General features: G+C 57.9%; 1 protein-coding gene and 2 long non-coding RNA genes across 4 annotated transcripts; 1 reads left to right on the forward strand and 2 right to left on the reverse strand.

The window, feature by feature from the left end:
• Positions 1 to 12,971: 12,971 nt before the first annotated feature.
• Positions 12,972 to 14,933, reverse strand: LOC131493678 (uncharacterized). The gene is made up of 3 exons (XR_009252797.1): positions 14,038 to 14,933; positions 13,434 to 13,658; positions 12,972 to 13,345 (listed from the first exon to the last, which is right to left on the reverse strand). It is a non-coding gene; the product is annotated as an uncharacterized LOC131493678 (long non-coding RNA).
• Positions 14,934 to 29,081: 14,148 nt separating this feature from the next.
• Positions 29,082 to 56,579, forward strand: EPHA2 (EPH receptor A2). 2 transcript variants are annotated; one of them, XM_058718954.1, is made up of 17 exons: positions 29,082 to 29,294; positions 33,839 to 33,906; positions 35,647 to 36,316; positions 44,367 to 44,522; positions 44,622 to 44,954; positions 45,749 to 45,864; positions 46,562 to 46,715; positions 47,210 to 47,309; positions 47,820 to 47,875; positions 48,077 to 48,202; positions 48,300 to 48,485; positions 48,675 to 48,736; positions 48,838 to 49,047; positions 49,251 to 49,400; positions 50,078 to 50,271; positions 50,877 to 51,032; positions 55,613 to 56,579. In XM_058718954.1, exons 1-17 carry the CDS (start codon positions 29,210 to 29,212, stop codon positions 55,716 to 55,718), a joined length of 2,928 nt encoding a protein of 975 aa, XP_058574937.1. In that variant the 5' UTR covers positions 29,082 to 29,209; the 3' UTR covers positions 55,719 to 56,579. The 2 variants fall into 2 exon arrangements, with proteins under 2 accessions (XP_058574937.1, XP_058574936.1); XM_058718953.1 differs by having other exon boundaries at positions 48,300 to 48,736.
• LOC131505418 (uncharacterized) lies at positions 36,313 to 42,105 on the reverse strand. The gene is made up of 3 exons (XR_009258389.1): positions 42,015 to 42,105; positions 41,067 to 41,157; positions 36,313 to 36,536 (listed from the first exon to the last, which is right to left on the reverse strand). It is a non-coding gene; the product is annotated as an uncharacterized LOC131505418 (long non-coding RNA).
• Positions 56,580 to 68,842: the final 12,263 nt, after the last annotated feature.

A 68,842-nucleotide genomic window follows, 5' to 3' on the forward strand; every position in this document is an offset into this window, starting at 1 on the left:
AGATCCACAGAAAAGTTTCAGAGATGGTCCAGAGAGTTCCATGTGCCCCTTTCCCCGTTTCCCCTGCTGTGAACATCTGACATTACCATGGTACAGTTGTCAAAACTAAGAAACCAACTTCGGTACATGGCTATTAACTGAACTCCAGATCTTATTCGGATTTTACCAGCTTTCCCACTAATGTCCTTCTGGTCCAGGATCCAGTCCAGGATCTCACGTGGTGCATGGTCCTCATGGCTCCTTGGTGTCGTCTGGTCTACACCACTTTCTCCATCTTTCCTTGGTTTCCATGACCTTAACAATTTTTTTTTAATTATTTTTTTTTAATTTTTTTTAACGTTTATTTATTTTTGAGACAGAGAGAGACAGAGCATGAACGGGGGAGGGTCAGAGAGAGAGGGAGACACAGAATCTGAAGCAGGCTCCAGGCTCTGAGCGGTCAGCACGGAGCCCAACGCGGGGCTTGAACCCACGGACCGCGAGATCGTGACCTGAGCCGAAGTCGGCCGCTTAACCGACTGAGCCACCCAGGCACCCCATCCATGACCTTAACAATTTTAAGGAGTCCTGGTCAGAATTTTGTTAAACTGTCCCTCTAGTTGAGTTTATCTGATGTTTTTCTTATGACTGGGCAGAAGTTACGGGTTTGAGGGAAGAATACCTCCGAGGCAGAGTGCCCTTCTCGTCACATGATGTCAGGAGGCACATCATGTCCACGTGACTTAGTCCTGGTGATTTAACTTTGACTGTATGGTTAAGCTGGTGCCTGCTAGGCTTTCCCACCGTGAAGTTACTATTTTCCCCCTTTCCTTTTTTTGTTTTTTTTTTTTTAAGATTTTTAAAATTTAAATTAAAAAATTTTTAAGTTTATTTATTTAGAGAGAGAGAGAGTATACAAGCAGGGGGAAGGGGCAGAGGGAGAGAGAGAGAGAGAGAGAATCTCAAGCAGGCTCCACACTGTCGGTGCAGAGCCCAACGCAGGGCTCGAACTCCCGAACCGTGAGATCATGACCTGAGCCCAAATCAAGAGTCAGACGCTTAACTGACTGAGCCACCCAGGCGCCCTGATTTTTATTTTCTCTATTTTAATGTTTATTTATTTATTTTGAGAGAGAGTGTGTGAAAGGGGCAAGGGCAGAGAGAGAGGGAGACAGAGGATCAGAAGCAAGCTCCGTGCTGATAGCAGAGAGCCTGATGTGGGGCCCGAACCCACAAACGGTGAGATCGTGACCTGAGCCTGAAGTTAAATGCTTAACCAACTGAGCCACCCAGGTGCCCTGATTTTATTTTTTTCAGTAATCTCTATACCCAACATGGGGCTGGAACCCCAACCCCGAAATTAAGAGCCACACACTCTATGGACTAAGCCAGGCAGGCACCCCTGTTTTCCCTTTCCATACTCTGTTCTTTGGAAGCAAGTGCAACCCACACTCAAGGCATGTTCCCGATTCCTGGTGGATATATCTACATGTATTATTTGGGGTTCTTCTGTAAGGAAGATTTGTTCCTTTTCCCTACTTATGTAATCAGTCATTTATTATAAAGGCATGTACCTATGCTTTTATTCATCTTTCCTTTGAGTTATAATTAAATACTAAGCTATGTATTTTATTGTTCGAATTGTTCCAACTTTGGCCATTGGGAGCTTTTTGGGCTAGTCTCCTGTGTCTGTTTGACACCCCCTTTTCCTTTTGTTTCTCGAGCACTGCCTTACTTCCTGGCACTATGAGATGCTCCGGGATCACCTTGTATTTACCTGCCTGAGTGCTAGAATCAGCCATTTCTCTAAGGAGTATAGTGTCTTCTATTGGAGAGTGGTATTTAGAAACCAAGATCTGGGCACTGCGTGTGCTCATTGCTATTGAGGTGTCACTGCTTCTAGGCCCTCCCATTGGACAGAGGTAGGAAATCTATCTATCTATCATCTATCTATCATCTGTCATCTCTCTCTCTCTCTCTATCATCTATCTATATCATGTGATTTTTTTTTTTTTTTTAATTTTTTTTTCAACATTTTTTATTTATTTTTGGGACAGAGAGAGACAGAGCATGAACGGGGGAGGGGCAGAGAGAGAGGGAGACACAGAATCGGAAACAGGCTCCAGGCTCCGAGCCATCAGCCCAGAGCCTGACGCGGGGCTCGAACTCACGGACCGCGAGATCGTGACCTGGCTGAAGTCGGACGCTTAACCGACTGCGCCACCCAGGCGCCCCTATATCATGTGATTTTAAGTAAGACGCTTAATAACTCTAAGGCTCTGTTACCACATCTTCAAAATGGGGGTGGTGATAGTAATGCCTACTTCATGGAGTCTCTGTGAATCAACACGGTGCCTGGTCCATAAGAAGTTGCCAAAAATGATGGCTTCTATTGTGTCAGAGCTGCATAACCAGAGCGTGGGGGCCTTTGTGAGACGATCAGGCCTCCGTCCTTAAAGATTTAAGGAACTCCAGGAATGGGATTCCTGCATTAAGTAAGGACCAAAGGGCCTCTCTGCTTCTTCCAGTGCTGAATCTGCACTGGGAGAGCCAAGTTGGCACCAGACTGGCAAAGCGGAGGAAACAAGTTCTCCTCATTCAACCTGCCCTGGCATATCTGGATTCTGGCTGACACCCAAGTCTGTGCTAGGCTGCTGGGGGCTGGGGTTGGGGGGTGGCGGCTGGCTTTGGGGCCATGCTGCCAGGCAGGGAGGCGAGGGCTGCACAAGACCCCACCAGGCCCACTTCTCTCGTTTGCCACCTACCCAGGAGGTAGATCCAGGCAAGGCATCTTGACGTAGCCCCTCTCTCCGTGGTATGTGCCTCTGCGTGGTAGGCCTGGCCTCGGTATCTGGCCTTGGCCAAAGACCTCGGGCCCTGCCCCTGCTTGCCGTGGGAGAGGGAGGAAGTTGGGATGGGTCTGGCAGGACAGATGGGGGCGGGCATGTCTGGGGTAGGGGTTTTGGCCCCTGAGGCTGTCTGCTCGGCCAGTGTCCAAGCCGCGTACCTTTGGGAGCCAATCTCAAGGCTTCCCGGAACCCCTTTCCCACCCAGGGGTCCATAAGAAGCCACCCAGGGCTGACCCCTTCTCTACAGTGACCGAGGGGATCCTGCTTTCCTCCACCACTCCTGATAGATCCCAGGCTCCAAACTACTGTTTCAAAGATTTTATCCTCAAAGGAAACTGTTGAGAATAAAATTTATTCAATTGCTCATTTACAGGGCACGCTGAGGTTTCAGGGTTAACCAGGAGCCAAAGCTTCAGTCCCAGCAGGCACTAACCTTTGGGGCAGCAGCATGAAGGCCCACATCATGGAGATGGCCTCTTGTGTCTTTGTTGATTCTCTTCCCCCTTCTCTCCCTTCCTTTCCTTTCTTTCCTTCCCTTTCCTTTCCCCTTCCTTCCTTCCGTCTCTCTGTCTCTCCTTTCCAGTCCCCTTCACTCTCCTCTCTCATCTGTGTCTTCCATGGATGGGGGACAGGGGGCACAGAGGCATCCACTCTCTGTAAGAGATGAGACAGACAAGAGACCGGACACAATGCAGGGGGAGGCTTCCAGACAGACTCAAGTGTTGGTAAAAGTGGGGGCAGCAGGACCTCCCCTAAACTGTCGGCAGGGTACGAACTGACACAATACTTTGGGCAATAGTTTGGCTGCATCTGCGAAGGCTGAGTACATGCCTACCCAGTGACCCAGCAAATCCACTCCTTTCTTTGGGTATGTACCCAACAGAAATGTGTACGCGTATGCCCCGAAAGACACGAGCTAGAATGTTCATAGCAGTCCTGTTCATTAATGACCAAAATGTGAGAAATGACCCAAAGGCTCACCAGTGGCAAAAGGGATAAAGTGTGGCCTATTCCCAAGGGAAACCCTGCAGAGTAATGAGAAGAAACCATCTGCAAGTCTGTGCCAGGACATAATCTGGGCACAACGCGAGAAAAGCCGGACGCAAAGAGGACTCCTCAGATGGTTGTATTCGCGTAAAGTGCAAAAGCAGGCAGAACTCACTGAGGGTGTAGAGGTCAGGGTGGGGCTGTCCCCCTGGTGGGGGAGGAGTCTGAGGATGCCCCTTACACAGGCTGCTCATTTTGGGGGACAGCTCATTGAGCTGCACACGTAAGGTCTGTGTCCCTGATGCCTCGGGGTGAAACTTCAACAGAAGCTTTACCCTGGTAGAGAAACCCTGGGGCTCTGGGTGGGCGAAAACAGCAGCAGCCAGCTCTCACAGGAGATCGGGATGGGCTTCCCGGAGGCAGGGCCATCCAAGCTACATCTTGAGGGCTTCCGTGCAGATGTTCGGAATAGGATACGGCAGAGCAGAGACCCAGGATTTGCCCTCCTCTGGGAACTAGCAGTTTACAAAAGGTCTTTTCCAGTCAGGAAGAAAGAAGGAGTCTGTGGCTCAAGTCCCGGATCTGACCTTGACCTTGGCCTCCTCCTGCTCTGCTTCCAGCTGGGAGGGTCCAAGGACCCTCGCTCCAATATTTGATCTGGGCTTTGATGGAGAGTTGCCTTCCGATTCCAACAGTTTAGCTGTGAGCCAGAACCATCTGGGGGGGAATGACCCTTTTTGCCGATGAAGGAAGTTTGGTAAGAAAAGCCTGTGGGACGTGGAGGTTCTTCATGGGGACAGCAGCAGCGACAGGGCCTGTACCTGACACTTTCTGAGCACCGGCTGTGAGCCTGGGACCAGACGCTTTGCCATCAGTGACTCCAAGGATTTCCTCAACCACCTGTTCTGCAGGGCAGTGGGAGGGCGGGAGGAGGCGCTCTGTAAGCTGTGAAGTGCAGCGCCCTTGGACAAGGCCTAGAACCCTTCCATAACCAATTAGCGGGTCGGGCAGCCCCGTGTGCACGGTGGGGGGGAGTTTGGGACCGGGGGATGGTGTTGAAACTGAACCCTGAATGATGCCACCGATGGGCCTGTTATTAGAGCAATGAGAGAATGCCAAGTATTTAATGACCACTTAGGCCCTGATATAAGGACTGTATGTCCATCTCCATATTCAGCAGTTATTGTTGAACCCATTTCACAGATTAGAACACGGACATTCAGAGAGAAAGGCAGTGTGTGCGTCCACACACTGGAGCCCCGTACAGGCTTGCCGCCCTGGCCATTTTCCAAGCTCGTTCCAACCTCAGGGCTTTTGCCCAGACCGTTCCCTCTTCCTGGGGCGTTCTCGGTCCCTTCCTCGGGTCTGGCTCCTTCTTGTTGTTCCGGCCGTGACCCAAACGCTACCTCTTCTGGAGAACCTCCCTGATCACTCTCAAATATGTGGCCTCCCCACCTTCCCTCCTGCCACTCTGGGATTTCTCGTTTATTCACTTACTGACTTGCTCATTGTCACCTCCCTGTCGGACCAGGAGCTCCGTGGGGCAGGGACCTTGGCTTTGGCCTCAGGGCGGAATGCAGTGCCTGGCTCAGAGGGGAGGCTCAGCAAATGTTTCTAGAGGGGTCTGAGGGGATTTGAACCCAGCCCCACACGACTCCCGAGTTTGAGCCTTCACGCTCTGCTTCTCGGGTCCCATGCCAGGCCGATGAGCCACACGATGCCAGCGGGGCAGGGGGTGGGCCTGGGCGGCCTCAGGCTGTGGGTGAGGCTGCCCCACCTGGGCTGGGGCTGTCCTGGGCACCAGGAGACCAGCTTGGCCACTCTTGGCGCCCTGACCTGGGGTTGAACCTGGGCTCAGCTCTCACTTCCTGTCCTCGAGGGACCCTTCCCCATTCCAGGGTTCCTCTCTCCAGGTCTCAAGTGTCCTCCCCAAACCGTGTATCCGACACTCCTTGGGGGGGGAAGAGCAGAAGGAAAGGGGCTGAGCCACCAGCAGGAGGGACTCTCTGAGACGGTAGAGAACTTCTCGAGTGTGGGAACTGCGACGACTGGGCGGGTAGAGGAGGCGGAGTTATGGAATCTCCTGAGCAGCATGGAGAACAGGATGAACAGTCATCTGCTTGGGCGGGGTGCAGGGGGGTGGACGGGGTGACCTTTGGAAGCCACTCTCAAGCCCCCGGCTCATGAGCTGTCCTGAGGGCTGGGGACCTGGTTGGGAAGGAGGGGCGGGGGCAGCTGCTGGGCCTTGTGGGAGAAGGTGGAGAAAGAGGCTGACGGGGGCAGAGGCTGGGCCGACTTTTTCAGACGAGGCCATAAGGATACGGGGGATGCTGAGGTGCTTTCTGGTTTCCAAAGAAGGGTGTGGGGCGCGAGTGCTGGGACTGGAGTCAGCCCAACCTGGCCCTGAGTCCTGCTTTACCACTTACAAGCCACGAGGCTCTAGGCAAGTGACTTCCCCTTTCTGAGAGCCTCAATCCCCTCATCTGCGAAACGGGAATAATAGTGCAGAGCAAAGGAGGGGACGCTTCAAAAGAGGACTTTGCAAAAAAACATTATTCAAAAGGGAGGCGATGTTCGGCCGACTGGGCCAGTGTCGTGATCACAATGGCGCTATTATCGTTCTCGGGGCAACCTGTGCACCTGGCGTTGGGTCACTGAATCCTTATACAACAGCCCTATGCTGTCACCCATTCTAGAGAGGAGAACTCTGAGGCTCAGGGAGGTGACTGGACTTGTCCAAGGTCACATAGCCAGTTGGAACCTGACTCAGGACTGAAATCCCCATCTGATTTCCGTCCAGTATCCTGCAGCCTGTGATTGGCGGAGAAGGCACTTTACAAACTGTAACGCGGTGAATATCCTCATCACCGTTTTCTTTTTTATGGTAATTGCTGTTTGTTACCTGCTTTCCCCTAGTGGACGCAGCGTCCTCCTCAGTCCCGCCACCGGGGGGCAGCAGAGCCCCGGCCTGGGACGCGGGGGTCCCGAGGGCGGTGCCCTGCCTACTCCTCCCAGCAGTTAGGGATGGGCCCACCTGAGGCTCCGCTGTGCGGGGTGGGAGGGGAGGTTAGGGACGCGGGGCGGGCAGGGGTCAAGAGAGGGCACAGTCTCCGGAAAGTAGGAGCACGTGCCCAGCCCCGGTCTCAACTCTGAGAGGAAGAGGTCTGACGCGTCAGATGGCGGTTGGTTGTGCCTCCCCCTCCATGAAGCCCCCAGTGCTGACTCCAGGGCTGGGTCCGGGCCGCCTCCTTCCCTGACAGCGACGCCTCCCGGGCATCAGCTGATCGCAGGGCCCGTCGCGGGCTCCCTGCTCCCGCTGGACAGTCGGCACCTTGAGAGCAGGGCTCTGATGCCTTCAGGGATCCGGGCACAGACGGGGTCACTGTGGGCTGCTTCAGGTTTATTGACTACACGTGTGGAGGTGTGTCCGCGCTGGGTCCAGAGTCCCTTCCCTCTGAGACTGCTCCGAAGGCACTGGAGGGCAGGGGAGGATTCCTCAGACTGAAAGATGCTTATCCCCAAAGGCTCTGGAGACTACCCCCACGGGCCTGTGATGTCCCAGGCTTTATGCCGAGTTCTTGGCTACATAATGGGACAATAAAAATCCCTACCACCGGGTAGTAAATGTTGTTTGCCACTCCGTCAGCATCAATTTCCTCCTTTAACCCCTGTAACAGCCCTCTGAGCGGGTTCTATTTGTAGCATCCAGACTTTACAAAGGAGGAAAGGAAGGCTCAGAGAGGGGAAGTGACTTGCCTGAGGTCACACAGCAAATGAGAGGCAGAGCTTCTTTGAGCCCGGGCCCACGGGAAGCAGAGCCTACTCCCTGAAGCCCTTTCCTGTAACCACCGCCTCCTTCCCAGCTCTGCAGCAATTCCTGGCTCGCGAAGCCTGTGCTTGTCCACCAGCCGCAGTTCTCACGGCATCTCTGGGGGAGCGATGATGTTGAGATGCCCACAGCCTCTCTCTGCTCCGGGCCGGGCTTCAGCCCCTCTGCCTGGCCCCCCTGATGCCTCTGCCCTCCCTCTGTTTGCTCGTGCCCTGCTTGGGTGTGGGGATAATGCAGTTTGCAGTGGCCCGTCCCCTGATCCTGTTATCCCCTATAAGGCGTGACAAATGCTTCGATCGGCCCTGCCCGCCCCTGCCCCAGACCCTCGTCTAGACTCCAGGTGAAGTGTTATGCCCCGCTCGGTGGTGGGATGCCTCAGACCTCATCCCTTTGTTTGGTGCCCCTTAAGCTGTGCCCCGTGGCAGAATGGCCCTGACATTCTCCAAAGAAAGAGGACACCAAATGATGTGACATCAACCTTGCTTTAACACCCGTCTACGCCTGCCCCTTTCAGGGTGGGGCAAAACAAGGCGCCGTAGAGGGCAGGTGTGGACGTGCCCTGGGACGCTGTAAGGCCCTGGGGCACCCTGGACTCGGCCCCCACCACAGCCAGCTCTGACGGCTGGATCCAGTGGCTTTGCGGTCCCGAGGAGGCCGGCCAGAGCGCCTGGGGGGGGGGGGGGTGGCGGCAAATACACGCTGCGTGCTGGTGAGGGAGCTGCAGCAGGACAGGGTGCCCACACCCCCTCTCTTTCCCAAACAGGTGCCTCCCTTCCGCGCTCCCCCACTGCGTCTGCAGTCTTCCAGGAAGAGGCCGATATAATCGCTGAGTTGGCTGATGGAGGCTGGTATCACCCTGGCGGCTCTACAGGCTGCTTCCAGGGCCCAGAAGGGCCTGCCCAAGAGCCCGGACCTGGCCGGGCTCCCGTTACCCGCCCTGTACTATTGTTCCTGCCGGGCACCTGGCCCTGCCCCTCGCACTCTCCTCCTCTCCCGCCCCACCCTCTGGCCCAAACATCACCTCATGCCCAGACCCAGCCCCTCTCCAGTTCCCCAGACGCCAGCCTTGCTCATCCCTGGGGCAGGATGGGGTGCCAGGACCCCCGGCAGTTGCCCACTCCCCACCCTCCACACACACACCTCAAGCTTCATCAATGCCAGGTGCCCCGGTCTTGGTGCAGGTTTGATTTCCAAAACCAGGTGTCTTGGCTGTGTGGCCTCGGGCAAGTCCCTTTACGTCTCTGAGCCTCGATTCCCATGCAAAGTGTCGTGCCCCCTGTGCCGTGCTGTTAAACCATAGAAAGTGCCGGGCGGGGTACCCGGCACGCTGGAGGTGTTCAGGAAATGTGTTTCCGACTCTTCCCCAGCATGACCTGTTCTCCCGGGGCCTGTGGGAAAGAAGGAAGCTGTGGAATCTTCAGCTCGCCCATCTAACAGTAATCAGCATGCAATCATCATGCTCAACATGCAGCCCGAATTGTTCACTTGTGAAATGGGTTCCAGCCTCGAAGCTCTCCCGTCAGCCGGCTCTGGGCTCCTGGCTCCGGGGGCGGCTGGCTCGAGTACCGGGGTCCGGGGCTCTGGGCGGGAACGGGGTCTGAGATGTAGGAGGGGAGTAGGCAACGCCAGGGGGTGGGGGAGCACGGGCTGGGGGGGGGGGGGTTGGGATTTGGAAGAATCCAGCCTGCCAAAGTGGGGAGTGGACCAGGCTGCCCTGTGGAGGCCCGGGAAGCCTGGCCCCCCTCTGGGGCAGCTCCAGGGGCGAGCCCCTGGCCCAGAAGCCCGTGCTGGAGGCTTTAGCGCCCACATCCTGGTTCTGGTGGTGGTAGCACATCACCCCTGCTCCAGACAGGGGTCAGTTTTTCTTCTTGCTTGTTTTGGGTTGGGGGCGGGGGGAATGCAGGCAAGCAGTGTGACAGATACCCTCCAGGACTGGCAAAAGGGGCGCTGGGAAGGCAGAGAGGAGAGGGTCTGGGCTTGGGGAGGGCTCGGGAATGACCGGTAAAGAGGGAGGGGCGTGTGAGCGCGGGGTGGATCCACGAGGGAATGAATCGGTGAGTGTGTAAGCGAGTGAATGAGCGAGTGAGTAAGCTAGGGCCCAAGTCGTATTAGCAAACACTTATGCAGCACTCGCTGCCTGCCTGACGTTGTACAAAGCGCTTTACTTGTCTGAACTCAGTCTTCACCGGAACTTTATGATGTAGACAGTATTATTACTTCCGTTTCGTGGAGCAGGGACCCCCACCCCCACCCCAGGCACCCCAGGAGAAGTTAAGTCAATCGCTCAAAGTCACACAGCTGGTATGCGACTGGGTTGGGACTTGAACCCACGTAGGCTGGCTCGAGTCTCTGGGTACTAAGTGGGTGCCTAGCCCCAGGGCTATACAGGAAGTTGGTAGCTGAGGGGTGGAAAGACGGATTTTGCGTCTGGACCTTGAGGCTTCAGGCTTCACGGCATTCATTCATTCATTCGTTCATTCCAGGTGTCTGCTCGTTACTTGCTCACTCATCCACTCACTGAATGCTGGCCTTGGGAGAAGGAGGGGTGAGATTAGTAAGATTCTGTTCTGCCCTGGCGGAATTTGTCCGTCAGGGCTTGGCTTCAGTGCCACCGCTTCCAGGAAGCCTTCTCTGACTTCCTCTGCGGAGGGCTCACAGGCTCCTGGGCTTCCCTCAGTACTATCTGCTTCCTTCCCTAGCTGGGCGGTGCTTTTGTCTCTGAATTCTTGGCATGCCCCGGGTGCTCAATAAAGGCTCCATGAGCAAAATGTGGCCACTGAGCCTCCTCCTGGGGACTCCCTGCTCTCTGCCACCTCCTCTCGTCACTCCAGCCAGGAGGCTCCAGTGTCTGGGTAGAACCCATGGGGTCCCTGTAATTCCCCAAGGCCTCCCCATCAACTGGCGGCCACTGTCAGCAGGGCTGGGACTCGCCTCTGCCCTGGGAGGGAGGGAACTGGGCCCGCCCTGGCTCAGCGACCCACAGCAGCCTCTTCCTCCGTTGGCTAAATGTTTGTTTTCAAATTCCTGAGGCCTGCGTCACCCCACCCCTGTCCCTACTGGTCCCTGGCCGGCTGGGCTGCCCTTGCTTCCTTCCTTGCTTGACCAGGGTGGGGTGCTAGGCCAAGTCTCTCCTGCTGCCCGCCAGCTAGGGCCAGAGCCCTGAGTGGGCTGACATCGGTGAGATCAGAGACAGCGCCCTCCCCAGCCCCCCTGCGTAGACTCTTTTCTCTGCGGGGAACAGTGGTATGGGATCTCAGCCATAGCCAGGACTGGTTATCTTCTGGGCGGGGTTGGCTGGGTTGGGGAAGCCCTGAGCTGGGCACTGCCCCCCCCCCCCCCCCCCCCCGCAGCAGGCTTGGTCCCGGCCTGGGAGCCCAGCAGAGGGCAGACCTAAGTCCAACTCACCGCAGCGGGGCGAGTGGGTCTCAAACTGGAACTGTTACCCGTGGGAATCACCCGGGACGCGGGCAAACACGCAGCCTCCTGGGCCCCGTCCTCTGAGCCTCCCCGGTGAGTCTGGCGCAGGAGGCCCACACGGCTGGATTTCAGCTGGCTTAGGCAAGCAAACTTGGCCTCTTCCGGCAGATCTAGCACTCAGCTGCCCTGCAACTGGCCTCCTAGAGCTCCACTGTCCAGTTCTGGAGGCACCGGCCACAGGTGCCTATTTAAATTTAAATTAATTGAAATGAAATGAAAGCCGGTTCCTCAGGGGCATTAGCCGCATTTCAGGTGCCCAGCAGCCACTTGTGGCCGGTGGCCATCGCGCGGCCCAGAGCAGATGTGGAACGTTGCCATCCAGCCATCAGTCGGTCCGCAGAACGTTCCCTTGGACAGCACCGTTCTAGAATGTCAGCTCCGTGAAGGCAGAGATAACTGCTTTATTCCTGCTGTCCACAGGCTCCAGTTCGGTGCCTAGGACGTAGCTGGGGATCGATAGATACTTTTTCAATTAATTTTCAAGCCCCGCATCTGGCTCTCTGTTATCAGCACAGAGCCCACTTTGGATCCTCTGTCTGTCTGTCTGTCTCTCTCTCCCCCTCCTATGCTGTCTCTTTCAAAAATACGTAAACACTGGGGCACCTGGGTGGTTAAGCAGCCAGCTTCAGCTCAGGTCGTGATCTCACAGCTCATGAGTTTGAACCCCGCATCGGGCTCTGTGCTGACAGCTCGGAGCCTGGAGCCTGCTTCGGACTCTGTGTCTCCCTCTGTCTCTGCCCCTCCCCGCCTCACATTCTGTCTCTCTCTTCTTCGAAAATAAATAAACATTAAAAATTTTTTTTAAATAAATAAACATTAAAAATATATATATTTAAAAAGAAAAAGAGCTTTCTCAACCTCCCAAACTCAGACTCTGGCCCCATGAAACCGTAACTCCTCATCAACAAACAGTTTTGAACAAATGAGCAGCCTTGGCCAAGTCACTTCCCCTGCTCTGGGCTTTAGCTGTGTCATCTACAAAATGGGTATCATACCAGTTTGTCAAAAGGATCAAACGAGATAAAGTGTGTGCTTAGCACAGGCCCTGGCACACAGTAAGTGCTCATCAAATATTAGCTGTTACTGTGTTATTACCCCATCGGGAAGGGGAAGTTGAGTGTCCCACACCTCCCTGCTTTCTGAACTCTGCATTCAAGTAAACAGAAACAGGGACCACTGTGGGTGTGAATCACATGGGTGTGTTTTGTCTCCAGGGTGTGAGCCACTATTGATCCTTTGTGTCCCCAGCCAGGCTGGTTACCCTGATGACCATGTTTGCGTTTCCCAGAGTTCTTTCACCAAAGGCCTCCCTTGCGATCCTGCAACAGCCCCGAGGTGGGGAGAGGTTAGAAGGGAACCTTATAGACGATGTCAGTGTGCAGATGGGAAGGCTGAGGCCCAAGGTTAACACCGGAAGCCGGTGGCAGAGTCAGGATTCCGAGCAGAAATCTTTCCAAACTACCCCCTGACTGGCACACGGGAGTCATTGGCTGAGTGGATGGATGGATGCTGTTAGGCTGATGAACCTTTCTTTTTAAAATTTTTTGTTAATGTTTACTGATTTTTGAGAGAGAGAGGGAGAGAGCGCGCACGAGCAGGGGAGGGGCAGAGAGAGAGGGAGACACAGAATCAGAAGCGGGAGCCAGGCTCTGAGCTGTCAGCACAGAGCCTGTTGCGGGGCTCGAACTCACGGACCATAAGATCATGACCTAAGCAGAAGTCGGCCACTCAACCGACTGAGCCACCAAGCGCCCCACAGGCTGATGAGTTTTTCGGGGTTTTTTTTTTTTGTTTTTTTGTTTTTTTGTTTTTTTTTTTACAGCTAAAGGGACAGGCTCAGGGAGGTTAAGTGAGGAGCTTGGTAAATATTTATGGAATTGATCACACGGTGCCAGAGGTTAGGGCGAGCTGGCCAGGCGCTCTGAACCCTGTAGTACCTTTAATCCCTGCCCCAAGGGACAGCCGGGACAGTCTTCTTGCACAGGATGGGATGTTATTATGGTGGAGTAGAGAGAGAAGCTAGCTGTTGGCATCGAGAGAGAAGGAAGGAATTTCTTTGGCTTTGGCGTCAGCCTCAGATCCGTGACAGATCTGGAGACGAGGGTGTGGTCTTGCAAATCTCCGCAACTTTCTAAGCTAGGGACCCTTCTAGAGACATTGTCTCTAAAAGCTGTGGCTGGCCTCCAGTCAGTGGTGAGCTGGTAAATGTTTCACCACCGGCTGTCTGAAAGGAAGAAACAAAGCAAACCAGCAAACAAAAAAACCACAAAATCTTGGTTTGTGTCAGTTGCCAATTGCCGTGGTGTAAATACACTTGCAGCTGAGTTCAAAGCGCCAATGAAATCGGGCTTGCAAAATCCATGAGCCTTTAACAGCCCCCTCTCTCTGAGCCAGTAGGAGCTAGGTCTGTGTAACTCAGGCAAGACTCTTCCTCATTCTGTGCCTCAGTTCCCTCATCTGTAAAGTGAGTCATTTCCATGTTCCAGCCCAGAAGTGAGGAGATCAGCAAGGCAAAGGGGACACCTTTGAGCCTCTGGCTGGCTCATGTTGGCAGGGACCCGGAGGGCAGAAAGGAGCATCAGCTGGGGGGACTGGCACCGCACCCCCTTCCCACCCGGGGCTCCTGGGCAGCCCGATCTTCCTCCCTGGCCCCAGGCCCAAGGATTCCAGAGTGGCCCAGTGGAGGTGACCAGGTAGCCCCCCCTGTCCCGCCCGGCCCTGCGGGCCACTTTCAGAAGTGGGCAGAGGGAGGGCAGAGCAGCCCAGTGGTGATGACAGAGTTTGCTCAAATCTGGAAAGACAGGCTTACCCGCCCCTGTCTGGCTAATCCCCCTCATGTACCCTGGCTTACCTCCTGGCACCATGGAGAGGGGAGAAATTCCCCTCTGCCACCCAGGCAGCTCCTCCTGTTCCTACCTGAGCTCTGGCAGGACCCTGGGCACCCAAAGGGGCACAACTTTGACGAGGGGGTGCCAGGTCACGGGGACGGTCCCACTCCGCATCTCTCCTCTTGCTTGTGGCATCGAAGGCATTTGCAGCCAGGAACTAGTGAGCCTGGAAGTTAAGGGGAGGTGGTCATGTTGAGAAGGGTCCGTTGAGAGGGAAGACTGCATTGCTGAACAGGTGTTCCAGAACTTTCTTTCCGTGAAAAGAGATGAGAACACAATAAAATATTAGGGCAAGACGATGCCTAGTGAAAACGAGCCTTCTGCTACAAAGACGGGGAAACTGAGGCCAGTGAGGGAAAAGGTCATGTCCACAGTCACACAAGGACTGAGAGGCTGAGCTGGAGCCCAGGCCCGGTCCCTGGATGTTCAGTCTCTCTTCTTTGCTACCTGGTGAGTGGCAGAGGAGCCAGAAGGTGGGGACCCAGTCACAGGCTGTCCTGGAGCGAAAGGGCGACCAGCCAAGGCCTGCCGTTTCCCAGGGGGTGCTGGTGACCGCTCCGGGGAGATCTGTCACCCCCTAGGAAGCAGACCCCCCCCCCCCTTCTGGAACACCTAGGGCCTGAGAAGTGCAGTGACTATGAGTCCGGGGTGGGTCGCTCCCCTTCCCGACTTGGGGACGATGCTGCCCGCGAGCGGGGAGCTAGGCCTGCCAGACTCTGCTCCCATTTTCTCCCTGATGCCTTGGGCCAGTCACAGTCCCTCCTGGCACCAGCCTCTCTGGCTGCAAAATGGGAGGTTTGGACCAGATCACCGGTTGACAACTCAGCTGCAGAATTATTTTCAAATGCCTGGTACAGAAAATGGACACATGAAGGGGCAGGTCTGGGAGAAGCTGGCGCTTAGGAAGGAAAACAGGAGGGTCGAGGATTTGGACTCCCTGGAACGGACCCTCAGACCTCCCTGGGCAGAATTCCTGCATGGGACCACAGAACCCACGGGGAGCTTCCTCCGCAGGGTGGGGTGGGATCCCAGGAGCCTGGGTCATACCCTGAGGGAGGAAGTCAGGTGCTAGTCCAGTCTCCCGGAAACCTGGAGAGAAAGAGATAGAGAGAGATAGAGACGTCAAGAGATAGAAAGACAAAGACAGAGAGATAGAGACAGAGACAGAGAAGTCAAGAGATAGAAAGACAAAGGGGGAGACAGGGCAAACCAAAAAAAAAAAACAGAAAAGGATGCACACAAAAAAAGAGAAATATTTGAGAATGAAATGGAGGGAGAAGGAGAGGGAGAGAGGGAGAGGGGGAGAAGGAGAGACACATGTTTCCACTCAAAGTTCTTGTTTAAAATAAAACCGAACCAACAATCTCAGCGGCTGACGGTTGGCCGGAGCCCAGGCCCCAGGCAGAGTGTGACCACGGGCCTCCTGGCCCCCTGCCTGGAACTCAAATAATGACTGCCTGGGGCCTGATCTCAGCCACCTCCGACAGAGCCTTGTCCCCAGACAGTGGTTCAGGCCTGAGGGTCCCAGGAGAGGCCCCAGAGCCGGAAGAGCCCCCAAGGCCTCTCTCAGATACCACCGAGGGGGATGCCTCTGCCAGAGCGTTTTGGCCATTCCAGGCGGGGAGCAACCAGCCACCAGGAGGCCTGGGGCTGAGGGCCAGAGGGAAGCCTGAGAGGGAACAAGCTCAGATTTTAACCTGGGGCCCGGTCAGCAGGGGTCCAGCACCACCCAGATGCTCAGGGTCTCTCCACCCCTCCTCTCAGTGCCTGTGGCCCCAGGCCCAGGGCACTAGGCTGGGAGTGAGCCATGTGCCATGGGCATTCTGGAGGGCCTTCTGGAAGGAAGAGTAGGCAGGTGGGTGAGTCTAGGGCCTTGTCTCCCAGTACACCTGGCCAGGCTTGCCCAGAGCCCCCTGTCTCTCTCTCTCTCTCTCTCTCTCTCTCTCTCTCACACACACACACACACACACACACACGTATATTATGCACTCAGAGCCAAGACTTGATCTGGCCTAAACCCCATGTACCTGGGCAAGAATAAAAGTACTTTAATAGCAGCTTGTATTTGTAGGGCACCTGCTGGGCCCTGGGCCCTTCCAAGCCCTGAATGCATCGTCTTAATGAATCCTCAGGCCCCACAAGGCCTGGAGCCATTATAATGCTCTCTTTACAGATCGTGAAACTCAGGCTCAGGGGAGTTAATACACTTACCCAAGCGTCACCAGTAAGACGCGGGATTTGAACCGAGGTTTGCTCACCTATGCAGTCCCACGCCCTGAGGTAGGAGGAACTTCTGGGGTGTGGGGCCAATCCCCCTGCATCCCAGAGCCCGCGGAGGGGGCACAGTCCACACCCTCAGGCCCAGACTCCTGTCCCTTCCGGAGCTGAGAGAGGCAGGTCTGAGAACAGCTGATCCCCTGGGTTTTGTTCTTGGCACAAAGGAGTCCGGATCCAGGCTTAGTGGTGAATGGCGAGGGGCCCGAGGGGCCCGCAGCCCCCTCCCGCGGGTCGGCCTGGCAGGCTCTGCGCCTGCCGCTTCCCCAGAGCCCCTGAGCCCTCAGCTTCCTATTCAGAACCCCGGCTCAGCCCCGACAGGAGTATCAAAGGCCGGCAGATCTAGGGGGATTACAGGAGGCAGTGGGAGGCTGGGGGAGCTGGGCTGGAGGCAGCCCCAGGGGCTCCCTACTATGTGTTGGGCACTTCCTGGTCTTGGGTACTCCTCACGGCCACAGGCAATGTGGGTGACGACGGGAAAAGGAAGGCTAGAGAAGGGAAGGGACTGGTCCAAGGTCACACAGCAAGGCTGAGGCAGAACCAGGGTGTGAATCCAGGTAACCTGGCTCCCAGTCAGGGCTTTCTTCATGAAACAAGGCTCCTCTGTGCCCAAGACACCCCTGTCCCGTGGCCTCTTCCAAAGACAGAGAAAGGGACAACGGCAGACAGAGAGGACAATGAGACCCTGGCTGGCAGGGGCAGACACAGGAGAGAGAGGGTGTCCTGTGGGAAGCCCCTTCCCCTGACCACCCGAGGGGGGCACTGGGGGCCCTGGGCCAGTGAGAGCAGTGGGGTCTGGGGACTCAGACTTGCCCAGGAGAGAAGGGAATGGGGGTCTCGCTAGTGAGGGCTCTGGGTGGGAGTAGAGGGTTAGGGGGAACAGTACACTGGGCCGTTGGTCCCCAGAGTGTGGCCCTACTGTGTGGCCTCAGGGAGGAACAAATCCCTTTCTGGGCCTCAATCTCTCTCTAGGCCCCCAGACTCAGAAGACCTCCCTCGTTCTGTCATGGGGACGCAGGCTTGGTAACTGAGGGTCCTTTCCCTGAATCCTTGCAGTGGGGCTGGCTGGTGCTAAGCTCTGGACCGGCATTCTTTCCACCAGTCCCCCTGGCAATGCCATCAGGAGGCTGCCGCTATGTCTCCCCCACCTGACAGATGAGGAAACTGAGGCTCAGAGAGGCCTTGTCCAAGGTCATACGGCTTGTAAAGATTTCAGAGCCTCGCGACCTTACTCCCACCCTCTCTCCTCAGGATGCCGGGCCCTGGCTGTGGGCTGGGCCCCCAGCGTGCGGTCCCCTCCCTCCTGGTGCCAAGGTGGCAGGGGAAGGTGCCCACCTGCCTCCCCACCCCAGCTGCAGGCGTGGAGCCACGGCACCCCCGGGGAATGCCGCTGCATTCCTGTGGTGGGGGTGTGGCCGCCCCGGGCGCTGTTTGCCCCAGGCTGGTGCCCGTTGCTAAGCAAGCCCCAGCTCCAGGTGCTGAGTCAGCAGGCCCGGCAGCCCTGTCCCTCCCAGCGAATCACCAGCACGGTGGTGGCTGGAGGGGAGGAGGAAGTTCTACTTCCCTTTGGAGGAGGAGGGGCGGCCTTAGGGTTCACATCTGGGGACACCGGCTAGACATAGTGGGGGGAGTCGGGGTGGAGGTCTGAGGTGTGCCTGGGGGAGGTAAGACACGCCCTTCGAGAAAGTTGGGGAAGTGGGGCTCAGGGCCCCAGTGGGGGTGGGAGGGACTTTAGACTAGAAGGGAGGCAGCGGTGCCGGTGCCGGCCGGCTGCTTCATCCAGGTCCTTATCTCGTATAATAAAAGTGATTCACTATCCATATCCTCCACTGTTCAGATGGGGAAACTGAGGTGCGGCCAGGTCTTTAGTGAATAAAGGGCTCCGACAGGCCTGTGAACCAGACCTGTGCTCAGCACGCCAGGGGCGGGGAGAGACCCTCCAGGCCTGGCTGTATGAGCCTGGGCTAGGCTTTCCCCCTGGGCCTCAGTTTCCCTCCTCTGCTGGCGTCAGCCCAGGGCCTCTCCGAGCCCTGAGAAGGAAGAGAAAGTGGAAGGTCCTACAACCTCCTCCTAGATTAGGGATAAGTCACTTCCCCTAGCGGGTCTCACCCTCCGGGCCAGACTTTGATCTGGCGCCTGCCTTCAGATTTCTTTATCTTTATGAGCAGTGCCCCTGGGCACCACCCCACTGGGTCATCTGGTGCAGAAAGGGACAGGTGGAGGGACCGGCACCAGGAGGGGCCGAGGACTCAGAGGGGTCCGGATGCTAACCTCTGCTCCCCTGGGACTTCCTGGTGGGTGGTGGGCACTGGGTGCCAGGATGGGGGAGACAGGGTGGGGCAGGGTGGAGTGTGGGGGTCAGAAAGCTGGGAGTTTCAATGTCTGGTTTTGGTGGTTTTTGATAAGAGAAGGACTGGGAGGTGACAGGGCTGGGGAAAAATGTCCCACCCCCAGCCTGCCTGGCAGCTTTGTCCCACTGTCCTGGAGCCTCTGTCAGTCTTGGGGGGAGGCGACTGGAACAGAAGACAATGGTTTTGGGGGGTTAGGGCTGAAAGGGGCAGTGTCTGTGATACTTTCTTGGAGAGGAGCACCCCCCATCCAGGCCGATGGGGGAAGGCTCTGCCTCTGTCCTAGGACTCTCTCTACTCGGATCAGAGGCATCCACTCTATACCTGGAAAAGCCCCCCAGTCTGCTGGAGGAGTTCCTGCCCTTTCCCCTGGGGGGTTCACAGTCTGAGGACAGAGGCAGGCAGGGCTGCTAACCTGCAGGACTGTTGAGAGTCCAGCTCCTGTACCTGCTGGGCCTCATCAAGCCAATTTGAAGGTGAGGAAGGCAAGGCAGGGCCCAGAGACACATACCTTCACCCCCACAGGGATCAGCCTAGGGTCAGGGCCTGGCTGGGGAGGGGGGGGGGGGTCTCTGTCAGACTGGCCCCAAGGCACATTTTCAGGCTGTGACATGAGGTGAATCCCGTACACAAAACAATTATTACTGCTTGCTCCTCTGGGCCTGGCGAGACAGGGAGGCTCTATTACAGGGTTGGAACAGCAGGCAGCCCTCCCACCCCACCCCACGCTGCCTGCCCCCCACATACGCCCAGGCACAGACACACACACACACACACCTGCACACACATGCAGACACACAGTTTAGTTGTAGGAGCAAGTCCCCCTCCCCCTCCCCAAGCCTTGGTTTCCAGGGCTGTTCTGGGGATCCTAACAGCCAGCATTCCTGGATATGCAGTATCTGCAGAGGCCGGCACCTCCCTCCCCCACCCCATGCCCTTGCACTGGGACAGGATAGACAGACACGGGCACACACGCATTCCTACACACTCACCTGGGCACTTACCTATGCCCACGCAGCCCTGCTCAGAACCCCCACGCCCTCTCATGCAGTGTGCCCACACATCCCAGCTGGAAGATCACACCGCGGCTGGTACACGCGGATGTGAACTTGGGGGCCACGGCAGGGTTCCCAGGACCCCAGACAGAGCTCTCACTATCCACCATCAACAGCATTCCGTTTCTAGGGCGGACCCCAAGTCAGCCCAGCCCCAGGCGAGGTCCGCAGTCTCTTTCCCTGGCACCCAGGGAAATGCCAATTTGGCAGCGGGGACCTAAGTGCCCGAGACATCCGCTGGGACAAACTGTGCACGTCCGTCTACAGACCTTCAAAGCCGCGGTGTTCCGCTCAGCCCAACCCCAAGCAAGTCTGTGGTCTCCCTCCTGCCCTTGTCAGTTGGCAAGTCCCAGGTGCAACCTTCCCCTTCCACAGACGGGGAAACTGAGACCAGAAGGAGGACGGAGTTTTCTAGTTGTGAGACCTTAGGCAGACATCTGCCAGCCTCAGTTTTCTCGTCTGCCTCCCCTCCAGGGTCGGTGTGAGGACAAACGATGAGGAATGAGAAGCGGTAGCCCGGTGCCTGGCACCGAGATAAAGCTCGCTAACGCCCACTGTGATTATTGTTAATTATTACTGTTATGAGGCCGCCAGGTCAGGTGTAGTGGCTGAAGGCTTTCTGGAGGAGGCGACTTTTAAGGGCGGGGTGATGGGGAGGAGGGGCGGCTCGCCCTCCAGGGGAAGAACCAGCAAACTGTCGGCAAGACGCGCACGGGAGCGCCGGTCGCCCACGGCGCGCCCCCAGAAGCCCCGGTCCCCCGCCGCCGACCCCGGGGCCGCCTCTGTCTCCATGGCGACGGGGGCTGCCCCTCCCCGGGCTCGACCCCGTTTAGGAGGCGCAGGGGCGGTTTCTCGCAGCGGGGAAGGGGCTGAGGCCCCCCGGCCGTAAAGTGCTCGCGGCGACCCTCCAAGGAGGACACCTGCGGGGCGGAAGCGGGGGCGGGCGGGGCGCGAGACGGCGCGGGGTGGCGGCGGCCGCCCCCTTCCCCCCACCCCCAGGCGCCCCCCGCCGCGGGCCTGCGGGTCGGCGGGCCCCGTTAGGTGGGAAGCCCGCGCGGCAGAGACCCGAGACCCCGCCCCCTCCCGCCCGCCTGTCCCGCGCGCCGGCGCCTCTGCCCACCCTCCACCCCCCCACCCCCCCCACTCCCCCACCCCCCACCCCTCCACCCCTCCACCCCGCGCCTCTCCCTGGCCACGTGGCCAGCTCCCGCGGGCCTTCTCCGCGCTCTCCAGCCGGCTGGGCCCCGCTCTGCGCGTCTCCGAGTTCGTCCCTCAGTAGCGGCGACAGCGGTGGGGGGCGTGGGGGGGGGGTGTAGGGCGGTGGACGGCCCAGGGACTTGCCGGGCGCGGGGGTGGCGGGGTGGGGGGGGGGCTGGGCCCCTCACCTTGGGGCCCAGGTCAGGCCCCTGCTCAGCGATTGGGAGAAGGATAGAGGCCGGGTACTTCTGTCAAATTAGGTACTTATTTCTGAATAGCTCACTGATGCCTAAGGGGCCGACTTCACACAATACACAGGAAGGACCCACAGTCACACAGCCGCCCCTTCGCGCCCCCGGCCCCCAGCAAGGTTCCCAGTTCCTCTGCTCACTCTCTCACACACACTCGCAGGAGCACAGGCTCCTCAAGGCAGGGCTGTGTCCAGGTCTCTGGGCCCCTCAGGATTCAGCACAAATGCGTGTCCCAGGTCACAGAGGTGGCGACACAAGTGAGCACGTGTGTCCAGATGCACGCACACCCCCTGCGGAGGGCTGGCTGAGGGGCACCTCAGCGGCCCCAGCCAGGGAATATGTGACCGGTGGCAAGCGTGGACAAGTGGCTGTGGCGTGATGGATAGGATGGCAGACAGATGGATGGATGGGCTGATGGACAGACGGACAGACAGGCAGCAGCTGCCAAGAGGTGACTACCTGGCTGGACAAGACTGTCTGGGAAGTGATGGATGGGGCCGGGCCCATGGGGAAAGGAAGGATGGATAGATGGACAGACTGACAGATGAGGGAGACAGATGAGGGGGTGGAGGAAGGCTGGGTGAGGCAGGGGGTGAGTGATGAGAGACCCTGCTGAGAGAGGGGACAGGGTCTTGCTGGGGAGGTTGTGACAGAGATGAGGCATAGGACGGGGTTACTGCCGGGCTGGCTATAGACGGCAGGACAGACAGATGGACTCGTGGATGGGTGGGTGGGTGGGTAGATGGGGAGGGGAGTCAGGAAGGAGTGACCAGGGCCTCACCGGGACTGGTTGGGGACTGGTTGATGGAAATGGATAGACAGATGGAGGGAGACAGGATAGGGAGGAGGGGCAGGGGTGCTGTGGGATAGGAGCCTCTGTCTGCCCTGCAGTGATCCCTACAGAGACCTGTGTGCCTGGACAGGCGTGTGCGTGCGTGCGTGCGTGTGTGTGTGTTCGCACACCTAGACACACAAATGAGTCTGTGCTGACTGGTGTGAGGTGCTGAGGCTGTGGTTGTGTTCACAGCACTTCCTAGTGTGTGTGTAGACTTTGAGGGCTCAGACCTGATGCTGGGCGTGGGAATAAGGGCCTGGAGTGTGGGGTTCCTCCCTTCCCTTTGGGGCTGGATGGGATCCTGGGGGGGTTATCCCCCGGGAGCATGGCCAGAAGGGGACCAGAGGCAGGGTTCTCAGTGAATTGGGCCTTGTGCTGTCATCCGTGCCTTCAGGAGGGGGAAGGGGCTGGGGTCAGACTTGGAGGTTCTCAGAAAACAAGCAGAACAGCTCCCCTGCCCTCCCTCCCTTCCTCCTCAGAGCCTACACCAGGCCAGCTGCCAAACTGTCAGGATGCGGGAAGGGGGGTGGCGGCACCTGGCAGGTACTGTGCCAGCCCCAGCCCCCAAATATGGTGTCAGTGATAAAAATAATCACAGCTGACATTTACGGAGGACTTGCCATATGCCAGGCACCGTGCCAAGAGTTTTTCACACTTTCATGGCTCCCCCGACAAGGTGGGTATTACAATATTTTTATCCCCACTTGACCAAGGAGAAAACAGAAGCTCCGAGAGGTGAGGGTTCTCATCCAGGGCTCACGATAAGTGTGGCCGTGGGAAGCCAGACGTGTGCCCTCAGCTCCTCACCACCCACGGCACAGAGGACCCTGGTTGTCAGGCTGGATCATCACAACTCACAACAGGGAGGAGACCAGGGTGGAGAAAAGACCAGAGTGATCTCCAAAGGCCATGCTTAGCTGAGTAGCGCTGGGGCCATGGGGCATGTGGGAATCTGGGGGGGAATCTGGGACTCAGAGAAGGCCCCCACCTTCTGCAGCAGTGGGAATCCGCCCCCCTCCCACTAGTCCTGTTGGCCCCTTGACTCCCGGATTCATCCTGGGCCTCTGGCTGTGGCTGAGCCCTGTGGCGTGTGGTAGCTTGTGCCCCCCTTGACACACCTCTGAGAGGAGGGGCCACTGCTCTCCCCATGGTGCACCTGTACCAGTGAGGAATAGTCAGGGAAAGAGAGAAGTAAATGGCCCAGATCACGCTGAAGCAGTTCTCTTACCACTGTGGTAGCAAGTATAAATATTAATAAAGGGGGGGGGCCTCATTTGAAATGGAGTTGGCAGGGTGCCTGGGTGACTCAGGCGTCTGACTCTTGATTTCGGCTCAGGTCATGATCTCAGGGTCGCAAGATCAAGCCCCGCGTCAGGCTCTGCCCTGAGCATGCAGCCTGCTTGAGGTTCTCTCTCCCTCTGCCCCTCCCCTGCTCACACACGCACTGTCTCTCCTTCTCTCTCTCTCTTTCTAATTATTAAAAATAAAATAAAATAAATTAAAAAAATAAAAATAAAATGGAGCCGGGAAGCCCAAAGGGGGAGCCTTTGTGCACTATGACTCTACCTCCCCATGGCAGCCACAGACCCGGACAGGAAGAGATACGCCTTGCAAATGGGCACCACTTTATGCTCCAGCAAGAGGGAAGATTTCCTTTCCTGCTCAGCAACTCAGCCAATGAGAAGCCGTCACCACCCTGAACCCTTGATTTCCTCCAGTGGATTTTGTTCAGGACAACCCCTCCCAACTTCCTCCTTTTTCTCGACAAAGTAACATTCCTCTCCTTTGCTTGTTAAGCTTGCCTCTGGCTTGCTTTTCCTGAATTGCGATTCTTTACTATTCCTGAATAAACCCATTTTGCTGGTGAGATAACTGGCTGTTTTATTTTTAAGACTGACAGAAGCCACCACATGTTTTGCCCATTTGCTCAACAAAGTTCAAAGTTGGGGGGTGGTGAGCCATGAACAAAACAGGCAGCAACCTGGGGGTCCTTACACGGATCTTGCATGCTAATGGGGCAGACAACAGACAATATGTCTGGAAAGTGCCATAGAGAAAAATGCGGCAAAGAAAGGAGATAGGGAGTCTAGGTATGGCTTAGGGTGTTGCCATTTTACTAGAATGGTCAGGCAATTGACCACAATGAGCTGAACTTCAAGCAGCCCCCAAGGAGGTGAGGGAGGGTGGGTGGGAGGGAGGGTGCCAGGCAGAGGGAAGGTAAGTGCAAAGGCCCTGAGGCAGGCCTGCCATTCTCCATCTTTCAAATTCTCTTGTTGCAAAGGTTGATGAGGCACCCTCCACCCCATCTGACAGCCTTTGGAGGCAGAATGCCTGGGTTCTAGTCTTCATGCTGTCTCTGGGACCTCCAGCAAGATTCTTCCCCTATGTGGGGCTCAATTTTGTAAAATACAGAGGTTGGACTTTATCTGCCAAGATTCCCTTTCATAGGACATGCTGTGACTAGTTACGCATGGTCCAGGGCTTCTGTGTGTGTGTGTGCGTGTGTGTGTGTGTGTGTGTGTGTGTGTGTGTTGGGGTGGGGGGACAGCAAAGCAAGGGCTTTGGAAGATACTTCTGCCCCTTTAGGCTCCTGACCCTAAGCAAATGACTCAGACTTTTCTGAACCCCAAAGTTCTCATCTGTAAAATGGGAGTAGCATCCCTGCTTCTCTAGGGAGTGTTTGTGTGCATGAGGTGAGGCTGTGCTGCAAAGCTTTAAGCCAGACCCTGGCTCATCACTGGGACTCCACAAGTGAGCCCTGCTTTTACTTTGATGTTTAAGACACCTGGTTAAAAACTGGCACTCAGAGAAGGGAGAAATACCAGTGGCCGGGGGTGGTCAGGGAAGGCTTCCTCGAGTGGAGCATCTAAGCTGAGTTTGTTTGGAAGGAGAGAAGGAGGATGTGGCCACAGAGGGAAGGGAAAGGCAAGAAAATGAGGGGTGACAACCGGAAGCCAGAGTTGGGAGGGAGGGGCAGGCAGGAGGTGGCCCAGGCAGGAGGTGGCTCCAGGCAGGAGGTGGCCCCAAGACACACGGGGAGCCCCCTGCCCTCCCGCTGCTGGCCGCCTCCAGGCTGAGGCCCCGCCCCCCCCGAAGCTCCGCCCCGTATCCAGGCCCTGGGGAGGATTTGCCAGGAACCCACTTCAAAGGGTCCCAGGAAGCTTGAGCAAGCCCCAAAGGAAGCGGCACAGCCTCAAACCCAGCTCTGGGAGTGGGGGAAGCCCCGCAATTATGTGGAGGGTGGGGGGGGGGGGAGCTTCCTCCCACGCTGTCGGCCTCCACTCCAAATTTAAGTACCCCTCTCCCAACCTCAACCCGCCTCATCGGGGCAGGGGAGCTCAGCAAAACTTCTGCTCAGGCAAGTTCACCCCAAAAACCTCACCTGAAAAGCTGAACGTGGAGTCCACCTGTGGCTGCAATCAGGGAGTGTGTTATTTCGGGGTGTGGGTGGGCGATGTGTGTGCAACCCACAAGCATTTACTGACCGCCTACTGCATCCCGGGCTCCACTGGGCATGACAAGGTGGAATAAACCGGCCTCTGTCCCTCAAGGAGCTCCCTGCCTGAAGGGGAGGGCAGGTGAGGAAGTAATTATAACAGTGTGAGAGCTGAGGTTTGTTCCAGGGTGAAACAATTTGGCCTGGGGGAGCCCAGCGGCTTTTCAGAAGTAACTTTTGATTGGGAAGGTAACAGCTAAGATTCAGTGCACGCCCACTGTGCACCAGATACTGTGCTAAGAGCTTTACAGATGTATTCTCAACTAATCCCGCCACAGTACCAGAGGGAGGAAGCCATTAGTATTGTGCCCATTTTACAGATAAGGCAGCTGAGGGTATAAGGCTTGGCTAAGGCCAGGCGGTCGGTTAAGCGGCAGAATCCAGGTCATTCGGTTATTTGCCCAAATCTGTCTCAGCGGGCCTTGGAGATGCCTGCAGCAGAGAGCAGGTACATCACTCCAGGCCAAGGAACAGCTCTGGGGGTTCTGTGGAGTTTAGTGCTTCCAGAAGCAGGGGCTGAGGGAGGTACCTGTGAGGGTGTGTGGATCCAGACTGCCTGGGCTAGAATGCCAGCTCCAACTTTTAAAGTTTGTTCCTCTGCAAAATGTGAACAGTAACAGTGCCTACCTTGTGGGGCTATAACGAAAACTAAGGGGGTCAGTGTAGGTCAAGTACCTAGAACTGGGCCTGGCACTTAAGCATTTTATTAAAAAAATTTTTAAATATTTTTTATGTTTTAAAAATGTTTATTTTTGTGAGACAGAGAGAGAGAGCATGCACACGCAAGCAGGGGAGAGGGGCAGAAGGAGAGAGAGAGAGAATCCCAAGCAGCCTCCGTGCTGTCAGTGGAGAGACCGATGCAGGACTCGATCCCATGACCCTGGGATCATGATCTGAGTTGAAACCAAGAGTCAGGAGCTCAAGCCACCCAGGAGCCCCTAGGCACAGATCAAAGGTGGGGTGGGTGAAGCTATTGTCTCGTGTTTCTCTTTCTCGTCAGCTTGTCCCAGCCTACAGCCAAGTCCTAGCAAAGGTGGACACCTGAGCAGGCTGGTGGGCTTGAGGAGGGGATGGCAGGTGAGGCCCGCTCAGCCACCCACAGACACACTCAGGCTCAACCTGCCTGTACCCGAAGCCTTGCCTGCTGCAGTGGCACTCAGGCCCGCGGGCTTTTTGGGGCCTTTATGGGGTAATTCTATCTCCATTAGGGCTTATTATGTCACAATAAATACCACTTTTCAGCACAGCTTTGTAAGACCTTTGTAAGACTCACCAAAGGACTTTTCCTTCTCAGCATCCAGTCACGCTGAGCGGGAAGGACTCCGGGAAGGGCGTGTCGCCAGGTGAGTGACTAAAAACCAAGAAGCTTCTCCCACCCCCACCCTCCTGCCAGCGCCCTCACCACCCCTCCCCACAGGCCTCTGTGGGAGCGACACCTGTCCCTGCACTCTCAGTCACCAGCCGGGCCCATACCTCCAGGCATGCAGCCCACAGCCAGCAGGGGCTGCCCTCACCCCTGACACGTGGGGCCACCCTCGTGGGGCCACGCGGGGAAACCTACACATGCCACATAAAGGACCCGCCAACACGACGTAAAGAGACTTCCAGGCAGCACACAACCTGCCAATGCCTTCGTTCGCTCATCAGTCCATTCACGGGCAGAGGTTTGCTGAACCCCTGCTATGGGTCAGGTATAAAGACAAATGTCCCCGCACTCTCGGAGCGTACCTTCCAGTGTCACGTCCACCATACGGAGCCTGCACGGCATGTGACATACCTGTACAGGGAGGGTCTTACATTCAACACACATGAAATCTTACATCCACCACAGCCCAGAGCTGCCAAATGCAACTCGCGAAAGGCTTCTCCATACGTTTACTGCACACACACGCACACACACACACACTTTCTCTCCATGTGCCATGGAGGCCCCACAGGCCCCGCCCAGCACACGCACTGCTTCCTCTGGCCGCACTGCATAGACCCGTAGCAACAGCTGGGATTTCACAAGCGTGTTCTGTACCCACGATCTATGCGGTTTACACCCACGTCCTTACTCGATCTCAATAACCCTCTGAAGGAGGTTCGTACATCTTCCCGAGGAGCAGACTGAGGCTCGGAGAAAGGAAATCTCCAGAAACCCCTGGGCTGACTCCACGGCCGGTGTTCTCGACCCTTGCCAAGGACAGCACACTCACACTCACACACTCGCACGCCTCCTCTTACATCCGCCCGTGCTACACCCAGGCTCACACCCCCCCCCCAGCACGTCCACACGCACTCGCGCACACCCTGACACAGCCACGTGCACGCACTCATGCACACCCACACATCCGCACGCACGCACATACTCTCATGCACGCTTGCACGCTCACAGACTCTCAGAACACCAAGACTCTCCTCCTATCATCTTGGTCAAAGGCTTTAATTACGCTACTCCAACACCTGTAATTAACCCTCCTCCTTCTCCAGAGGAGGTGTCTGGACCCGCTTCCCAAGGGCAGGCACCAAGGCCGAGAGGCCAAGATGTCCACATCTGTCAGGGAGGACCCGGGTACCTGAGTAGCCCAGCATGGCCTTTGGGCAGACAGGTCCAGGGGAGTCAAAGAGAGTCCAGAGTGGGGTCAAAGAGAAGGAGGTGGGCAGAGGGGTCTGGAGCCCCTCAGGGAATCATGCCCGCTACCGGTGCTCCTCCCCAACTGGCCAAATGGCGATTGGGCAAGAGGCAGCCGTGGGTGGCCCGGCAGGCGGGTCAGAGGACATTTCCCGTTTGTTTCACTAAGGCCAGCCGCTTTAGTCAGAAGCGGAGATGAGCTCACATCTGAGGAGCCTCTGGGTTCCCTGAAGGGGCAGGTGGGAGGCAGGTGCCCTCCAAAGTGTTGAAACAGACCAACTGATTCAGCCACGCCAGGGTTGGGGGATGGGGCGCTCCACAGAGCAGCCTCTTGCCTGCCTGTCCCCTGAATGGGGAGGGACTACGGAGATTCAAATCCTGGCTCTACCACCTTGGAGCTGTGAGACCTTTGGGCGTGTGTGTAAAGCTCTTGGAGCCTCAGTGTCCTCTTCTGTAAAATGGGGTTAATGATACCTACCTCCCAGATGAGAGTTACACGAGATAATGCATGTCTGACTCGTGCCTAGAGGTGGTTGCTCTTACATTAGGGTATTCTTAAAGGCCCCTGAGCAGAGATGCTCTCCTCGACCTCCTTCGAGAGGTCCCAGGAAGAGGGGCATCCAGGTCGACTTCCGAGCTCCCCTCAGAGGCATGCTGCTGAGGAGGCAACTGCTTCTTGGCCCCGCTAGCCCATTTGTGCCCCATCGGAAGGGCAAAGAGTGAGAATGCGCGTGCTTTAGGGCCAGCCGTCCCCACGTCTGGGGTCTGGGCCGAGGATCCCGGCCCGGATCTGCAACTTGGGAGGGCCTGGGCGGGAGGAGGGGGGTGGGGGGAGGAGGGCTTCAGGGAGGCCAGAGGGCCCCAAGGTCCTCCCCAAACCCCTTGGGTCTCCCCTCCCTTCTTCCCCGGTGCCAGCCCGGCCCCTTTAAAGACATTCCTGAGGGCGTGGCTTCGGTGACGTCACGCGGGGCATGAATGAACAGGAGCCGGTTCTCACCCAACTTCCATTAAGGACTGGGGCTGGAGGCGAGAAGTTGCGCGCGGGCCGCGGGAGCGAGCAGACGGCGAGGCGGGCGTGCGGGCGTGCGGGAGCCGGGCGCGGAGGACCGGGCCGGGGGCGAGGAGGCGGCATGGAGCGTCTGGCGCCCCGTGCCTGCCTGGCCCTGCTGTGGGCTTGTGTGCTGGCCGCGGCCGCCGCGGCGCAGGGCAAAGAAGGTGAGTGTGCGCGCGGGGCCGCCCGGGTCCGCAGCAGCCCGGGCGGCCCGACCCCGGGAGCCCGAGCCTCCCGGAGCCCCGCGGGGCGACGCGCGCAACTTTGGAAACCGACCTGGCGCCTCCCAGCCCCGGGTGCCGGGGTCGGGAGGGCGCGCGCTGCCTTCGCGACGAATCTGGGACCCCAGCCCGGGTTACCGGGCTTCCGGGGACTGTGGGGTTGCGGCCGGGCGCGCGGGGCTCCGAGGCCGCCGAGAAGGGGCCGCGGTGCCGGCCACGCGGTCGCAGCCCGGGCGGCGCCTTCAGGAACGCGTCCCGACGGGGGCGCGAGGGTCCCCTTGGAGAATGGGGTGTCTGAGAGGGTTTCCGCGGGCTCAGTCTCTTGGTGACCTGTCCTCACTCACCCGCTGGGTCCGATTTTGCCGAGAAGCATTCCTGTGGAGGCCCCTCGTTTTGGGGAGGGGGCTCTTTGGCCGGCTAGGAGCCCCCTGCGGAAGCCCCTGCTCCCTGAGGGATTCTCCACGCCCCCTTTTGCCTCCAGGCGGGCAGGAGAGTGCAGGGGGAGTTTCGGGCCAACCTGCCCACGCAGAACCACCCTGTCTTCCCAACCGGCATTCCCAGGCTCGGGGGTCAGGTTCGGGGCCACGAGTGCGGACAGGAAGTCCCAAAGTCAAGCGTTCTGAGCTAGGGGTGACTCAGAACGAGGAAATGCGGCAGGTGGGGGCGCGGTCTCTCGAGGTGTGGAGCCGTCACCCCAGGGCCACCGGGGAGTCCGGGCATCCGGGGGTGGGGGACTGAATCACCCACCCCCGCCCCAGCGCTCCCTGAGCGGCGCCGGGTGAGGGGCCCGCAGACTTTGCCCTGGGCGGGGCAGGTGTGTGGATGGGGGCGTTGCCCCTCAGCTAGGGTCGCAGAGAGGATGGGGACTCCCGTCCTTGGCCCAGGACCTTCCTGTCCACCCAGCCGAGGCCGGCTTCGGTTTTCAACAGTGAGAACACGTTTTTCCCCCGTCGGCCTGGGCAGAGCGAGGCTTCCGCAGGCTCCAGCAGGGGGAAGTGTAGAGGAAACCCCAGGCCCCTGAGAAGGTTCCTTGAGCCTTGCTTTCTTTTTCTGTCTCCCAGACTGGGGTTGGAGGCTTTGCTTTTCCAAGTTGGGAGGAAAAGAGGCCAGAGCTGGAGCTGGTGGAGGTGGAGTGGGGCAGGGGGTGCATCCTGTCCCAGTTCTTGGATGGGTCCCGGGCTCCTGGTCCCAACTTGCAGGAGTGGGTGGCAGGGATTTCTGTGATCCCCAATACTCACCACCCCACCATCACCCTCCAGCTTTTGGTCCTCCCCCTTCTTGGGGAACTGTGCTTGGAGAGAAGGGGAGAGACAGCTGGAATCCCTATAGGCTTTTCTGGAAGGCTGTCCTGGGGGTGAGGGGATTAGGCAGAACCGACACTACCCCGAGCTGCCAAGCTGTGCCTGGAGTCGTCTGGTGCTTGGGCCCCATATTGCCCCCTCCCCAGCCTAGATGACTAGCCACCCCCTCCACGGGATTGAGGAGGAAAAGGGTGTGGGCTGGAGGGTCCTGGGATGGGGGAGCATTTTTGCTTAGGCTCCAACAGCCCCTGTGGACGACTCCCTAGGTGTGCCCACAGTGGTGGTGGTGGAGGGGGGGCGGTGGTGATGGCCCAGCTGGCAGTTGCTAGTGGGTTTTGTTCTTTGGTTTTCAGGCTGAATGCAGTGGATCTGCCTGGGGCAGATGGGAGTGGGGTGGGCAGAGAGAAAGACCACATGCCCCTTCCACCCTTAATCTAGAAGACCGCTGCTCACATCCCTTCTCCTTTCTCGCCCCCTCCTTGTGGGCAGAGGAGCCGGGATGTATTTGGAGTCCCAGATGGAACCTGTTAGATTCTCAGCAGCCACTGAATCTGTCCTCCTTTTGCAAATGGGGAAACTGAGGGAGGCCGAAGCTGAGCCCTTGCCAGCCAGGGCCCTCTGCACAGAGAGGGTCACATCTGAGCATCTGGCTTTTTGAGCTGCTAGAGCCCAGGGCCCCTTGTGTTGTGGTTTCATGGCCGATTTTCCGAGGAAGCAGAGTCTCTGGGCACAGATGCAGTGGTGCCGATGAGGTGGCTGATGGGAAGGGGGCTGGAGAGTGCCCAGGGGCCCTGGAAAGTCCTTGGCTTGCTTCTGTGATAGCCCAGCTTGCTCTCTGTCCTCTGCCCTTTTTTCTTTTTTCCCCACAGAGGCCCTGCCCTCCCCCTTTTCTTTAGGAATTAGCTAGTTTTGGTGAACGAGGGATGCAGGGAGCAGGGGGGTACCTCTAGGTAGTGCTGTGTTTGAGTAAAGAAAGCAATATGGACCCCTAAGGATGACGTCTGTCATGGAACTGGAGACAGAGAAGGGGTGGGGTGAGGGACCGAGGGCTCATGGATGGGCCCTGCCTAACCAGGGCCTCTCAGTGAAGGCTCCAGGGGCGGCCAAAAGGCTCCCAGGCCCCCACCCCTTCCAGGGAACCAGAGCCCTCAGTCCCTGGAAGAGCTTAGGGAGAGAGAGAGCGCCGCACCCTGGCTCCTGTTCCTGTTCCTGGTGATCGGTTCTAGGGAATTTCCTGGGAGGGGGCTATGGCTGGAAGCCCCCAGGGGAGGCCTCCTTCCTGTGTGAAGGCTTCTTTTCTTCTCAGATTGAGCCCCGTGATACTTCTAGAGCCAGGCCTGGGGCTGGAAGGGGAGTGCACTCTGGGAGGGGTGGTGGGGTTCCCTCTGTGCCAGGTTAACCCTTCAGAGCCTGAGAGCTATGAGCCCCCTCCCTCGGGGGCATGGACTGCAGCTTCCTACCTGTCTGAGGAGGAGGGGATCTGCAGAACTAGGCGGGGGGCACTCACTGGGGTCCTCCTACCCACCCAGCTGGAGCCAGGAACCCCCAGATCCCTTCCTTTGTAGCCAGAACATTCCATCTGCCAGTGGGGTTAGTGAGTTTTCCAAGCCTGGGCCCTGGGCATGTCCGAACAAATCCGTGCCCCTACCCCACCCCCTCCAGCCACCCTCCTCTATCCCCATAGCCTTGGGACAGGTGCCACATCGGATTTCCTCCTGCCGGTCTGGGCTGCCGGGCCCTTCCTAGAGAGATTTGGCTCGGGTCAGCGGCGGGTGGTGGTGCCTCCCACCAGGGGAGCAAGGCATTCAGACCCCAGGAGAGGATTTCCAAGACCCTCTCCGTCCCCCTCACTCTGTACCCATCTGTGAATCAGGCCATGTCTGTCCCCCGCCTGCCCGGGCTCCACCCTTAGAGTGATTCTTCCAAGTCCTAGTCTTGAGGAATGCTGCCTCTTGAGGCCATATTCTTCATGCTCCAGGGTCCAGAGGAAGTGTGCTCAGTCCCTTCCCCCTTCCACCTGAGGATTCTTACCCTCTGAATCCGGGGACTTTGCATAGGGCTCCATGCCTGAGTTTCCCCAGCGTCCCTGCCCTCTAGGGAGGGTGGCACCGCCTGGAAGCTACCTGGACTTTACTTGGAAATGAAGGTGGGACCGTGCTGGGGTCTTGGGTCATGGCTGCAGCCACTGAGCCTGGCAGAGAGCCAGAGGTGGACTGACAGGTGCTGCCCAAGGGCAGGGCCAGATCTAGGGAAGCCCCTGGCAGTGTGTCCCTCCCCCGGGCTCCAGATGGCTCTCTGGGGACAGCATGGTCCTGGCACCTGATCCCTCTTGGGTCTGGAAGTCCCCTCTAAAGGTTTCCATCTCTGTCCCACCAAGCACCCCTGGTAGGGCAGTAGCCAGGGGTCAGAAAGACATGGCAGGCGGACCACTTTCCCAGGGAGGGGACCTTGCCAGCTGTGTGTATCTTGGGCCTCTCCTAGAGGCCCCTATGGGTTCAGAGCTTTATCCTGCCTGCTCTGTGGCTTTTGTGGTGGGGAGATCAGTTTCCAGACACCCCCGCCGTCAGTCCCCCCTCTCCTCCCTGGAGCTGTTCCCACCTGTTAACAGCCCTCCCTTCTTGGAGTGCCAGGAGACGTGTGTGTACATATGTGTGCTGCGTATGTGTGCGACGTGGCCTGGGTGGGGTTGGGGATGTTTTGTGCTGGGGGTGGGGGGGGGGGATGTGGCAGGAGCAGACATGGGCGCTCCCCAGGCCCACATGCCTGCTGAGGGGCCTTGTTTCAGGAAGCAGACGGGGCGGCATGGCGTCACTTAACGGTCCTGCCCGCCCCAGCTCTCTGCCCAGCTGCTGTCCCCCTGCTGGGCTGAGCTCTGTCCTGCTCTGCCCAGCTGGGGGCAGACCGGAGGGGGGTGGTGTGGTTGGAGCTGTGGCCTGGGAGACAGGGGGCCTAGTCCTCACCCAGCCTGTTGCGTAACTTTGACCGGGTCCCGTCCCTTTCCCAGGTCCCTCCTTCCCTGTCTGTCGAGGGACAGGTCTTTGGGATATAGTGACCTTGTATAGTGGGGTCTCTTTCTGAGAGCTGAGGAAGCTGTCAAGGCTCCTGGGGGGCTCTCAGCTTTCCCACCATGGCCTGAGCCCTGGAGATGCCCCCGAGCTAACTGGCCCTCCTTCCCATCTCTTCCAGTTGTACTGTTGGACTTTGCCGCCGCTAAAGGGGAACTTGGCTGGCTCACGCACCCATATGGCAAAGGGGTAAGCCTTCAAAGTCAAGTAGGGGCACGGGGATGGGGAAACTGAGACCCAGTGAGGATGGGGTCAGCCTAGATCAAATAGCTCAGCCAGAGATCAAACTCAGGGTCCCGCTTCCCACACCAGGCTCTGCCATCCAGGCTGGGTAGGCTGGGGGTTGGAAGGTAGGGGAGGGACCTGAGAGGCAGAAAGGACTGGGGAGACAGCTGAAGGCCCTCCCAGAGCAGGGGCCCTCGGATGACCCAGTGGGCCGAAGCTCAGAGGACCCCCCACCTAGTTTCCTCCACCTACCTCTTGGGAGGGTAAGGGTTGAAAGTTCCCTATCTTCAAGGTCCCAGCCCAGAAGGTGAGAGGTAAGGGAGAGACAGGGAACAGTGGCTCCCAGGTCCCATAGCCCAGGAAACTGGATCTATTCCTTCCTGCTGGGCCTCTCTCCCTTCTCTACCGGCTGTTACTTCCCCTTCCTGCTAGGGGCTGATTTGTTTTGCCTCATCCCCACCCAAGTTTCCTCCCCTCTGTCCTGCCCTACTGTGACCAGGACTGGTGGACAAGACACTGGGATCCTTTTCCCAGCCTTGTGTGATTTTGGGGAAGATACTGCTGCTCTCTGGGCCTCAGTTTCCCCTCTGTGTAATGGGCACTTGCTGAGTTTGTCCGGGGGCCCTGAGCCAGGGAGAAGTATGTTTCTTGTGGGGTGGGGGGGGGGGGGGGTGTGTGCAGTTCCCACTGCTGGCCAGCTCTGCGTGAGTCAGGTGCCTATCCCTGGCCACCTTAGCCCTGTGCAGGCCTGAGATGTAGCTGTGTAGATTTCCAGGATCCTAGAATGTCTAGCTGGGGGGAAATACAGATCACCTAATCCAACCCAGTCATGATACAGCGTGGGAACCTGAGGCCCGAGGGCATTCGAGAGGGGCCTTGGGCAGCGTCATATAGTGTAGTCCAGGCCTCTTTCCCCAGCCCCTCTGCTTTTATTCATTCATTCATTCACTTGTTCGTTCAACAGATATTTTCCTGAGCACCTACTCTGTTCCAGGTAGGCCCTGGGGTTACATAAAAGAATTAGATGCAGTCCTTGCCCCAACGAACTCCAGGGTCTAGTCTGGGAGCCAGATGTAGGTATCAGCACATAGGTTCCAAACGCTGTGATTAAGGGGGTATGGAGACTGAGAGGCAGAGGGGGCACATGGCTCAACCTGAACAGTGGGGCATCATCCTTTGTTTTTGACTTAACCCTTTCCCCTGCCACTCACACCTGTACACACACACACACACACACAGTAGATGATGATGATGATGATGATGATGATGATGGTGACACTGGCTGCCAGTGTGACAGTGCACTTCTTACCCACACCAGACAACGTGCTTGGCATTTCGTAGACACTCTGTCATCTATCCTCATAGCAATTCTGCGAGGCAGACCTTGTCTCCCTCCTACAGATGCAGACTTGGAGGCTCAGAGAGCTTAAGTGATCCACCTGAGGTCACATGGGATCCCCCAGACCCCACCCCCGGCTCCCAGTCCATATAGAGGGACAGGCCGCAGCTCAGCCACTTTGCAGCCTGTGAGGACGAACTTGAAGCACCTCTCTGGGCTTCAGTTTCCCACCCCTATAGCGAGAACTATAAAACAGCATCCCGATGCCCCGCTCTGCCTCCTGGGCATTGCCTCTGGGCCTCAGTCTCTCCTCGGGCACCTGCCCACACTAACCTGTCGCCCCCACCCCCCGCCCCCCTGCGCAGTGGGACCTGATGCAGAACATCATGGACGACATGCCCATCTACATGTACTCTGTGTGCAACGTGGTGGCCGGCGACCAGGACAACTGGCTCCGCACCAACTGGGTGTACCGCGGCGAGGCCGAGCGCATCTTCATCGAGCTCAAGTTCACCGTGCGTGACTGCAACAGCTTCCCGGGGGGCGCCAGCTCCTGCAAGGAGACTTTCAACCTCTACTACGCCGAGTCGGATGTGGACTATGGCACCAACTTCCAGAAGCGCCAGTTCACCAAGATTGACACCATTGCGCCCGACGAGATCACGGTCAGCAGCGACTTCGAGGCCCGCCACGTGAAACTGAATGTGGAGGAACGCTCCGTGGGCCCGCTCAGCCGCAAGGGCTTCTACCTGGCCTTCCAGGACATTGGCGCCTGCGTGGCGCTGCTCTCCGTCCGCGTCTATTACAAGAAGTGCCCCGAGCTGCTGCAGGGCCTGGCCCGCTTCCCCGAGACCATCGCGGGCTCCGACGCACCCTCCCTGGCCACCGTGGCTGGCACCTGCGTGGACCATGCCGTGGTGCCACCGGGGGGCGAAGAGCCCCGCATGCACTGCGCGGTGGATGGCGAGTGGCTGGTGCCCATCGGTCAGTGCCTGTGCCGGGAGGGCTACGAGAAGGTGGAGGACACCTGCCAGGGTGAGTGACGGTACAGGGGTGGCAGGAAAAGGGGCTGCTGGGGTGCGGGCTGTGGTCCTGGCTTCTAGTGTCGGCTCTGGAACTGTGAGATCCTGGTAAGGTCATCCCCGCTCGGACTCTGACCTGCGGTGGGGTCTGTTAGTGGAAATCACAAGAGCCTTCCTGGTCTTCGGTTTCCTTATTTATGGTTGGGTTCACTCATTCACTGAGAAGGGGCACACTGAAAAACAGGAGACTATGGAAGGTTAGGAGCAAGGATTCGAGGACAAGAATGCCTGGGTTCAAATCCCACATCTACGTTTAGCTGTGTGACTTTAAGTCAGCTTCTTAACCTCTCTGTGCCTGGTTTCCTCATCTGTAAAGCAGAGACAAACATAGTGCCCACCTTGTAGGGTGCTTATGATAATCAAATGACTTAATGCTCGTAAAGCGCTTAGGTCAGTGCCTGACACATAAGTGCTTTTAAGTGTGGTTGTTATTTTTGATTCATCCCACAAGTATAATTTAAATATCTACTATATACCAGCGCTGTGGACCCATGATACAGTCTCTGGAGCTCGTTCCATCCCTGTTAACTCACCGCATGACCTTAGGCAAGTCACTTAACCTGTCAGGGTCTCAGGCCGCTCTCTTGTACACGGGGTGAGGGAATTGGACCCAGGATTCCATCCCCTGGCTGCACATGAACCACCTGAGGAGTTTTGGGAAAATGTGTGCCTTGAGGTAAGAGTGGAAGGGAAGTGTGAGATCTGACGTTCCCCAGGGCCACGGTCCCAGGTTCTCCTGATAAATCTTCTACTGCTGACAAATGGAACCCAGAAAGGGGCCAATTATACTGGACTCTGTCTGGGAACGGGGCCTGGGCATTCGTGAGCTCACATCAGGAGGCCGTGGCTTGGCATGGCCAGGGCCTGTGACAGCGGAAATCTCTACAGCAACGTGGAATTTTTTTCAATGGGTGACTTTTTCTAGAAATGGCTGTGGGGCAGGGCATTTGTGGAATGCAGGCCAACCTTTGGAAGGCCAGCTCATCCTCTCTCTCTGGGAATTTCTTTGCTGAGATAAGCAGGGTGTTGAGAAATTGGGGTTTAGTGCCTGTAGTTATACGTACCCACTGGGTGATCTTGGGTAAATCTCTCTTCATCTCTGGCCTAAAATAGGAAGGCTTTTTACTTGTTTTTTTAGCTACAGATCCTGCAACACACGAAGTAGGTTGAAATGTCGGAGGAGACTGAAGCCTTTTCTGATCGGCTCCATTTGCCTCTTAAAGCCTCAGAACCTTGCTTAACATGCTCTGTAAGCCCCTGGATAAGAAGTTCCTTTTCTGGCCATAAGCCTGTGGTGTAGTCTCTGCTCTGGCCCTTCCTACCACCCCAGTGTCCTCCCAGCTCCCCTCTGCTGTCTGAGTCTCTCTTCCTTAGGCGGCCCCTGCTTTAGGTGACCTCGAGTGCACACTCCCAGTTTCAGACAATGACTGCGGGGTGGGGGGGGCCCCCGAGGCAGCCCAGTGGGTCGAGCAGGCTCCTCCCACATGACATCCTCACACAAGAATGCGGGGGTGGGGGGGGGGGGGTGAGGGGCAGCTGAAAACTTTCCACAGGCTGGTGATTCAGGCCCTGCAGAGATAAGTGGACATTGGGGTTGGGGGTGTTCTTTCCAGCAAGGCGGGGGGCAGCCTTCCTTCCCCTAGAGGCGGGGGGTCAGGGTTCTGGCAGGCTTTGTTTGTGAAGAGCTGGATGGGCCCCCGGGTAGGGAGGACTGGTTTCCACGAGCAAATCTTTGACTTTCCTGGTGGATCCTTCTCAACCGTGAGCCGCCCGGAGTCCTGGATTTTCTTCCTTGAGATCCCTCTACCACAATTAAAATTCCCTTCGGTGTGGTCCAGGGGCCACCGTGTGGCTGGGAACCCCCAGCCTGGCTGCTCTTTATCCCTGCAGATGTTCTCAACAGCCCCTGACCATGATGCCAGTGGAGAGAAAAACAGTAACTCCTGTAGACAAGTGATCTTCACCGGCAGGTGTGAGCTAGGCGAGCACTTTATCCGAACACTTTGCTCAATCCGGCCCACCTTGAGGAGGCTGAGGCTCAGAGAGGCAAAGAGACTTGTCTGGAGTCACACGGCTAAGGCGTGTGGTCGTATCAGGATTTGAATCCAGGTGATGCTGCAGCTCCGGGGCCGGAGGATGGGCCGGGAAATGGGGCGGGAAATGACCAGTTCCTTTGGAATCCCTGACTCAGCTCCTGGCCAGGAGACAAGCTCTCTGGGTAGTCCCTGGATGGCGGGTCCTGGCACAGGAGGGAGGGTGATCGGGGGCTGTTACTAAGCACACTGAAGGAGAAACAGAGGCAGGTGCAGGGCCCGCCCTCCCTGCCTGGCCCTCCACAGCGCCGTGGACCCAGATTCTCCCACTGGGGCTTTTACTGATGACAGATGGAGTCCAGAGAGGGGTGTGGATTCCCTGAGGTCACTAAGCACCTGGCCCAGGTCATCTTCAGAGCTCGCTTCTTTTCAGGGTTCCTTCCCCAGGAAGCTTGGCACTCAGGAAAGAGTTAAATGGACAACGGCAGGGAGGCACCTCCCAGGTGCTGTGATCGGACAGGTGGGCACACTGCCCGGAGAGCTTTCTGAGCTATGTCAGGAATGAGCCAGCTTCACTCCGGTCCCCCGCCCTGCCCCCAGCCCTGCCCGGGGTGGGGGTGGGGGGGGACAGCGGAGTCGCTCAGGCTGACCATCATCTCCCCCGGGGCGGCTTTGTCTCTCCTTCCTGTGCTGGCATCGGCAGCTGAGCTGCTGGGGCCCTGCCTGGCGCCTTGGCTGTGGGCACTGCCGGCCAGGTGAGCAGGTGGCCAGCGGCCTTGGCCAAAGGCTCAGCCTAGCAGCTGGGAGGCCAGAACTGGAGGTGGGCACCGTGAGGAATTCCTTCTTTGGAGGCTCCTGCTCCTTCAAGGGGCCCGGCCCCCTGGGGATGTCTCCTGTCTAGTTTCCCTGTCACCTGGTTCGTAGGGACACCCGAGTCCGGGCACCAGGCTGAGCATTTCACATGGTTTCCTTCAGTCTTCACAAGCCCAGAAAGGCTGAGGACTTTAGCTCCATTTTATAGATGAGGAAACTGAGGCCCAGAGAAAGGAGACAGTGACTAGTGACCAAAAGAGCTGGCAGCTGGCATGAGGAGGGCAGTGTACTGTGCCCAGCTCGCTGCCCCTGGCGTGTATCCTACCCATAAACGATATGAACTTGGCAAGTCCCCTCTGGGCCTCATTCTCCCCATCTGTAAAATGGGTGGGTTGGACCCCTGCCGATCTAGTGATCAGAGTCCACCTCCTGTGACTTTCTACTGAAAGCCTAAGAACCTGGATTGCTCGGGCAAGCTGTTGACTGGGTGACCTCACCTCGTGCAGCAAGGATCAGGGTCCTAGTGCTGGCGTCCTGAGTGGCCCAGGCCTAGTGGGGGTGGGGGTGGGGGGCCCAAAGTGGAAGGGAAGGCATCCTCTGGGCAGGGGATGGCTCTAGTTACCGTGGTCTTTGGGTAGGGTGGCCCCAGGCTGTGTCAGGGGCTGTTGGCAGAAGCCCTGCTTAGTCAGGACATGACTGATCCTCAGGCTGGCAGCTCTGTGAGCTGTTGACTCTTGGGCACGTCCCCTTCCTGGGGAGTGCCACCGGGCCTGATTTCTGTGGTTTCCTCTGGCCTGCTGGGTGGGAGCCTCGGATGGGATGGGATGGCCGCTCCCCACCTCTGTGCCCTGCCTGCCCCGCCCTCAGCTCACACAGGGGGCAAATTCACACCCCGGCAGCTCAGTGGGGTGGCCCCTCCCTCCCTCTCCGGAGGTAAGTGGGTCCCCTGAACGGAAGGAAGGAGGCAGGGAAAGCAAACAGAAGATAAAAGGCTGGTGGTGGGGAGACAGCAGGAGGCGGAGGCTGGTGGTGGGGGGAAGCCAGGCTTATCTCTGGCACGGTGGAGGAATGTGCCTGAAGATAATTCTCCAGGGTGTGTGTGAAAGGGGCAAGGTGCTCGGTGCTCGCCACGGGGACATCCCCACATGGGGCTGCCAGAGCCTGCTGGGGAGTGAGAAGCCACCGGGGTCTGGGGCCTGGGGCCTGGGGCCGACATTTCCCCCGGACGTTTCCCCTCGTCGGCAGGGTCGATGACTTCTGGGTCACCATTTGCTGCCCGTCAGGGCAGGAGACAAAGTCCACGCGCTTTCCCCCTGAGCCTCGGGGAGGTGACTGGCCCCAGGTGAATTGCCACTATGACCTCTTGACCCCGTGACCTCGCCACTACCAGTTTGGGAGGTGGTTGGGCCTGGTGGGGAGGGGCTCTGCCAGGGGCTAGATTTGCGTCACTCCAGAGGGTGTGTGTCCCTAAGTCACTCCACGCTGCCATCTGAGAGGCGGGCACTGGGAACTGGAAAAACCGGGGTGCCGCTCTGGGCGCAGCCACTGTGCCCCAGTTGCCCTGCTTGGTGGGGCCCGGGCCTGCCAGGCAACCTGCACCAGAGAAGCTCTCCATAGGTGTGCGTGCCAAGGCCGGGCTCTGGCGCCGGGCAGGTGGGCATCCTGGTGCACCATCCCTGCAACCCTACACTCACTTCCGTGGCGAGTGTTTAACGTACACGTCCTAGGCTTTGCCATCTTTGCGCGTTCATTTGCTCATTCGCCTATATCCATCCGGTCAACAGACGTTAGCTGAACACCTACTGCGTGCCAGACCCGGGGCCGGGCCATGGGATGCCTAGAAATGGGACTCTGTACCTGGTCTCCAGGAGCTGCCGGTCTCAGAGAAGATCCTCATGTGAGCGGAAATCATTTCAAATGGAGCACGAAAGCCAGGCTGTGCATTCCCCTGAAGCAGAAACAGTGTTTATCTCTCTCACTATCGTATCCCAGATTGTGCCAGACACGTAGGAAGTGCCCAACTTCTATTTGGTAAACAGAAGATTGAGTAATAGATGCCCTAATGGGGCAGAAGAGGGCCAGAAGTTGGGCAGTCTGGGACGGCTGTGGAGAGGCGCTCAAGCTGGGTATGGAGGGATGCATAGGAGTTCCCCGGTTGGCTAAGGGACCATGGCTGTTTGTGTATGTGCGAACACCCAGTGCGTGACCCCGTCCCCACTTGCGTGTCCAGAATGCCAGGAAATCTAACCAAGTCAGAAAGACGCGGGGGCTTGTTGGTTGGTGTCCTCCATGCAGATTCTGGGGCGCCCCCAAGCACGGGCACGCCCTCCAGGGCCCCCGAGGACAGCCCCTCGTAGTTGTGCGGCTGGAGGAGGGGGCAGCACATTCCCGTCAGGCAAGTACTTGCCCTGTTGATGCTGCCTCTCCACTGTATTATCTAGCATATCCACAGCGGAAATCTCTCCAAATTCCCTCTTTCCTGCCGGCAGCAGTCAGGCCACCCCCGGGCTCTGGGGCCAAAGAATGGAAGCTGGCTCTTCCCCCCACCCTCCGCCTTCCTCCTCTTGGCACAGGGCTGGGGGCGCTGGGGAGCAACCGCCCGGTGGGGAGTGGGGGCACGGGGTGGGGGGGGTGGGGGGTTGCAGGTGGCTAACACCTTCTGGGTAGAACCAGGCCTGAGCTGTGGAGGGGGTTTGTGGGCCCCTCCCCAGCCTGAGGGCCTGGGCCGGAAGGCGTGATGGTGGTTCTAGGGGCCCCTGAACATCCCCACTCCATTGGGCCCAGACACCTGGAGCCGGTACTTACCCAGCGCACAGGCCCCTCCAGGGACAAGTCAGGGCACTTGGGGGAGTGAAACCCCAGCATAAAATGGCCCAGCTCTCTGGAATTTCAGTTTTACTTGAACATTTGGGGGAGGAGAGAGCTATTTTTGTGATGTAACAGATACATAAGGAGGAATGCAAAACGCACGTGGATTTCTGAAGTACAGTAGGAGGCTTGGTTCCCCAGCCAACACTCCGGGCTCGATTCTACCTTTCCTTTGCATTGGCCATTATTGTGCCCAGGCTGAGAAAAGAGCTTTGTCAGGGAGGTGCCCCCGCCCACCCCCCCGCCCCCATCGCCCCCCAATCCGCTACCCTCAGCTGCTCTGAAATTAGTCTTGGGATATTCTGGCTATTGAAGCGGGTCAGGACTCATCTCCTGTCTCTTCGGGCTCCTTTTAGAAATGTTGATTTCTCTTTGTGCTAAATCAAGATGTTTGTGGGAGGAGAGGGGCTCAAAGTCGAGCGTCCTGGGTTTAGGTTTTGGTTTCGTGTCTTAGGAGCTTGTTGACCTTGGACACGTGGTCTTGCCTCTCTGGGCATCAGACTCCTCTCCCCGAAAGTGGTGTGAATGATACGGGGCTCCAGTTTAACAGGCTGGTGGTGGGGACTAGGAGTGTCAGATGCTTGCTGGGCCCAGGAGCGGCACACAGTAGGTGTTCAATCAGCGGTCCCTGCTAGTGACTGGGGCTCCAGGCTCTGCAAGAGCGGGAGTTGGGTCCCAGGCCCCCTCTGTCCTTGACGAGCCCCCTGCCCTGTGGCCTGCGCCCTTTCAGGGCCTGGGCTGGGGTTCTGACGTGACAGCACGTGGAGGAATGGGCTGCCAGTGTGCCCTTGGAGTCCTGTCCCCTGACTCCCAGTCCTGCTCCCCTCCTCCTCTCACACAGGGAACGGGACAAGGAGGGAGACTCTGCCCAAGAATTTTCTTGACAGTGCGGATCTGACCGTGCCGTTTTGCTCTACATCAAACCTTCAGTCCTTCAGTGGCACTCATTGTCCCTAGGATAAAGTCCTGGCTCCTTGGCCTGACATTAAAGGCCTTTCTCAGTCTGGCCCCTGGAAACCTGTCAGCCTCATTGCCTCCTGCCCCCACTCGTACTTTCCGTGTTTTCTGTGTTAGTCCTGCTCTTTCTCGGCCTGACCTTCCTCCAACACTGCTGCCCCACTGAACTCCTCCTCAGCCTCTAAGCCCCAGCTGAACTGTCCCCACGCTGACTCCTCAGACCTTAGCTCTTGCCCACCCCAATGGCAGACATTATCATGTGTTCCTGACCCCTGAGTTCAGGGGCTTTGTCTCATCTCAGGGTGCGTGCCACAGAACAAAGAACGTGGCACTAAGGTTGGAGGTGTCTCAGGACATTGTCCGCAGAATAAGCTGGAGGGAGGTACAGTCATGGTAGGGCTGTAGAAGAGGTTGTAGGAGAGGGTGATCCCACCCCACCCTGGCCACTTGCGCAGCTGCCTAAGCCCTGGGCTGCCCTGGAGAGTGGGCCTTGTGTCTGGGCAGCTTCCTGCCTAGGAAGCCAGGAGGGGGCTTGGGGCAGCAGCAGGACAGGCTGGTGGGAGGAAGAAGCCTCTGGAGTCAGGTGCCTGAGCCCCTAGCCGGCCTGGCCAGGACAGGACCTTCCCCCCAGGGGGAGGAAAAGCTGCTTCCTGGCGGCCCTTGTGAGTGGCGGAAATGACTCGATCCTGGAGGCAGCTCCACGGAAGATGCCGGGGGGAGGGGGGGAAGGAGGGGACCGGCCTTTCCTGCTTCCTGGTGGGCCAGCCCCGGAACAGGAAGGCAGTCGGGTCCTGGGGTGGGGGAACACCTGCAGGGGTGGCATCCTGAGCGGGTGTGCCTGGCTGATCAGCCGAGATGGTGGTGAGAGTCCGTCCACAAGCACCAACGGTGTGGATGTAGTTACTGCCCTGGGCAGCTTGAACCTTAGGTGGGGACCCATCAGGCTGGTCTGCACGGATCAAAGGAGAGGAGGCAGGCGGGCAGCGCGCTCTGTCCGGGGCCGAGCCAGGTGTGAGGTCGGATTCTCGGGAAGCCGAAAGGGGAGACGGAAGCCTTGAACGCCAGGCTCAGGTGTGGCCCTTGTTTCGAGAGCAGGTGGGGAGGGTGCAGAGGTTCCGAGCACAGGGGCGAGGCACTCGTTGTAATTTTAATTTAATTGTTTTAAAATTTAAATGCAAGTTGGTTAACACGCAGTGTAACAATCACAAGATGTTTCACCGGAGAGAAAACAGGCCCACAGGGGTGTGTTTAGCAACTTGCACGGGGTCCCCTGGCAAGGTCCCACTAGAGAAGCTGCTGAGGGGGTGAACTGTCTCTCCCTGTGTCTGCCAGCCTGCTCCCCTGGATTCTTCAAGTCCGAGGTGTCCGAGAGCCCCTGTTTGAAGTGCCCCGTGCACACCCTGCTGTCCCCCGAGGGGGCCACCTTCTGTGAGTGCGAGGAAGGCTACTTCCGGGCACCGCAGGACCTGCTGTCGATGCCCTGCACTCGTGAGTCTTGCAGTGGGTCGGGGAGGTTGGCCAGGGTGCGCGTGGCGTGCCGGTTGACACGTCCAGGCTCCCGGGGCCTGAACTCTGCCCTCTGTGCAGGCCCGCCCTCCGCCCCGCACTACCTCACGGCTGTGGGCATGGGCGCCAAAGTGGAGCTGCGCTGGACGCCCCCCCAGGACAGCGGGGGCCGTGAGGACATCATCTACAGCGTCACCTGTGAACAGTGCTGGCCCGAGTCCGGCGAGTGCGGGCCCTGCGAGGCCAGCGTGCGCTACTCCGAGCCGCCGCACGCGCTGACCCGCACCAGCGTGATCGTCAGTGACCTCGAGCCGCACATGAACTACACCTTCGCGGTAGAGGCCCGCAACGGTGTCTCGGGCCTGGTGGCCAGCCGCAGCTTCCGCACTGCCAGTGTCAGCATCAACCAGACAGGTGAGGGCTGGCCCGGCTGTGCCTCTGAGGCCATCCGGGATGCGGGCGGGGCTTCCGGAGGGTGGCCACCCAGGGTGCAGCTGTGTCTGGAGACAGGCAGCAGCAGGTGGTTAAAGTCATAGTCTGTGGGGTTGCTTCCGAGCTCTGTGACCTCTCTGTGAGGCTCTGTGGCCTCAGTTTCCTCACCTGTAAAATGGGAGTAGTAAGAATAGAGTTATTGAGAGGATTCAATAAACTATTATATACGAGGCTCTTAGAACAGTGCCCAGTCCACAGACAGGTTATACCAAGAGTCCCCTGTTGATTTACTTTTAGTATTTATGCACTCGTAAGTATTCGTAGGGCACCCCAAATGTGCCAGCCCGCGGGATCCAACACCTGCGGCTCTGTGCTCTGGGGCTGGAAGTTAAGAATCCCAGCTGGGGGGGGGGGGGGGGCGCCTGGGTGGCTCAGTCCGTTAAGCGTCCAACTTCAGCTCAAGGTCATGATCTCACGGCTTGTGGGTTCGAGCCCCATGTGGGGCTCTGTGCGGACAGCTCGGAGCCTGGAGCCTGCTTCGGATTCTGTGTCTCCCTCTCTCTGACCCTCCCCCGTTCATGCTGTATCTCTTTCTGTCTCAAAAATAAATACACATTTAAAAAATTAAAAAAAAAAAGAAAAGAAAAGAAAAGAAAAGAAACCCAGCTTGGGATGTGAAGAACCAGGGCTGTGGGTGAGACTGGGTCTGGGTGCACTCACCCCCCTGCCCCCCACCAGCTCCTCACACCCTTCCCCCCTGCCACCATCCTGCCCAGAGCCCCCCAAGGTGAAGCTGGAGGGCCGCAGCACCACCTCGCTGAGTGTTTCCTGGAGCATCCCCCCACCACAACAGAGCCGTGTGTGGAAATATGAGGTCACCTACCGCAAGAAGGTAACTCGAAGGGTCGGGGCTGGGCTGCAGGCAGGGGGACTGGCTGGTCAGAGGTGCTTATCACATCCTGCAGATGGGGACACTGCGGTCGGGGGTTTTCCCAGCAGTCACCTCTCCCAGGCCAGCACAGCAGAGTGTTGTGGGAGAGAAGACACAGTGCGCTGGAATTTTCAGGAGAGAGAGTCGGGATGCAGGCAAAAACCTGGTCTTGGGGGCGCCTGGGAGGCTCCGTCGGTTGAGCGTCCGACTTCGGCTCAGGTCATGATCTCACGGCTCGTGGGTTCGAGCCCTGTGTCGGGCTCTGTGCTGACAGCTCGGAGCCTGGAGCCCGCTTCGGATTCTGTGTCTCCCTCTCTCTGCTCCTCCCTGCTCATTCTCTCCCTCCCTCTCTCTCTCTCTCTCTCATAAATAAATGAACATTAAAATATTTTTTTTTAAAAGGCTGGTCTTTAAAAAAGCCTGACCCAACCTGGTCAGACAGACCTAGGTGTGAGTTTTGGGTCGTGCACCTGCTGGCTATAACCTTGTGTGACTCACTTCGTTTCTCTGAGCCTCGGTTTCCTCATCTGTAAGAAGAGTGTCGAGTGTGCTAGAGAAAGTGAGCCTCCTTGCTAGGCTGGGCTGGGAGTGGTCTCTGGCGGGCTGATACCCCTGCCCTGCCCTCATCATCGGCCCCTCTCTCCGTGGCCACCCCCAGGGGGACTCCAACAGCTACAACGTGCGACGCACCGAGGGCTTCTCCGTGACCCTGGACGACCTGGCTCCGGATACCACCTACCTGGTCCAGGTGCAGGCGCTGACTCAGGAAGGCCAGGGGGCTGGCAGCAAGATTCACGAGTTCCAGACGTTGTGTGAGTTGGGTACCGGGAACGTGGGCCCTGAAACAGAACAGGTGGGACATCTGGGAGGAGGAAACGGATCAGAGAACTTAGCAATGCCCCCCTCCTGGTCAGCCTGGGCCTGGGATAGCCCTGTGTGGGGGTCAGCCCCAAGTCTGGGGAAGGGGCGGAATTGAGGGCTGGGGGCGGGGGACCAAGGACGTGCATTCAGGGCAGTATTGTGAGAAGGAGGGACGTGGGGTCTGGCATTGGCAGACTCGGTTCAAATCCCGTGTCACCGAGAGAGTCCCACACACCTGGAAAACTTACTGTTTTCCCTGGGGAGGACCTATCATTTGCCATCTATGAAATGGGAATAAATATTCTCATGCACCGTCACAAGTAAAAGCATCCAGCACATGTCTCGGGTCCCTCAAGTGGCCTTTGGGTGCAAATCCAAATCCACGGCATTGCCGTGATTTGGAGCGTGGGGGACTCGCTTGACATCAGCTGGTTTTCCCTGACAGCCACGGAAGGATCTGGCAACATGGCGGTGATTGGTGGTGTGGTTGTTGGCGTTATCTTGCTTCTGGTGCTAGCAGGAATCGGCGTCTTCATCCATCGCAGGTCAGTTGGAGCCCCGCCCGGGCTTCCCAAGGGCTGAGGTGGGACGCAGAGGGGGCGGGTACCTCAGTTTCCTGTCTGGAAAATGGGGCTGATGGTAATCTAATCCCTGCCTCCTGGGGGCCGTGAAGAGGCAGCCAGCCGTAAAGTGCCCAGCACAGCGCCTGGCACGCCGCAGGAGCTCAGGACGTGGCGGTCATTATCTTTGCTCTTGGTAGTAACGGTGTGTCCACACTTCCTCTGGACACGCAGGCAGGAAGCTCTGGGAGCTCTAATGAGGAAAGCCCTCATTATGGCCACTTAAGGGGCCATTATGGGGCGTAGATCCCAAGGAGCGAGCCCTGCTTGCTTGCTCATTTCCTCCCCGCCTCTCCCGCTGCCTTCCCTGCACCCTCTGCCTGCTGAGCAGAGTGCTGAGCTCACCAAGCGCCCAGAGGGGAGCAGGAGGCTCCTGGCCAGAGCAGGTCGCTGACCTCCCTGTGCGTTTGGTTCTCCTGGGGGGGGTTCTCTCAGGAGGAAGAGCCTGCGGACCCGCCAGTCCTCCGAGGACGTTTACTTCTCCAAGTCAGGTGAGAGGCAGCACCCCTCCATGCCCCACCCCGCCATCCCTGAGCTCGGTGGTGGAGATGGGGACAGCCTTGCAACCAGGGCTCTGCAGTGGGCAGCTCAAAGGGGCGGGGCCAGGAGCTTGGTGGTCGCGTGGCCTCCTCCCCTTCCACTTGGGTGACCCCTCCCCAAACTGTGACCCCGGCCCTCCTGCTCCCTTCCAGAACAACTAAAGCCCCTAAAGACATACGTGGACCCCCACACGTACGAGGACCCCAACCAGGCTGTGCTCAAGTTCACCACTGAGATCCATCCATCCTGTGTCACGCGTCAGAAGGTGATCGGAGCAGGTGAGTGCGGTGCCCCAGCAGAGGGGCCTGGGACCCGGGTGGGAGCGCCCGATTCCCCGGGCCGACGGGGTGCTCCTCCCGCCTTGTCTTCCTTCAGGGGAGTTTGGGGAGGTGTACAAGGGGACACTGAAGGCGTCGGGGAAGAAGGAGGTGCCCGTGGCCATCAAGACGCTGAAAGCCGGCTACACAGAGAAGCAGCGGGTGGACTTCCTGAGCGAGGCCAGCATCATGGGCCAGTTCAGCCACCACAACATCATCCGCCTGGAGGGTGTCGTCTCCAAATGTGAGGGCTGGCGCCAGGCTGGAGACGGGACCCCCCCCCCCCCCCGGGGCCGGACCACCCATGGCGGGGGTGAAAAGGGGCTGCTACCAAACAGGGGCTCGGTCCGTAGCTGTGCCCACCCCCACCCCCAGCGGTGCCCCCTGTCCACGACTCTGGCCACCCCCTCAAACCTGTGTCCACCCTCTGCAGATAAGCCCATGATGATCATCACTGAATACATGGAGAACGGGGCCCTGGACAAGTTCCTTCGGGTGAGGATGTGGGTTGGGGTAGGTGGGGGGTCCAGGGCTGGTGTGCCCGGGGTGCCCCGGGGGGCTCGGGGGCTGGTGGCTGAGGGCCTGTCCTCTGGCAGGAGAAGGATGGCGAGTTCAGCGTGCTGCAGCTGGTGGGTATGCTGCGGGGCATCGCGGCCGGCATGAAGTACCTCGCCAACATGAACTACGTCCACCGCGACCTGGCCGCCCGCAACATCCTCGTCAACAGCAACCTGGTGTGCAAGGTGTCCGACTTTGGCCTGTCCCGTGTGCTGGAAGATGACCCCGAGGCCACCTACACCACCAGCGTAAGTGCTGGGGCCGCTTCGTCCCCGGGGATGAAGGGCTCGAGGGCGAAGCAGCCTTCACTCTGGGCACCTGGGCACAGCCCTCAGGAGGCGAGAACACTCTAGGGAGCGTGGAGGAGGGGCCCTGACTAAATCTGGCCTGGCTGCCAGAGTCCTGGGGCTGGCCAGAGGGGCAGTAGTGACCGGGCCTGGGTCCCCCACAGGGTGGCAAGATTCCCATCCGCTGGACGGCCCCAGAGGCCATTTCGTACCGCAAGTTCACCTCGGCCAGCGACGTGTGGAGCTATGGCATCGTCATGTGGGAGGTGATGACCTATGGCGAGCGGCCCTACTGGGAGCTGTCAAACCATGAGGTAGGCCCCCTCGCCCTGCCTGTCGTCTCCTGAGCCGAACTGAAACCCTTTGCCTGTTTCTGAACCCCAGCGGCTGGGCAGAGAAGAATTTTGGGGGCTAACCTTCGTCTGGTGCATTCAGTAAATGTTTATTGAGCGCCTAGTACGTGCCAGGCCTTGTGCTGGGCTCCAGGCCCAGTCCCTGATTATAGTCAGTGGAAGGACAAGGAAACAAGCCGATGGAGGGGGGTGGGGGGGAGGGTGTCTGTGTTCCTGCGTGTGTGCACCCGCGTGTGCATGTGATATATGCGTTTGTGTGTGTGTGCGTGCACATGCCTGGTGCCTCACGCAGCCTGGAGGCTGAGACATGGAAGGGGAAGGAGGCGTGTCTAGCTCCTAGCTGAAGGAGTGTCTCCTATAGATGTCCCGAGACTGGAGGGAGGCTGGCTTCAGCCTGGGGCGCCCTGGAGGGTGCAGGGTCAGGAGCCCCTTCCTCCGTGGAGCTCTGGAGACAGACCCTTAGCACTCGCCGTCTGTACCTCTGAAAGTTGTGGTCTGAGTCAAGAAAGGAGGCCCATCCCCTCTGTTTCTGGGGCTCCCCTTCCCTACTCTGCCCACCTGCATGTACGGGGCCTTCTCGGGGACCCTGCCCAGATCTGGCACCTGTGAAGGCACGCCTGACCGTCCTGCCTTCCCAGGTGATGAAGGCCATCAACGAAGGCTTCCGGCTCCCCACCCCCATGGACTGCCCCTCCGCCATCTACCAGCTCATGATGCAGTGCTGGCAGCAGGAACGCGCCCGCCGCCCCAAGTTCGCCGACATCGTCAGCATCCTCGACAAGCTCATCCGAGCTCCCGACTCCCTCAAGACCCTGGCTGACTTTGACCCCCGGTTAGTTCCATATCCTCTGTGCATGGCGGCCCCTACTTTTGACTCCTGAGCCGCTTCAGTGCAGCGACTGGCCAGGGCTAGCGGACAGGGGGCTCGGCACTTACACGGGGGCTTTACTTACACGGGACAGGGGCTCAGGTCATGCCAATGGACGCCATCGACATATATGGGAAATGTGTTGGGCAGTGTGCGCCGTGCCTAACATGTTTTAACTCATTCAAACAACCGATGAGATGGGTCCTGTAATTATCCGCCTTTTGTTGATGAGGAAGCTGAGACAGGGCGATTAAGTGTTTTATGTGCTGGCAGGTGGCCAGGCTGGGGCTGTGCCCCCAGGAACCTGAATCTTAACATTTCATTATTTTGTGGTTATTGGTGGTGGCGTTGCCAGCGGGGGTAGAGGGGGCAGCAGGAGCTGTAAACGCTGAGGGCTCGCGACGTGCCAGCCTGTCTCCCTGAACCCTGCCTGATCTGGCTTCCCTGTTGCCCAGCTAAGGAAACTGAGGCACGGGGCAGCTGGGCGAATTGCCCAGGTTTAGGGAGCAGCAGGCTTGGAGCCTGGATGCGACAGTCCCTCACTGGCCGGTGGGGGCTTCCTGTTACAGCGTGTCTATCCGGCTGCCCAGCACCAGTGGCTCAGAGGGCGTGCCCTTTCGCACGGTGTCCGAGTGGCTCGAGTCCATCAAGATGCAGCAGTACACAGAGCACTTCCTGGCGGCCGGCTACACCGCCATCGAGAAGGTGGTGCAGATGACCAACGAGTGAGTCTGCCGCCCCCCACCCTTCTCCCCACCTCCCCGCCGCTCCCCCTTACTCTCTCTTTCTCTCTCGGGGGAGAGAGGCTTCACAGGAAGGGCAGAACCAGGCCGGCAGCCAGCAGTTCTGGGCACTCGTTCCTGGCTACCCCCCCCCCCGCACCCCCCCCCCTCCGTCTTCCTGCATCTTTTTTTTCCAGAATGGGAAAATAATAGTAATTGTAATAAGAGCAGTGTTTATCGAGGGCCGACTATGCGCCAGCTGTGAGCCTGAGCACTTTGAATCCGTGTGCATGCTATCTCGACAGGTGGTCTTGTCAAGACGCGTGAGAAAAGGGGGTGCAGAGAACAGCAGTGACTTGCCCAGGGTCCCATGGCCACTAGGGGAGCAGCAGGATTCCAGCCCTGGCCAGTGAGGGCCCAGGGCGCAGGGACCACGGAGGTCATTCGTGGAGAAACTGAGGTTCGGAGAGGTTACGTGGCCCACCTCAGGGCACACGGTCTGTAGCTGGGAATCTGGGGGAAAGAAAGGCTTGTCTTCACAGCTGGTGTCTCCTTGAATTTCCTGATTGCCTTGTGACGAGTAGATGTTACTACTTCCCCCATTTAGCAGGTGCGGAAACCGAGGCTGCCAGGTTATGTAGCTTGCCTAAGGTCACACAGCCAGGTAGGGGCAGCATTCCTGCCCAGGATGCCGAAAAGAAACGGGCAGAGCCCTTGGACTTCACGTCTCCCCAGGTGGTTGACTCTGGGCCTGCAGTCCAGCCTGACGAGAAGTGCCAGTTGCCCCGGCCCTGGCTCAGGGCACAGCCCTGTGTCAGGCCGCCCTGTGGGAGCTCTGCTTTCCCCTCCAACATCGGGGAACTTTCCCGGCATGGCCTTGGCTCGGACACCTCTTCCTGCCCCGGCGGGGAGAAGATATTATCCTCTTAGCCTTTTGTGCCTCCAAAAATAGCATTAGGTCCCAATAGCCCAGCTCGTAGAGGGTCCAAGGTCAGGGCCGGAATGGGCCCTGGGGCTGGGAGGTTTTGGGAATCACACGGAGGGGTCAATCTGGGCCTCCCACAGTTCGGGGTCACAGAAGTTCTGGGATCTGGGCCTGAGCAGGAATATTCTCCAGGGGCTTTGAAGACCGCTCAGCTGGGTTTCTGACGGCTGGCTGGTCAAAGCTTCTTCAACCAGGCCACGGCCCATCCCAGGGGACGGGGAATCAGACAGGGACAGAGCTGGCCGGGGGGAGGCCTGGAGATGAGGAGAGAGGAGACGGGTCCCAGGATATTTTTGTTGCCAGCCAGCGGCAGGGTCCCAAGCTCGGGCTGTGCAGTCACACTTTGGCTTCACGCCCCACATCTGCTGCTTCCTCGCAGGGGACCTTGGTCAAATTAGGGTCCATCTTTGGGCCTTGGTTTGCATTTCCCTGCTGTACAGATTGCATGGGTGCAGTTCAGGTGACAGCACATGGCACCCCGTAGGGGCTTAATCCACATCACTCTCCTCTCTCCTCCACCCCCTCGCTTTCCGCCTGAAGCCTATGGGCAAATGCCAGGGTTCCTGGGCCCCCTCCTGGAACAGCCCCTTTGCCCCTCCAGGGGCTCCCACCAGGGACAGCACAGATTCTCTTGTGGGTGAGCAGAGCTGAGGGCAAGGTGAAGTGCTTACAGGAAACACATGTTCTTAGAAGCTTCCCGAAATAGCCCGGGGTGCTCCTTGGCCAATTCCTTTCCCACGAGCAGGGACAGGGCTATCTTGGATGGAGGGAGGCTGTGTGTATGTGTGTGTGTGCATGTGTGCTGTGTTTTGAAAGGCCTGAATAAAGGCAGGAAGTCATTCCATGCTCCCTCCTCCTCCCACCAGCTCGGTGGTGCTCAGAGCTCAGGCCTGTGTGACTCACCACCACTGCCTCCTTCTTGATTTCAAATAAATGAAATGAATGGGGATCTTAGAGCACTTTTTTACCCTGAGGGTTGTGTCTACACATGCCGTGAGTCCCGGTGGGAGGCAGTGAGCTGGTCTCAGAACTCAGCACTTTCCCCGATGGGGTCGGGGTTTAGGCTCCAGTGTCCCTTCCCTACCCCACTCTGGTCCCTCCCAAGGAGCTGGCTGCTTGTTCTCCTGCGGTCCCACGGCGGCCACCTTTGCTCAGATCGAGCATCCACCACACTATTTTGGAGTTGCTCGAGGGTCTAGCTAGACTAGTGGTTCTACCCGTCTTTTGAGGAACTAAGGAAGTAGGGGACGTTGTGCCCCGGGAAAACGCCCTGTCCCGTGTCTGGGGTGACACAGTACAGCTTTACTGTGACGGAGGCACAGGCTGATGGGGCTTATGGTCTCTTCGTGCCCTCAGCGTGGGCTTGTGCCGACGGACTGTTTGCTGAGGCCACGGATCATTCACATGCGAGGCTCCAGGAGCCCTCTCTCACTCTTTGTGGCCAGGCCAGCACACAGTAGGCAGGGGAGGTGTGGCCTTTGAATTTCCCAGGACCGGGGTTGGCCTTGAGAGACCTCAGAGGAAAGGTAGCCCCCGTCACGTGTCTCCCCACCCCCATGATGAGAGTCGATGGGAATGGCAAGAGGGAGACTGAGGCTGAGGCAGGAACAGGCTTGGGATGGTCTACAAAGGCCTGTTTTGGTCACATGCCTCCCACAGGCATCAGTGAGCCTGTGATTCTCGTCTTTTGGGTCTCTGGTTAGCAAATGAGGCAGGGAAGGTATCGGGGTCTCTTTTGTGTTGAAAGAGGACGGAGTTGGGGTGGGTGGCTCAGGAGCGTCTCACCAAAGCTTCCCATTTTACATATAAAGAAACTGAGACCCAAAGACAGGACAGGACCTGCTCAAGGCTTTGATGAAATCTGGGACTAGAATTTGGCCTCTTGCCTCCCAGCCCAGGGTTTTTGTTCCCAGGTGGGTCTCGGGAACAACCTCCGCTCCCACCCTGTCAGATTAACTACACCGATTTGGGAGAGGGGCCCAGGGCGGCCCGGGGAACTGGCTCCGTGTCCCCCAAAGCAGCCATTCATTCATTCAGTAGGTACTCCTTGAGGACCTACTGTGTACCAGGCCTGTCCTGGAGCCCAGAGGACTAGGTCTCTGTCGTAACCCTCCGAGTTCCCTGGGAGCACACTCTGAGACCTATAGGTGTGGGGAAAGCAGCGCTGTGTTTTCAGCACCCCTGGCTGTTTCGGTCAGAATGGCCCGCGGTGCTTGGTCAGGACGTTCTCCCAGGTGTCGGACTTCTGGCCTTCCTGCCATGGTGGGAGCAGCCAGCCCCTGTTGGAGGTCCGTGAGCCACCCTCCCCGCGCCCCTGGGTCTGCCCTTCCCCGCTCAGCACTTCTCCGAGGTCTCCCAGAGCCTGTGGGAAAGTCATGTCTCCGGAATTGCAAACAGGAGCTCGCACCATATAATTAGTTTCATTTACAGCCAGGAGACGGCCCATAAAAACCTGGGTGTTTTCATGGGTTTGGGCTGGTGGGTGCGGGTGGTGAAGGGGAAAAGTCCCAGAGTGAGCAATAAACATCCTGCTCCAGGGCTCCTGGGAGCATAAGTGGTTTTATAAGAGAATGGAGAGGCATGGAAAGGGGGGCGGGAGGGGGCTGTGGGCTCCTGGGCACGTCTTTCCATCTGGCACCCATGCCGCTTTTCCCCCTCTCTGCCACCAGTTTCTGGGGTCTGCCAGCCTTTGGCTAGGTACTCATCCCATTTTACAGGTGAGGAAATTGAGGTTCCTAAAGGGAAAACACCTGCCTCAGTGCGACCTGGTCACCTGACTGGTGACCCGCAAGCCCCTCCCATTGGAAGCCGACAGAACTTTAACCTTCGAGGTCCCGCTGGGAGCGGTTCCTGAGTTCTTCCTCAGTTTTTAGCAGTGGGCACCCGGAGGGAGTAGGGGTGAAATGAAGCGGTGGCTGGGAAGACACCTTGGGGGGAGAGCTTTGAGTAACACCCCTAGAGGGTCCCTGCCCCCTGCCCCCTGCCCCCGCTCCCCTGCAACTGATGATGGTGTCAGCGCTGCCTGGGGAAGAGGACAGACCCAGAGTCTGGTTCGCGGCTTGGTCAATTTCCAGCTCTTTCCGCCTCCCAGCTGTGTGACTTCACCTCTCCGAGTCTCAGTTTTCTAATCTGCAAAATGGAGATGTAAAGAGCACCTGCTGTACAGATCATTGTGCAGATTTGATTGGGGGGGGGGGGAGCTTCTAGAGTTGGTGCTTCTGTTCTTTATGGGTACTTAAGTTTATTTATTTATTTATTTATTTATTTATTTATTTATTTAGGGTGGCAGGGGCAGAGAGAGAGGGAGAGAGAGAATCCCAAGCAGGCTCTGGGCTGTCCACACAGAGCCTGACGTGGGGCTCGAACTCACGAGCCGTGAGATCAAGACCTGAGCTGAAATCAAGAGTCAGACGCTTAACTGGCTGAGCCCCGCAGGTGCCCCCAGAATCAGGGCTTCTCTCGCTTTCTTAACTTTGTCGATGTTAGTGAGCTTTCGGGATGTAGAACCTCCCGTCAGGCCTCTGCCCCCTCCATGCCCCCCTCTTCTCCCCTACTTCTCCCCAGCCAGCCCCTAACTCCCTCTCTTCCTCACCCACAGCGACATCAAGAGGATTGGGGTGCGGCTGCCCGGCCACCAGAAACGCATCGCCTACAGCCTGCTGGGACTCAAGGACCAGGTGAACACAGTGGGGATCCCCATCTGAGCCCCAGCCGGCCTCGAACCCCCTCGGCCAAGAATACTTGAAGAAATGGAGTGGCCTCTCGGCCTGCTCTGCACTGGGCCACCAGGGACCTTATTTATTTTTAGTTATTCCATATGGATGCCACCCTGAGGCCTCTGCTGGGGGGGGGGTGGTCTTGGACGACACCTTGGCCTAAACTGAGGACACGCTCAGGGACCCCGAGCTGGGGGCCTGTTCATCTACGAAGGACAGACTGCCAAGCACTTAGCAGGCACCCCCATGGCCCCAGCACCCCCTGGGGCAGGAGCCCCGCCAAGGCATTCAGACGGACACACAGGACATTTCCAAACTGACCTCCCCTTTGCTGTCTTGGGAGGTGGAGGGGAGGGGTTAGCCTGTGGCCATGTGAACAGGGTACCTCAAGTCCCACCCACGAACGAGAATCGGACAGCCAGCAAACTCAGCTGGGCAAGACCCACGGTGGTTCCCCTGTCCCTCTGGTGCCTTCCTCAGCCCCCCAGGCCCTGTCCTCAGCCCCAGCGGGCCAAATCTTGCTTCCCCGGGGCCCTCGCAGGATGCTTGGTTGTGTTGAGGTTTTTTTAAATATATATTTTATATTTTGTGGAGAGTATGTGTGTGTGGCAGGGGGCCTGGCCGGGGCTGGGGACGGACGATGGCCTGTGTCAGACATTCCCAGGCTGGGGGCCGGTCCATCCGGTCTCCCTCCCCTTTAGACAGCATTCACTACTCTGTCAGTGTTAACGATTTTGTTTCGTTGGGTATTTTTTTTCGAACCTTAATTTATTATTATTTTTTTTATATTTATTGTTAGGAAACGACTTATTTCTGCTCTGGAATAAAGTTGCAGATGGTTCAAACTGATGTCGGTTTTGAGTCTTTGGGGGAGCCGTGGGGGCGGAGAGGCCTTCCGTGTTGGAAGGTGGGGGTAGAGAGTTCACTCCGAGCGCTTAAACAGAGCTTCTCGTCCAAGGCACACGCAGTGAAAGTGTGGGAGTGGGGGTGGGTGGGAGGTGGGCAGGGGGCCAGGGAGCAGGGAGCTGGCCCTGCCGAGCCTGGCCTCCACGCCAGCAGGCCTCTGTCACCTTTGATCTCTAGACTTCTGGAGGGCTGGGAGGCAGGAGAACCATGAGAGCAGCCACCGGCTCCCTCCCACACGTCTCTGGAAAGCTCATTGCAATAGATTCTTCGACCATCCATGTAGGGCTCTGAGGTTTACAGAGGCTTTCCACGAGTTTTGGCTTGTTAGCACCTCAGCACTCAGATTTTGTGGCAGCCCTGTTTTACAGAAGAGGAGAACTGAGCTTGGGCCTGGGGACAGGGCTTGTGCAAGGCCACACGGCAAGTCAGAGGCAGAGGCCAGAATTGGAAGCCCAATTAGATGCTTTTCTCACAGATGAGACTGAGGCTCAGAGATGTGCAGTGGCTTGCCCTAAGTCACACAGCAGCAAGGAGCAGAGGGCCTCGGGGGAAGCCAGAGTCCTGATTTCAAACCCTGAGCCTTCTCCATGATACCATGCTGCTGCCCTGCATGCCCGAGGTCGTTCGCAGTGAGCCTCAGGAAGGTGTCGTATATAGGTGACCAGGGACATGACCAGGTGAGCAGAGACGATCTGGGGCAGAGGAGGCAGGTTTCCTGGTGGAGGGTGGCTCCCGCACTGAGACAGGTAGGGATTGTTGGGACAAGTGGCAATCAGCCAGTGGAGCAGTAGGAGAGGACAATGCAGGCAGAGTAAACTGGGGGTGTGAAACCGTGTGGTTGTGCAAGGGGGAATCACAAGTACTTCGATGTTATTAGGGTACGAAGCAGGGCCTTGTAAGGCAGGTCCAGGAGTGGGGATTTTAAGGTAAGGGCAGTGGGGAGCCACTGAAGATTTTAAAATGCGGGGTGAGGCATGATTACTGTGCCCTAAGCAGAAGTCACTCGTAGAGGCAGGCCCAGAACCCCAGCCTCCTGACTCAGCTTGGAGCTGGGGGACAGCAAAATTCTGAGGATGCTCGGCTTGCCTTGGGGTCTCAAGACTGGCCTGCTCTGTCCTGACCCCCTGCCACTGCAGGAAAGTGGCCTCCATGGGGAGCCGGGTCCGGGTCCGACCCACTAAGCATCAGGGAGCCATGCAGCATTGGGTGGGGCTGGGGTTGGGAAAGGAAAGAAGGCACTGGTTCGTCTCACCAGGCCTTCCTCCCGTTAGCACTAGGCCGCTGGGTGTGGCAGCTTGGTGGCTGAGTCAGCCTTTCCCGGGCCCTGACCCTTACCTGGCTTGACCAGGTGGCCACTGTGGCTCTGTTATTGGGCTATGGTTACTGCCATTGCCAATGAGAGAACTGTGGGTCCGGCAGGGAGCAAGCCTGCAATCCCACAGTGAGCTGGGTCTCAATGGCGCCTGAGGCCAGGCCTGAGTCCCATTCCCAAAGCAACTCAGCCACCCGCTGGCCCCACTGGTGAGCAGAAGTGGACACAGGAAGTGGCTGAGCACAGGAGAGAGATGGCCTCATGGGCTGTCTCCCTCAGGGCCCTGATGGATATGAAGCCCTCCAAGGGCACAGGCCTCTGAGCTGCAGACTGGGATCTGTGCTCAAAGGCCAGTGGGCAGCTGTCTGGAGCCTCCAATGGATCTCATGATTGGCCAGAGGGGAAATTTAATTTTTTAAAAAGTTAAAATAAACCCAGCTCTGCCCTCTAGAAGGCCTAGAAGCAGTGACACCCCCACAGCAATAAGCACATCCAGCCCCCAGATCTTGGCTCCTAAACACCACCCTCTAATAAAAGAACCCAGAGCTCCTTAGAGAAATGGCTGCTTCCAGGGCTAAGACAGGGAAAATACAAGAATTAGTCTGGAGCATTCTGGAGGGAGGGAGAGTAAGGAAATGCTCAAAAAATAAACAGATGAGGGGATGTCAGACCCAGGAGCCAGGCTGAAAGAGATCCCAATGGCCAAACCTAGACCAAGTTGCACAGAACAAAAAACGGGGCGCCTGGGTGGCTCAGTCCATTGAGCGTCCGACTTCGGCTCAGGTCATGATCTCACGGTTCGTGGGTTCGAGCCCCACATCAGGCTCTGTGCTGACAGCTCAGAGCCTGGAGCCGGCTTCGGATTCTGTGTCTCCCTCTGTCTCTCTGCCCCTCCGCCACTCATGCTCTGTCTCTCTGTCTCTCAAGAATGACTAAACGTTAAAAGGAAAAAAAAAAAAAAAACGAAAAAGAACAAATAACATAGAATTAAATTGAAACCCAATAAAATAAATATCTATGGGTCTAAGCTGGTATAAATAATGATTGAAAGACTGACTAAATAAATAAATAAGACTAGACAAATCTTCCTTATAGAAGAGTTCCGCGTAATTCACGCTGGTTCTCACCGCCAGCAGGTGGTTAATTCCAAATCCAGGCTTTGAATGTACGGTGGACCCAAGGGCAACCCTTCCAAAGAAAGGAAGCATAGAAAAGGTTAAAAAAAGAAGAAGAAGAAACAGGAATTTTACAGTGGAGAAACCCAGCAAACACTACTGTAACCACGTTGACATCATCAGTGAAAACACAGACCCAGGGCAGTAGGAACTTTTTGCTGGAATTTAAGGTCAGGTATCAGCAAACACTTGTATAGGGATTCAGTGGGTACCAGCCACTGCTCTCAGTGCTTTGCTCATGTTTAATTGTTTAACAGTTATAACAACCCCTTGAGGTGGGTACCACTGCTATCCCATTTTACAGATTTGAACACCGAGGCACAGGGAGATTAAATGACCTGCCAGAGCCATCTGGCTCATGCAAGACAGGGGAAGGAATCAAGCCCAGGCAGTATTGGTCCCATGAAACGGAGCCCCTAATAAAATGCTTTCCTGGGGCCGCTTGGATGGCTCAGTTGGTAAGGCATGCCAGTCTTTTTTTTTTTTTTTAATTTTTTAAAAATATATTTATATATTTTTAAGAGAAAGAGAGAGAGACACAGCATGAGCAGGGAAGGAGCAGAGAGAGAGGGAGACACAGAATCTGAAGCAGGCTCCAGGCTCTGAGCTGTCAGCCCAGAGCCCAATGTGGGGCTCGAACTCATGAACCGTGAGATCATGACCTGAGCCGAAGTCGGACGCTCAACCAATTGAGCCCCCCAGGCACCCCTGGACCATGCCACTCTTGAACTCAGGGTTGTGAGTTCAAGCCCCACGTTGGGTTTTAGAGATTACTTTTTAAAAAATGTTTGGGGCACCTGGGTGGCTCAGTTGGTTAAGCATCTGACTCTTGGTTTTGGCTCAGGTCATGATCTCCCAGTTTGTGAGTTCTAGCCCTGTGTTGGGCTCTGCACTGACAGCGTGGAGCCTGCTTGGGATTCTCTCTCTCTCTCTCTCTCTCTCTCTCTCTCTCTGCCCCTCTCCTGCTCATGCTCTCTCTCTCTCTCAAAATAAAATACATAAACTTTAAAACATGCATTTCCATTTGCCACCCTCAACTGCCAAGACAGGACATTCTCCCTCTCTCTGCCACGTTGGGCACCTCCCTAGATACGATCTGAGAAGCATTGGTTCTGGAGAAACTGAGGCCACATAACCTTCCCACGTTTCCAAATATGTCAGTGCCATTTCCTGTTCTGTGCGAGGCTGGGCATGGGGCCACAGAGGTGAATCAGGCCCCTCTCTTTCCTCAGAAAGAAGAGAGCTCTCAGTTAGATGCGGGCAGAGGCGGCCATACAGCAGGACCCGGGCTGAGAGGGGGAGGAGGTGGGTGAATAGGAGCAAGAAAGAGGCACCCGACCCATCCTGGAAGGTTCAGGCAGGCTCCCTGGAGGAGGAGGAGGAGCCATCCAAGCTGAAACAAAGGTCAAGCGGGAGAGCACCAGGCAAGGTAGAGCAAAATGTCCCCAGAAGAGCCCGTCCCTGCCCTCCATACTCCAGACCTCTGTGGGTAGGGCCTGAGTCTCCCCCATTTGACCGGGACAAACCATGTTCTGGCTCCAACGCCACCCTAGGCCCTGGCTGTCATGTCACGAGCAGCCCTATGATGCCAGCCCTGCTCTCGTTTCTACCCCAAGCAGAACCTTCACCTCCGACCTCAGTTGTCTCAGCTGGGAAATGGGCCCTCAGGCCGCTGCGCTTCTCGGGTTCTGAGCTGCAGGGGCCTTGGTAGCCCTTTGATACACCCAACCAAGCCCAGAAGAAGGTGAAGGCAGCAATTACGAGGGTGCTGGGTGGGGGTTGCCCTCTTTCTCAGCTGTAACCGGTCCAGGTGGCAAGTTAAAACAGTATCACCGGGCACCCGCCTCAGATCTCCTAATTAATTAGCGAATCCTAGAGGAATGGGCAAGCTCTCCGCCTTCCTTCCCACCCCCACCCCCACCCCCACCTCCAGCTGTGGCCCAGGGCCGAGAATAGGGCCCACCGCAGGGCAGATGCTGCTGGAACAGAGGTTGAGGATGTGTGTCCGACGTGCTTGCGTTCTCAGCTCGGGCCCTCTGTGCGCTCACGCCACACTTTATGCCTGGATCGCCTGCTCCCCAGAGCAGTGTTGGGCACCTAGTAGGCCCTCAATAAATATTTGCCCCATCAACAAATCAACGAGGGGAATGGGGGGCCTTAGGACCCAGTGGGGAGCCATTTGGGGCCAGATTGTCAACATCCCAAGAGGAGGGTTGTGTTGGTGAAGGGTACACGTTGCACAGACAGCCACAGTTCCCGCTGGCCGGCTGGAACCAGCGTTTCTGAACACCTACTCTGTGCCACTCAGCGTGCCAAGTCCGAGACCCACACTGTCTTATTGAAGGCTCATGATGACTCTGCAAGGCACGGGTTTATCCCCACTTTACAGACGGGGACACAGAGGCTCAGCACGGTGATGGTATCAGACCGAGGTCCCTCAGCAGGAGTGACAGAGCAGGATTATGAGACCAGGGCCCTCTCGTCCCACTGCCTGCTGCTGATCAACATTTGGGGGTCTTAGGCGTTCCTGGGAAGCAGGGCAGCCGGAAGACCTTTGGACAGGAAGAACAGAGTCAGGGACACTATTGGACGACTGTTGATTTTGCCGTGGGCCCCCGGGCACGTCCCGCGGCGTCTCTGGGTCTCAGTGTGCTCATTGGGCAACGTGGAGGCCGGAAGTCCGTCCCGGCTGGGATGAGGGGTTCCTGCCTCCACCCCAGCCCTCTTCCAGGCAGTCCCAGGCCTCAGGCCCCACTCTAGCCCCCGGGGCCTGGCGTCTCAATCCAAGCCTTGTCAGCCAGTCCCTGTCGGCAGAACCAGACCCCGGTTTCTGGGAAGCTGCGGCCGCATCCCGCCCTGCCCGGGATGGGGGCCCCCCTCTCTCCCCCTGGGCCTTGGCCCCATTTCAGCAGCCTCATCACATTCCCCAGTGGCCTCCACTGCCGGATGGACGGACGCAGTTTCCACACTCGTGTGGCAGAGCCCGGGAGCTGCGTGACCAGGTCTCCTGCTGGGCAGAGGGGTCCTTCCCCCCTCCAAGGACCAGGCCTCGGGGCCCAGTTAGACCAACCTCAGCATCTGGGCACAGACAGCCACACCCCTGCAGCCCCAGGACACATCTCCCGTGCCCAGCACCCCCAGACCCTGCGCCCTCACAGGGCACCCTTGTGCCAGCCAGACGCCTCAAACCCGCCCTGGCTTCTCCTTCCCGGCTCTCCCCACCCCCGCACCCCTTCCCTATTTCTGCCTGTACTCACTCTTCCAGACCCAGCTGGGATTCCCCATCCTCTAAGAGACTTCCAGAACCTCCTCCCCTGCTGCTAACTGATTTGGGGAAAATCCACCCCACCTGTCTCTCCACCCCTGACTCTTCTAGGCAGCTCAGCTTCCTTTCCTCAAGAACTCCGTACTAAGGGGCGCCTGGGTGGCTCAGTCGTTAAGCATCCAACATCAACTCAGGTCATGACCTCGCGGTTCATGAGTTCGAGCCCTACACGGGGCTCTCTGCTGTCAGTGCAGAGCCTGCTTTGGATCCTCTGTCTCCCTCTCTCTGCCCCTCCCCTGCTCACGCTTTAGCTCTCTCTCTCTCCAAATAAATCAATAAACATTAAAAAAAAAAAAAAAAAAAAAGAACTCCATCAAGTCTGCTACTAAGTACCCCATGGGCGGGGGATATTGTGTCCCCCCCTTTGGCCAGGACGATTTAGGTCGGTTGTCCCATATAATTAGCAATAGTGTTCCTTTTCATGCTCTGTCCCTATTTGGATGATAATTTATTTGGTCGCCCTACCATGAGACGTGGAGAAGGGAGGGCTTTCCCAAAGCCCCAAAACTGGCAAGTAGCAGAGTCAGGATTTGAACCCAGCACCTTGCCCCAGAGCCCCGTCCTACACTGATAGGTTTTGGCATGAACGAGCCTACCTTGGGCATTCTCCAGGGCCTGCTGTGTGCCGTCTGTTGACTGGAGCTCCTCCCCACACCCTTGACCTGACAAGCTGGCTTTCTCTTGCCTTTTGGCTCATGCGTCCAGCCTCAGAGAAGGTACGCCCCCCCACCCTTCTTAAAAGTGCCCTGGACCCCCTACACATTTCTTTCCTGCACTTTTGACTCTTTGCATCTGTGGGCTCATGTGATGTGATAAATATCTGTCATTGACGCCCGCCTCCTGCCCAGCGGCCAGTCTCATGAGCCTGTTTGGTGGCCCCTGGATCCCCAGTGGGATGCCCCCACATATTTGACGAAGGAACCAACGAGTGGTCCTTGGCACGTGCCAGGGAGAGGGTGGGGAGTAGGAGAGCCCAGGGGGTGCTCTCACAGACTCCTCAGGCTGCTGGGGAGAAAGACCCAGGGTAACATCAAGAAAACGCAGAAGATAAATTCTGCGGTTTGACAAGCACGGGGACTGTGGGATCCAGAGGAAAGAGCAACTTGCTCAGTGTAGGGCAGGTCAGGGAAGGTCTCCGGGAGGAGATACTGTCTGAGCTGGCTTGAAGGGTGAGGTGATAGCCGGGAGAATGAAGGGTTGTTCGGCTCAGAGGCTGAGGGCAGACCAGTGTGGCCGCAGCTTTGAGGGCAGGGCCCTGGGCCACAGGGAGGGTCGAGGCTGCAGGGGTCGGCAGGAGCCTGGACGCAGAGGGCCTTGTGGCACAGCTGAGGATTTTATTTTTATCCTAAGCGTGGGCATCAGGGAGCAGCTCAATGGTTTTGAACTGGGGGAGGCGAGGTGGGCAAGAAAAACCTCAACTGTCGTGTTTTTTTAAAAAATCGTGCTGTCCCCTTGGAAAAAAAAAATATCTAAGTGTTGACGTATAAAAAGAAAAGTGGATTTATTTGTGTGCCATTGTGGGCCCAGAGCCCCTGCCTGCCTGGCCCTCAGGGCTGTTCTTCAGAACAGCTCCGGGGACTGAGCCACGGAACTTGCAGGTGTCGTAGCCCCATCCCCCCACCCCCACCCCATCCCCAGCCATCTGTCTGGGAAGGTCCATTGTGGTGGCCTCTGACATCACCACAGGGGGCAGCGTGATGTCACGGGGCCCCATTGTGGCCGTGGAAGGCGAGGTGCCCCCCCCCAGATACCCCCTCCCGCCCTTGCCCAATCCTATTAAGCATGGGCTGGGGACAAAGGAAGGCGCTTTGTGTTTTAACGGGTCTGAAGTGAGTCACAGGCTGCAAAGGGAGGGCATAGCAAGAGCCTGTACATTCCAGAGCCTGCCACCTCCCCCAGCCGGGCCTGCAGGTCAGGCTGGAGGCCCTGCTGTCACCACCAGTCATTGTCCCCATGCCAGGCCCTGCGCCTCTTATCCGCGTCCCCCTCAGGTGTAGGACCAGAGCCTGTGATGTGGAGGCTGCGGGCAGGACATCCTCCTACATCCCCGATGTCAGCCTGCGAGGTGGGGGTCCCCTACAGCCCTGGGCTGGGAGAAGAAACCAGAGGCAGCTGGAGCCAGAACAGGCAAGAGTCCCTGAAAGATAGCTTCAGGGCATAGATGGGGGGGCCAAGGCCTAGAGAGGGACAGGACTGGTCAGCCGGTGGCATCACTGAGCACTTATCAGCGAGCACTTAGTAAATTCCTACTGAGAGCCACACTGGCCTGTGCTGTAGGTCATGTGATCCCTGAAACTCTGGAAGGTGGTGGCCGGGACCGGCCCCACAGAGCTGACCACTCCGGACAGGCACTCAGAGAGGGAGGCTCAGCATGGGGACAGCGAGGTGGCCGCTTCCTTGTCCCAGGTGTCTCTGAGAGAAGAAGGAGGAGGACTCCCTGAGGCTCCAGCTCAGAGGTCACAGGGCTTGCTTTGCAGTTCCTCTTCTGCAATGAACTCGCATGCCTTCCCCTCACTGAGCCTCTGTTTACTCCTCCGTAAAATGGGACCAATCAGACCCTTCTCACAGAGTTGTGGTGAAGACTGGATGTGATGGGGTGAGTGCCCAGCTGAGGGTGGGGGCAGGGCATCGCAGTGCTGGCACACCCCCCCCCCCAACCCCATCTCTCCTTGGGTGTCAGCCCTCAGCCAAGTCTCCTTCCAGGCTGGCGTCCATCCCCTTTGAAGGGCCTGTCTGGTCCTAGGCTGAGAGTAGGGTGCAGCCAACAGGGGATGCCTAGGCGGGGACAGGCAATGGCTTCAGGAGGGCTCAGCACACCCCACTGCCACCCGAGTGGGTTCTCCATCTTTGGCAGAGTACCCAGGCACGCGAGGAGGCTGGGGGTGGCTCAGTTTCAGGCAACAAAGCCCCCTTTCTCCCCAGCTTGAGGAATGCCCGGCACCCCTCTCACCCCCGCCTCCATCTATATGGAGAACAGACCCCAGGGTCCACTCTGTGGGGCCCAGGCTGGGCACTGGCCCTGCCCCGAGCCTGTGAGGCAGGCCTGGCCCTTTACGAGGCGAGAATGTCACCCACACCCACCTCACACACACACACTCACGTGACACACACACACACTCACACACCCATGCCCACGTGCCTCCCCCAAAGAGCCCAGCCCTCAGTTTGGAGCCCTGAGCTCAGTCCAGAATCTGAGGCAGTCTGGAGCAAGGATGTCCACGGCTGGCTGGGGCTAGAGAAAGGGCCAGAGTGTGAGTGCCCTGTCTCACCTTGGCTCTTCCTGTGTCTTTGTGCTTGATGATGTTTTTTTTTTTTTTAAATAATCTCAACTTGGCAAAGCAAAAAGTCACAGTCCCAACCACACCTGCCCCATTTTTTGAACTGGCATGTGAAATCCCAGCATCGGAGCCCCTGACTCTGTTCAAACCCCTCATTTTTTACCAAGGAGGATGCGGAGGCCACAGAGCCCCATCGGGATGGGACTAGTGTGTGTGTGTGTGGGGGTGCTGGGGGGGGTGAGGGTTAGGGGCTGGTGAAGACCGCACGTGGGAGCTGGTGGCATCTCATTCCAGGGCAAGGGAGCAGAACTGGCCTCCCTGGTAAAGGATGCACCCTTTGTACGGATGAGAACACTGAGGCTTGGAGGGGAGGAGCCGAACATTCCCCAGTGAGGAGTGGAAGAATGATCTGAGCTCCAGCTTTGAGGCCCCGTGGGTAGGAGGGATGGTTAGAGGGGCCTGAGCCCCCAGCTCCCCTCCCAGCCACCGCAGCCCCAGTCTAGCCCCAGGCCTCAGCTAGGGCAGGCCCATCCTGGAAGTGGGTGTTCAGGCCCAGGCTGCTGCCCTGGTCTTGACCCCCTGAGCAGGATCTGCCCCTCCTGCCACAGCCCTGGCCAGACTCTGCCCAGACACCTCAGGAATGTGGGGGGAGGGGGAGACTCAGGAAAGATGGGGCCTGGGGTCCAGAGGTGGACAGAACAAAGAAGCCACGTGTCTGGACTCTCCCTGCACCCCCAGGCTGGATCAAGAGCGGGTCAGGCATGTGTCCCTATGTGCTGTGTGACCCTGGGTATCCTGCTGCCCATCTCTGGTTTCCTGGGCTGTAAAATGGGGTACAGGAACAGGGGATCTAAGGCAGAGGAGCCTGCTGCAGGCCTGAGGTTGGGACTTCTGGCAGAGGGTAGAGAGAAGTAGGGGGCCAACCCTGCGGTGGGCTCTTCTCCCTGCCTCCTCGCTCAGCCTCAGGAATCGCCTTAATTACAGCGTCAGCTTCCCTGCGCTTCCTGCCATAAACCCAGGAATCTAAATTAGAGGGCAGGAGGCTGGCTCCCCCTTCCCTCCGACCCCCCAAGTCTGCCGGGAAGTTCTCCTGGAGACAGGCCGCCAGTGGGGGGCTAACTACAGAGGTGCCCAGGGCCCAGGCTCGGGGGGTCTGAGAGGCCAGGCAGGCGGGTGGCTATCCAGAGAGTCCTCTTGCCTGTCACTGCTGACCAACTGCTACGTGCCAGGCACGGGGCTGAAGTCGCCCTTTTGATCCTCCCAGCACTTCAAGACTGACGTCAAGATCCCCTTTTACAGAGGAGGAAACTGAGGCAAGAGCCCAAGGTCACCCAGGGTCTCGGTGGCTGAGCCAGCTGGACCCAGGTCTCCAGCTCCCAGACCAGGGCTGGCCGCCTTTGCAGAAGGCAGAGGGAAGGGTGGGGAACGGTGGAGAAGGGAAGGGGATGCTGACCCATGAATCGGCCCCCTGAGTCCCAGGGGGAGAGGGGAGGCAGTTGACGGGAGGGCGCTGAGGGGCTGGTGTGCAGAGATCAGGCAGGATGTAGGCTGGGGTTCTGAGCAGAGTCTGCCTTCTGTTAAGCCTGGCCTGGGCCTGGCCCTTCCCCAGGGGCCTGGCCAGGTAGATCAGGGCTGGGCGGGGCTGGGGCCCTTCAGAGTGAGATCCAGCCGGAGAGCCTCGTGTGCGTGTGTGTGTGTGTGTGTGTGTGTGTGTGCGTGTGTGTGTGTGTGTGTGTGCGCGGGCCCTTCAGAGTGAGATCCAGCCGGAGAGCCTCGTGTGTGTGTGTGTGCGTGTGTGTGTGCGCGCGCGCGCGCGCACGCGTTTGGGGGTGTGTGCAGTTTGTGTCTGTGGGTACTTCTGTGTGACAGGGAGTGCATGTGTGCATGCATGTGGTGGGGAAGTGAGGTCATCTGGGCAGAAGGGAGCTGAGCTTGTCCAAACCACTGGAGCCACTGGAGGAGAGAGAGACAGACTTGGGGGGGAGGCAGCGTGCCGGGGTGGGGGTGGGGGTCTGAGGGAGGGAAAGAGACCAAAGCAGAGAGGAGACAGCAAAGGACAGAGACAGAAGGATGAGGTGGGGTGGGAGGCAGACAGACAGACAGACAGACAGGATGAGGGGGGACGCCCCGGTGGTCGTGGGGGGACAAGGAGAGGCCCAAGAGCTGCCCAGAGAGAAGATGTTGAGTTTGACAAAGAGGGAGCCCGAGAGCGGGGCAGGGAGGAGCAGCCCTGGAGGGCAAGGGGGCTCAGGCAAAGGGGCTTCCCACTGGGCTGCCCCTGAGGTGAGGACAGAGGGAGGGGGACCGAGGGAGGATGACTTACGCCTGCTTTTTGTCCCGGTCAGTGCATCTGAGGTCACCCAGCCCTCAAGCAATATTTTTTAATGTTTATTTATTTTTGAGGTTTATTTATTTGTGCCCGAGGGAGACACCGAATCTGAAGCAGGCTCCACGCTGTCAGCACAGAGCCCGACACGGGGCTCGAACCCACAAACCGTGAGACCATGACCTGAGCCGAAGTCGGCCGCTCAACCGACTGAGCCACACAGGCGCCCCGGCAATTTTTTGAGGACCTCTTACGCATGTATCCCAGGGGTGGGGTCTACCTGAAGGAGCGGGAGTTCAGAGGCTTGAGAGCCCAGGGGGTCTCTGGGGGTATGCCCCAAGAGCATGGGGGCAAGGAGGGGAGGCTGGGGGAGGCCAGGACGGTGACTTCAGATGGAGTAGCAGCACGGAGGCTGGTGCAGAGCTGGGTCGGGCCACACCCTGGCAGGGCTGGAGCCGGGTGGGTGGGGCGGGGGGGCAGGTCCCACTTCTCCTCAGCCACGTCCCAGCCCCATCACCCAACTCTCCTACGTGGCTTCCAAGGCCCCATGGGCCCTGCAACCTGGCTCGCCTCACCTCCCACCATGCGCTTCCTAACCCGGCGATTCTCAACTGTGGGGATTTTGCCCTCCACCACAGGACATCTGGCAATGTCCGGAGACGTTTTTGCTTGTCACAGTTGGAGGAGCGTGCTGCTGGTATCTGGTGGGTAGAGACCAAAGATGCGGCTAAACATCCTGTAACACACAAGACAGGCCCTACAACAAAGAATCATCCAGCATACTCATTTT

Source organism: Neofelis nebulosa, chromosome 2 (genome assembly GCF_028018385.1).
Source record: "Neofelis nebulosa isolate mNeoNeb1 chromosome 2, mNeoNeb1.pri, whole genome shotgun sequence".
Lineage (NCBI taxonomy): Eukaryota > Metazoa > Chordata > Mammalia > Carnivora > Felidae > Neofelis > Neofelis nebulosa.

Coding starts and splice junctions, on each gene's coding strand:
- EPHA2 (XM_058718953.1), top strand. CDS start 29,210: ATGGAGCGTCTGGCGCCCCGTGCCTGCCTGGCCCTGCTGTGGGCTTGT. Junction 29,295..33,838: donor CGCGGCGCAGGGCAAAGAAG/GTGAGTGTGCGC, acceptor CATCTCTTCCAG/TTGTACTGTTGGACTTTGCC. Junction 46,716..47,209: donor TCACGAGTTCCAGACGTTGT/GTGAGTTGGGTA, acceptor TTTCCCTGACAG/CCACGGAAGGATCTGGCAAC.